The sequence below is a fragment of the Rhipicephalus sanguineus genome, chromosome 2, assembly GCF_013339695.2.
Source record: "Rhipicephalus sanguineus isolate Rsan-2018 chromosome 2, BIME_Rsan_1.4, whole genome shotgun sequence".
In the NCBI taxonomy this organism is placed as follows: domain Eukaryota; kingdom Metazoa; phylum Arthropoda; class Arachnida; order Ixodida; family Ixodidae; genus Rhipicephalus; species Rhipicephalus sanguineus.
The window spans coordinates 53,273,058-53,345,146 of NC_051177.1; the positions used below are offsets into that span (position 1 = coordinate 53,273,058).

At 48.9% G+C, this 72,089-nt stretch overlaps 1 protein-coding gene across 1 annotated transcript; it reads left to right on the forward strand.

Annotated features, from left to right (window-relative positions):
- Positions 1-6,124: 6,124 nt before the first annotated feature.
- On the forward strand, positions 6,125-51,341 carry LOC125757143 (cytochrome P450 2A7-like). The gene is made up of 8 exons (XM_049412352.1): positions 6,125-6,271; positions 16,723-16,847; positions 23,763-23,869; positions 25,413-25,717; positions 38,790-38,905; positions 40,910-41,168; positions 44,715-44,905; positions 51,017-51,341. The coding sequence occupies exons 1-8, from the start codon at positions 6,159-6,161 to the stop codon at positions 51,190-51,192; spliced, it is 1,392 nt and encodes a 463-aa protein (XP_049268309.1). The 5' UTR covers positions 6,125-6,158; the 3' UTR covers positions 51,193-51,341.
- Positions 51,342-72,089: the final 20,748 nt, after the last annotated feature.

A 72,089-nucleotide genomic window follows, 5' to 3' on the forward strand; every position in this document is an offset into this window, starting at 1 on the left:
GCGGCTACTGGTTTCTTTGAAGACGTGCATGACGTACGTGCATAGGCACGTACGTCATGCACGTCTTCAAAGGGCAGTTTGTCTGTTGTGTTAGCGCACTCTTAAATGCTTGTACGTGTACCTACAACGGTGTACAAAAGCATTTAGCCTTTCCAGGCTGTATATGCAGTGTAAAAAGATCAGTGAGTGCAGTTGTCCAGAGTGCTCTGTGTGGTCGTCGTACCCTGCCTTCGCCAGGATCATTTCAGCTGGGTGCCGCTTTATGGTTCAAGCACATCGTAAAGTGCAGTTGGCGTCGTCCTAAACATGAGGATCATTGGCTATCGTGTGAATGCAGCCCTTTATCGACTCAGTGGTAAACAAAAACGAGGCTCTAAGCCATGCACTTGCGTGTCACATTTGTTGCTGGGTGTATAATTGTGTGACTGTCTTTTATCAATTACGTGAAGAGCTTTAGTTGTGTTTAAGGTGTGCTTTTATTATACGGTCCTCGTCCCCCTACAGAGTGATATTTTTCACAAGTGAAGTCTGACTCTTCGGTACTTAAATAATCCCCTAAAAAGAACAAAAAAGTGGAATTACACCGAAGTGATAGAACTGATTTGCCGGGCGCTGTTTTAACTTGGGGCGAAATGTGTGCTTTGATTTAGGTTCGCGTTACAGAACGCAGATGGTCAAAAATAATCCACATATACGGCGTGCCTTGCAGTCATATCGTTGTAATTTCACGCAAAACCTTCTTTGTTGTTTTTACGTTATCTTGAGCTTTTGTGCGGCCTTACTATAGATTGATGAAGGCAGTGAACATCATTGGCTCGAAAAAAAAAAGAAACAACTCACTTTTGTCCCATAAATTAACCACTCCTTTGTTGCATCATTGTCATGCAGGTAATGAATCGAAGAAAGCTCTGTGCTGAACTGTTTCCTTTTTACACTGTTACTGGAATAAAATCAAGCGCCTAAGTGTGAAAGATCTTCATAGTGCTAAAGCGCTGTCAGCCACGTAGCTTTTCTGACTAAATTTCTTATCAACTGTCCTGCATATCATGAAGAGCTGAATAAGAAAAAAAACACGGGTGCGTACTCTTACACACATTGCACACAGCGCTATTCGGTAGCCAGGTAAGAAGTAAATACGTAATTAGTTCAGTCGCGCAACAGAAGTGCGTAGCAGGTGGGACCAGGCCCGTAGCCAGGAATGTTTTTCGGGGAGGGGGTGGAGGGGGGGGCACTTGCTGAAAACCTTGACTATTTGAGAAAAACGCCTATTTTAGTTATTTATTTTTCGTAGAAACACCTACTTCCCCAAAATATCGGGGGGGGGGGGGCTAGGCTCCCCCCACCCCCTGGCTACGGGCCTGGGTGGGACACCAGCTAAACAAATAAAACAGCAAAAATGTCATGAAGTGCAAAACCACAGACTGTCGCCGAGGAACATCCCGTAGGTTGCGCTTCTCTCACAAGTAATAGTAACATTCGGTTGGCTTCGTGCATCGATTTGGCAATGGAGAACGTACATATTACCAGAGCGCTGCAGTCAACGCGTTTTATTCGCCGACAATCAGTTCAAGCAGCTTACAACGAAGCGCCGCTGTGTACATTTGTATACACGCCGCCGGCCGCCTATCCACACTAGCGCGGCGACAGTGCTGCCACCTGTAGCCCGATCTCGGGGCGAATAGTGCATAGCCTTGCCGCGTACTCCCGAGGAGGAAGCCGCGCAGCTCGAGACTACACGTGTCGGTCGACGGGGAGTACGAGCGGCGACAGGCCCGTGCTTCGCTGTGCCAAGCTTTCCGCGACTTAGTCTCAGGTCGGCAAACTCACTCATGAGTCGACTGACTCAGACTCAGATCGAGCCGTGAGTCTGAGTGAGTCCGGCTGAGCAATACGTTAGTGAGTTTGAGCCCGAGTGAGTCCGGTTGATGGAAAGTTTAGTGAGTCTGATTCCGAGTGAGTCCGGTTGAGGAGAATATTGGTGAGTCTGAGTCCGAGTGAGCCTTAAGAGCAAAATATATGTATTGAGTGAGTCTGAGAGAGCTCCATCTTTCATTGCCGACCGATGGTCATATCTACTCACCTACTGGCATTGCTATCAGCCTTATATCGCCTTACGTTGATACTAAAATATTGTCACGTGGTCGTGACGTCGACGAAGACAGCAGTCGGCGTTTACAGGATGAAACTGCCCATTTGGCCGAACTTGTGGCCGAGAAACTGAGAACCAGAACCACAGCAACACACGCTGCACAATGACAGCGGCGAACAGGGCGTCGCCCGTCGATCAACTGACAAGCGGTCAAGCGCGTCGGCTTTTATACAGGTGCTATGGAACTTTCCAGCAATATCGCTGGTGGCGGCGTTATCTCCCGACAACGCTGGAACATTCGCGTACGGCGCGCAATCTTAACAAAACGATCTACCAGAATCGTGAAGCTTCTCGAACACTGCTTCGGGGCCAGCGTCGAGCGTTATTAACCGTCCTTGCTGGTCAAACTCGAACACATCAAAATAAAAGCAGAAGCGGGCGTGGCATTGCCCCCCTCTGAAAAAGCATCGGCCCGATGCTTGCAACAGAACATGGGAAGGAAAAAACAAATGCATACACAAATAAATTACAATAAAAAAGGAAAAAGTAGAGTCTCCAGGGTCGCTAACGCGCAAAAAACGGCTTAAGGCGCACGACATGGACGACTTCAGGTCGTGCGCGGCGTCGCTGGGAGTTCGTAATGCCGTCCGGGACGACCTCGTAGTCAAGAGCGCCGTGACGTCGAAGCACCTTGTATGGCCCGAAGTATCGCCGAAGAAGTTTTTCACTGAGCCCACGTCGGCGTATCGGCGTCCAGACCCACACACGGTCACCGGGTTGGTACTCCATGTGGCGTCGTCGAAGATTATAGTGACGGCTGTCGACCCTCTGCTGGTTCTTGATGCGCAGGCGGGCGAGCTGTCGAGCTTCTTCGGCGCGTTGCAAATAGGCGGCTACGTCGAGGTCGTCTTCGTCGGTAGCGGTTGGTAGCATTGCGTCGAGCGTCGTTGCCGGGCTCCTTCCGTAGACCAGCTTGTACGGCGTCATTTGAGTCGTTTCTTGCATGGCCGTGTTGTATGCGAAGGTCACATACGGAAGGATGGCATCCCACGTCTTGTGTTGGACGTCGACATACATGGCCAGCATGTCGGCGATGGTCTTGTTTAGCCGCTCGGTGAGGCCATTGGTCTGTGGGTGGTACGCTGTGGTCCGGCGGTGGCTTGTTTGGCTGTATCTCAGTATTGCCTGAGTTAGGTCAGCAGTAGACGCCGTACCTCTGTCGGTGATGAGGACCTCTGGGGCGCCATGACGCAGGAGGATGTTCTCAACGAAGAACTTCGCTACCTCGGCGGCACTGCCTCTAGGTAGGGCCCTTGTCTCGGCGTAGCGGGTGAGGTAGTCGGTAGCTACGACGATCCATTTGTTTCCGGTATTGGACGTCGGGAACGGCCCCAGTAAGTCCATCCCAATTTGCTGGAACAGCCGTCGAGGTGGCTCAATAGGCTGCAGAAGTCCGGCTGGCCTAGTCGGCGGTGTCTTGCGTCGCTGACAGTCCCGGCAGGTCTTGACGTAGCGAGTTACGTCGGCGACAAGGCGCGGCCAGTAGTACTTTTCCTGTATTCTTGCGAGCGTGCGAGAAACACCCAGGTGTCCAGACGTCGGGTCGTCATGCAGAGACTGGAGGACCTCTGATCGCAATGTCGAGGGCACTACGAGAAGGGAATCGGCTCGAAGCGGCGAGAAGTTCTTCTTAAGGAGAACACCGTTGCGCAAGAAAAACGACGTCAGTCCTCGCGTGAATACCTTGGGAACAAAGGTGGTCCTGCCCTCGAGGTATTCCACAAGGCCCCTGAGTTCTGGGTCCGCTCGCTGTCGTTCGGCGAAGTCTTCGGCACTTATGGTTCCCAAGAAGCAGTCATCCTCCGTGTCGTCCTGCGGCGGTGGGTCGACGGGGGCGCGGGACAGGCAGTCAGCGTCGGAGTGTTTTCTCCCGGACTTGTAAACGACGGTTATGTCAAATTCTTGAAGTCGTAGGCTCCACCGTGCGAGGCGACCTGAAGGGTCCTTCAAGTTAGCTAGCCAACACAAGGCGTGGTGGTCGCTCACAACTTTGAAGGGCCGGCCGTAGAGGTAGGGGCGAAACTTCGATGTAGCCCAGACGATGGCCAGGCACTCCTTTTCTGTTGTGGAGTAGTTGATTTCTGCCATCATCAGTGGACCGTTCGCCACGAAGCTGAAGGAAGTTAGGACAGCCTGGGAAGGCCCCGAAATCCGGACAGCTGGAGGTCACCTCGTAACCCCGGAGGGAATCTGCACAGCGAGACTCACCATTAACAACCGGATTTATCCCGCGAACTTCGTAATCCTGCCGCGTTGCTCGAGAGATGTCATCCTTGGTATGGACTTCTTAGGCCTTCATGGTGCAATCATCGACCTGAGGTCTAGGTCAATAACACATCAAAATAAAAGCAGAAGCGGGCGTGGCAATATATTCACACATGCCTCAACGCACTATCGTTCATGCTACACCTTAACGTTTATTGATAAGAGGTGTGAGTGGGCGGAGGGGGTGCTGAAGGGGAGGGTGCCATGACTTCCCCTTGCGAAATCTTTCACGGGAAGTTCTTGATAGAAATATCTCGTGTGAGTAGCCGCACATTTCATAAAAACGTCCTTACTGGATTGCAACCACTGATGACTCGTATTTGAAGGTATAGGATCAAAAGGTGTACAGAAGAGCCCCGATTATGTGAAATATTGGCGTTAAAGAGCATTTACACCATGATCGGAAAATCTAATTTTACGCCAGCGGACTCATGAGTCATGAGTCGACTCACTAAGCTCACTCAGGGTCAGGTCATGCCTTGAGTTTGCGTCTGTTTGAGTCAGGCTGAGCAGTATGTTGGTGAGTTTGAGTCCGAGTGAGTCCGGCTGAGAAAACGTTTAGTGAGTCTGAGTCCGAGTGAATCTGACTGAGGAAAATTTCGGTGAGTCTGAGTTCGAGTGAGCTCTCGGAGCAAAATATATTTATTGAGTGAGTCTGAGTGAGGTCCAATACCTTTGCCGACCTATGCTTAGTGCAAACTGCCCGCAGTTTTTCTTCCTCGTTGTAAATCTTAATTTTAGAGAAATTCCCTACGGGTGTACCTTGAAGTCAACCCGGCCACTACAATAACAATCAAATAACAATCCAGGATAAGGATGTGGTTATACTTGTACATTTAAAATATGGAATTCATTTTCGTTCATCCTAAATGACTTCGATGCGGACTAGAAAATAAACTTTGCGGATAAAAGTGTAGTGGAAAGGCTGTAAATTGAGCAACAGGCGCATCTGTTGCATCCGTTGTGTGCGAAATCACAGCGCACAGGCCGGAAATCCCTCAGACGTACGCTAAGCGACTCGTGCGCACTGATCGCTTTTCTCTAACCGGAAGATAGCAAATTAAATTTTTGTTTCTTTTTTACGGGTTCACAGCTGCAATGCCTCGCAGAACTCCCGTCATAGCCTACTAAGCGCGAAGCTCGGTGCATTTTTATCGAAGCGCCTCGACAACAACAATTACGTGTCCTCCAACCTTCTAGACAGCTCAGGTAAGTAAGTTGTGGTCACAACACATTCCCGGAGATATTTCGTACTCTTTCAAAGCGCCAAGTCAAGGGTTCCACCACATGTCACCCAAGCATCATATTGGAACGTTGAAGAGGGGGAAAGGGAGGGAAAAAGAACAGCTCGTGTAAAGAGCTCTCTCGGTGACGCTTCAAAGAACTCTTAACAGTAAGAACAAAACCAAAGCCCTCCCCTTCCAGACTCTTAATAAAGACATGCGCGTTCTTTTAGGACGTTAAGAAACCCACGTATAAGCTGTCAAAACATTGAGTAATGTCATTCGATTTACTTCAGCGGTAGACAATTGAGGAAGCTTCATCACCTCACGTATATTAGTGCGTCTCATCTGCAGTTTTGCCTCGAACGTATAGCCAACAGGACCGACAACATAGATTTTCCCTCGCGCAGTCTACGACCATGGACAGTGTGGCTGTAGCGGCAACTCTGCTGTCGGCCTCGCTTCTTTATCTTGCACTGCGTCGATGGCTGTATGGCAACAGAGCACCGCATGGGTCACAGATGCCTCCGGGTCCTCGCGGATACCCCCTCGTAGGTCACCCTGAGTTCCTGCACAAGGACTTCCACTGCAACCAGGCCATGAAGTGGGCAAAGCAGTATGGACCCATATACAGGTATAGGCTGGTTAGCTCAATGCTAAGGCGAAATAGCGCCTACATTACTCGAGTTGAGATCAAGCTCTGTTTGCCTATGCTGTGTCATTTCGTCTACCCTGCCTGCTTCCTCCGCCACGAAACCTCGCCATCTATAATTGTTGTCGCCAGAGGCGTCAGTTACGGATGTGAGGACAACATGTGCGCTCACAAGCCAACCCTCGTTACCACCCTCGTCCGCAGGGGAGGGCGCGTAAAGGAAGGCAAGGCCCCCGGGCCTGTTCATATTTATTTATTTATTAAGTGCCTGCTTCGACATAAGGCATTACAGCATGGAGGGTACGGTACATATAATCAAGCACACAAAAATACATTCATTAAGCATGGATAAAATCGTCATTTCAGCAAATGCATACAGTTTCAGGTGGCAGAGTGTTCCAATCTCTTATAGTACGAATAAAGAAAGAGTAGCGGAAGATGCCACCCCTAAAAGGAATGTCGCGTATTTTTAATTGGTGATCTCGTCTTTTAGAAACATAGTCGGGTAGTTGAAAAAACAATTGCCTGATTATCCTTGTTTTAGAATGATAAATGCTATGGAGAAATTTTAATCTGAGGCTTCAACGACGGCGTTCAAGAAGATGCCAATTTAATGTTCTTAACACAAAATTGTATTATGCCGGTGTCCACCGCGAATTCAGGGACATATTTCCGTCGCGGAAATGACGCAGAAAAAATGCGCACGATCAGATGGCAAAGAAAGAAAGTTCCGTCAACGGGAGTCGAACCCACGACCTCTCGATTGTGGGTTCGACAGAGCCCGGGCACGCTATCCACTGCGCCACGGTCACACACACTTGAGGCTTTACAAACGCGCCTTCTATATCTCACACTTTCCTCTCACAATGCTCTTGATCGGCGGGGTGATGTCGCCCTCTGGTAGTGATAAAGTGAACTAATGTATCATGACCGTGGCCTCAGCTACTAGCTCCTGCAACGCGTCCTTGCTACGCGTCCATCCGTCCCATTCAGCGCGTTTCCAATAGGAGAAGTGCAATTTTGTCAACGCCTTAACGCACCGCGAGGTGGCGACCTTAGCCCAAGCGTCGGCCTCGCTCATATAGCTCTACGACGCGTACCTGACTCGCCTGAATGTAACATCTCGCTCCCCGCTTACGCTCGCCCCGAAAAAAAAATAGCGGCCGGGCTACAGGGGAGACACGACGTGCGTTTCGTTATCCTCTAGTCCGGCCGTGACGTTCAATAACTCTAACATGCCGCGGGATGGCGACCTTAACCCAAGTTCTGCGTCCAATCAGCGCCACTCTTCTGGCTGTCACACCGCTTTCTCTGATTACGCTCTCATCTATAACTACTACAGCTGCCACAAGGGTTTGTTTAATCATTGATCATAGACGTTAGCCGTCAGAATGGAGATGTACCACCAAGCATCAACGTGGGTGCATCTACGTTAAACGTTGCTATGGCTGCCAAACACCGACAGACATTGTGCAAGCTCTCTTATATGAATGTACAGTGAACATTCAACTACCCCCCCCCCCCACATTATTAACTACACTAGTATTTGAGAGAGTATACTTAAATATTGATGAAAAGTAATTGACGAAAATAAGTGTCATCCTTAACGTTTCTTTTAACATTTCCAAAATTCCTTAGGATCGTCCACCAACTTCTGGCCCAAGCTAACGAAGTAGGTGCGTTTGGCCGATCCAGCGAGCTGTAACTCAACTAGCTGTATGTAGCGACTATCCGATTTCTCAGTTTTGCTGAGCCGATAGACTCTTCTGATTTTCCGTAACAAGGAACGGAGTTGTCGGTTAAAAAATGGTGTATCTTTTGTACTTTTGGAAGACAGTATTCGAAGGGGAACAAATTGATGTCTCAGTTTAAAAAGCTCGTTTTTAAGTACCCACCACAACTTTTCCGCGTTCAATTCATTTGCCAGTGTGTCAAAAGTAGGAAAGTAAGATTCAAGTGCTAAGTTTAGCGCAGTTTAGTTAGCCTTGTTATATACATGCACGGTTCTAGGGGTTTTTTTCGATAAACACGCATTTCGAAAGGTAGCGTCCGCTACAATAACGTTATGATCGTTTAAGCCAGGCAAAGCTCATCTGTTTGATATAATGCTCGGTGAATCACACAACAACAAATCGAGCACAGTGTCAACATTACATGAAGGGTCCAAGTGGTGCAGCCCATTTTCATGCATAAACTCAAAGAAGGCTGGGTATGAGCCACTTCTTGCACTACCTGTCAGCATATTACTCGGCTCCCAGTTTATACCGGGAAGATTGAAATCTCCTCCCAATACAATGTGTTCACTTTGAAAAGTCCCAAGAAAATCAGTCATTTGAGCAAACTGGTGACAAGAGCCACCAGGTGGTCGATAATAAGACCTAACAAGGAAACATTCACCACTTTCAGCCCTTAGGAGTCTCCGACTGCTGATTCTTGCATATACATGTAGCGCACTGCTCGAATGAACCTTGCCCGAACAAGCTCCCACATTTCGACCACAACAATGACGGATTTATAGAGTGCCTCCCTGAATGCACAATAAAGCTTGCCTCCATTAACGCAACACCCACACCCATGCAAGTGGAGTGCCTGTTCCTCTGGTTATCGCTGGTTAGTTGCCAAGTACTTGTCAAAGCCTGGCTGTCAACTCTTTTTGACCGTCCGGCCGACCAAGTATAGTGATACAGTCGAGTGGGAGGCGGTAGCGAATATTTCCCAATTATTTACAACCATTTTGATCGGTTTTGCTTTACATGTAACTTTTATTCCGTTCAGCCTACAGTAGCAACGTGAACGAGGAGCCTCGTGAATCACAGACGAAGTGCATATCGCAGTAGAAAGGGAACAGCTTTTACTTTTGTCTCCATTCCAACCCTTCAGTCAACAGACACTAATGGCTTTTTTTTCTTTTTTTTTTTGGTTCGGAAGCCATCCAATCTCACAAAACGCTGCGGTAAAGCGAAGGATGATAATTGAACACCTCAATGTGTCGTTTGTGTTTCAGCTTTACTTTCCAAAACTGAATCTATGGGGCAATGTCGCCAACTTGCATTCACTATCCGTGTTATTACACGCGTAATAAATGGCACGGATTGCCTGCAAGAGGTAATCAAGCGGTCCTTCGGAACCACTCGTTTCATCGCTGACCATCATCTGAAAGTGGCCCTTGGCGCTGGCTCACTGGAATAAGCGACAGTTCCGTGCGCAGTATATATTTGCTGAGATGAACGAAATATCGACCGCCCACTTGTCGCTCATTTGATTGCAGGAAAAACATCCCTCTGATATACTTGCGCAAGTGGTAAGCGTACGACTTGTCCGTTGCAGTAGGTATTCGAGCATAGGCGGCATCGGCATATTGCGCGCAAAGCGCGCAGGGTTACATACATAAAAAATCAAAGCCAGTTCCACCCCAAGTGAAAGCTGCACGAACTGCGGATCATTGATTCGCCTGTGTTTTCCTATTGCTTACATTGTGTTTATCAGCTCTTTTGTGTTGTTTTCTGTCCTTTTCGTTTAATTATGCGACATTTCACATCCTTTTCTGCTCTTTTCTTTCGATTATCTGATTAGTTTTGCCATTATGTATTTTCTGTTCTACTCCTATGGTATCCTTTATGCTGTTTTTCTACTGTTTGTTACTTCGAGCGCGGTGCGTGTAACTACCCACGCTGCCGTTTAGCCTCCGCTTCTCTCTTCCGTAGATTTGTGTCTAACTCCCGACGCTAGTATTTCGCTGCCGCTTCGCTGGCTTGGACAGACGAATTGGCCCTTCGGCGACGTTGGCGTTCACGGGCAAGCGTGCGCTGGCTTTCCAAACGAGAGAGAGATAATAATCTTTAATGAAAATCCCGGAGAGGTTAGCCTGGTTTGTCGCCTAACTTGCTACTCCAGGTGTCGAGTGATGACTATGGTATAAACCATGATCACATATACACACGAATAGTACGTACAGTCACAAACGTACATATATACACGAAAGAGTCATTAACAAACTTTGGTTAAGTCGAGTGTTCCTCAAGAACACCAACAGCACTTTTGTGCTGGGCATCGCATAACCAAACGTGCATCATACTCGGCTTATGTGTATCAAAAGTGTGACCTGCGTGGCACCAACGCGAGACATGAGACGACGATAGGGCGGTGCCTTAAACTGCTCTGCAGTTGAACCAGCAACTGCCGAGCAGGGTGCGCCGTTCCACTTGACACAAGACGAAGTAGTAGAGGCGCTACCCCTTCACTTCTCCAGGCATCCACAAGTGTGATATCGTGAAGTTCGTGACGACGTACTTTGCATGAGCTAGCCTCGATGACATTATCCGTGTGATCAATTTAAAACTAAATAAACAACTTCTCACTTCGTTGGTGCTAGTCAGAGTAGCAACACCAACCCGAGTCAATCAACTAATTAACAATGTCGTGTACTGAACTGCACAGTGATCTGTGTAAGGTCGTAACCTAGCCAATCAGTGTATATCACGGTAACCACAGAGATACCGTCACTGCCATTACCAAATGATGAAAATAAATTACAAGTACCCTTGTCTGACTCTGCGTGGTGTGACGCTGATCATCCGCCTTCACATAATGTGGGCGCCTCTTTCTTTTTTTCATAAGTTGACTCACTTGACTAATATTAATAGCATTGGTGAACCCTTGTCGTAAACTATTCTTCTAACATTCTGATCGGAATGGCCAACAATTCTGCATGCGATAACTGTAGCTGCCAAGAAACGATAGCCCATCTTCTGTGTGAGTGTCCCCTTTTCAGTGGGCCAAGACAAGAACTTTCCAAAGCGTTAGATAGACTTGATAATCGACCTTCGCCGGAACAAAGGGTTCTGGGACACTGGCCGAGTCCGTCCTCAGCACAGCAGGCTTTGAAAACATTGTGGCGATTCTTGCGGACAACTGGTCTTACAGACAGACTGTCACAAATTAGCGTGTTATAAAGCGCGCGCGCGGCCGCTTTCAAGCAGCTGCGCGACAAAACGGCGCGAGTCGCGCGCCCAAGAAGCGCGAAAGACGAAAAAACAAGCATCAAAAGACGCCGGCGCGCCGCATTCTCCTCACCCACTCGAGCCAGACGCAGTCAACACGATCGAACGCCCGGCAAAGCCTAGATCTTTCCAGAAGGAAAGGGTGACGCATCCGCGAGCGATGCCGCCGCGATTCGAACCTACGAGAAAGCTCTCGCCCTTTCTCTAGCCTCAGCTGTACTGCACGCCGAAGAAGCCTCCTGACGCTTCTAGAAACCGGGGGAGAAGGGATAAAAGCGTGCAAGCGACGACGGTCAGTAGTAGTGCAGACAGGAGACAGTCGACAGTCGAGACAGGAGTGAGTCAGTCGAGAAGGAGACAGTCAGCGAAGGAGTGAGCGAGTCAGTCGGCCCGGATATGGTGAAGTTACGCTAAGTGTGGCTCCGTCAGCCAAAGAAGACGTGTTTATGATGTTGTGCGGTCAGTCGATCGTCGATTTGGAAGAATCCGATGACGACACCGTGTGAGCCGTGACATGTCACGACGACGGTTGAGCTACGACGATCAACGCTGGAGCTGGCGTGAGTGTTTCCTTGAAGAGAAGCATTCGATTACCGTCCAAGTATTGTGGACTGGATACGCCATTATCTATTCAGGACTTTAACTGTCGTTGAATAGTTGTAATGCATGCGATTGCATTCGTAGCGTGTGATCTGTTTGTTTAGCTCCCGTTGTGTAAACACCACCTGAATTATATTGTGAAGTTGTAACTGGTACCAGCCGAGTGTGCATGTGTTTGTATTATTTGTATTGCCTTAACTGAGAATATATTTCGTTTTCGTTTGTGTTATCGACTCTCGGCTCTGACTCGGTCTTTGGACCACAACCAGCGCTCGCTGGCGCACCAAAGGACCAACTCTAAATTGTCCGCGCTTTCGTGCTGCGTTTTCGGAGGGCCGTGACGCCAGCCCTTAGAATCCGCCCGGCGATTGCCAACCCGATTAACGGGGCAAGTGACAATTATTCTGGCGTCCGCGACACAGGACCTTTTTGGTGCACAGTGTGCCCAAAGTAGGGAGAAAGAGCCTTGAGACGTTGATAGTGCTTGCGAACGATTCTTGAGCGTTGCACCGCGTTCTCGCTAACCTGTGTGCAGAGAGTGTTTTGTAATTCGAAATTAGGGAGAGATTTTGTGCACGCGGCTAGGTTTTGTTGACGGGCATCATGGATCTCGAGAAATTAGTTGCCCTTGGTGAAAAGATGGGTTTCTCTGGGGCCGAACCACGAAAGTGGGTGAGCCAAAAGGAAAAAGAAGAAAGAGGGAAGGAAGAAAGAGAGCTGGAGAGAGAGAGGCTAGCAGCTGAGAGGGAGAGAGAAGAAAGAGAGGCGCAGATGGCTGAGAGAGAAAGGCAACGGCAGCACGAGTTGGAACTCGAATGGCTCCGTTTGCAGCAGCGCGCAGAAATTCCCGTCCAAGCTAGAGTGGAGAGCAGTGAAAGGGAAGATCATAGCTTCCGATTGAACCCAAGCAAACTGCTTGTGGCGTTTAATGAGAGGAAAGATGACCTTGATGCATACCTGCACAGGTTTGAGACAATAGCTAGAAGCCAAAATTGGCCGGAGCAGCAATGGGCAACAGCTTTGAGCACTTGCTTGAGTGGCGAAGCGCTCAGTGCGTACGGTAGGTTGACACCTACCGATGCAGCTAATTACACGAGAGTGAAAGCTGCTTTATTGAAGCGATTTAGATTCACCGTGGAAGACTACCGTGATCGGTTCCGTACGGGAAGGCCAGCTGATGGCGAGACGGCAACGCAGTATGCTGCGCGGCTCAGCCATTATTTTGACAGGTGGATCGAACTTTCAGAGACGGCACAGGAGTACGGTGAGCTTAGAGAGCTTCTAATCAGAGAGCAATTTCTCACCAGTTGCCACCCGAGCCTGTCGCTGTATCTGAAAGAGAGGAGGGCTAAATCGCTCGAGGATATGCTTGAATTGGCCGATCAATTCTTGGAAGCACAAAGTGGCACGAATCTAGCCAAAGTAAAAAAGGAGGTTCACGAGGAGTCGAAGAAATCTGCACCTGAAGAAAACAAGCGTGCACCGGAGAGTGTTCCGCGATGCTTTCTGCGTAACCGCGTGGGTCATCGCGCTAACAGCTGTCGGACCAACTTCTCACGCCCCAGTGTGATGAACTGTTTTAAATGTGGTCAGACTGGGCACAAAGCAGACAGATGTCGAAGCGATGCGAGTAAAGTCCACCAGGCGGCTTGTGCGTATGCCCCGCCAAACGAGGAAGCAAAAGCGACCAGTGATGAATTGGCCGAACTGAAAAGCGGGAAGAAGATGCATTTCATTGGTGCTGCGGTGACAACAGATTCAACCAAAGGAATGCCGACACTTAAGGGGAAAGTTGGTGGAAAGGAAGCCACAGTACTAAGAGATAGTGGATGCACCACGGCTATCGTACGAAAGAAATCGGTCCGAGAGAGTGATTTCACAGGGAATACCCAACCGGTTCGCCTGCTTGATAGTTCTATTCGAATGCTTCCTGAAGCCAAGATTGAGGTAGAGACCCCTTACTTCAGCGGGAGAGTTACTGCCCTGTGCATGGATAACCCCCTGTTTGACCTAATCGTGAGAAATATCGACGGAGCTCGAGGGCCATACGATCCTGAACGTTTGGGAGGAGCCCCGAGGATGGAGCGCTCGTCAGTTCGGGAACCGCGACAAAAAGGAAGCGCGGAAGGGAATCCCATGAAGTATGCCGCCCGAGCTCAAATTGAGGCCGAGGTATCACGGAATATCAGTGAGGAGGCACCAACGGTCACTGTACCGCCTGTGGAGACGCGCCGAGCAGGTGACATTGCAACTGAGCGGCCACCATCATCTGCGGCTCAAAAGATGACGAAGGTGGTCCTCCAAGCAAAACACCACGACGCGCAGAAGTCGGCGAAGCACCGCGAACGTTCCAACGAACGCGACCACGCCTTGCCGATGTCGAATGTGTCGACGGCAGCAGAGACGCCCCCTCCGGTACCGTCAAATGGAACGGCTCGCAAGAAGAAGAAGAGGAACAAATTGAGAGCGAGCGAGCACCGAAAGAAGGGGCGCAAGCGCGGCACGATTTAAACAGTACAGGGTGTTGGAGTTGAAAGTGTTTTTAGTGTTTTGAGTTTGAGTTGTGTTATTATATCCTGCGGGAAGTGTGTATGGCTAGTGAGCCCAAGTGTCTATTGCGTAACATTATGTGTACAATGCTATTGATATAACGGTATAAGCGTTGTAAATGAAGAGCTTTGTTTTGTGCGTTCGCATTGTTTTATACGAAATGTATGATGGCGTTTTGTACTTGTGTACTTGTGTTTATCTTTCTATGTTGTGACATTGAAATGCCCTGTGAATTGTATTTAGAGTTTTATTGTGAATGTGACGCTCATTGTGTGAAGGACTGAGTTATGGACTCTGTCTGTGGGACATTTTTGGATGTGTATGTGTGCGCTAATTTGTGTTGTTTGAATATTATGTGATAATATTCTTGAAGTGGGGGCAGTGTCACGAATTAGCGTGTTATAAAGCACGCGCGCGGCCGCTTTCAAGCAGCTGCGCGACAGAACGGCGCGAGTCGCGCGCCCAAGAAGCGCGAAAGACGAAAAAACAAGCATCAAAAGACGCCGGCGCGCCGCATTCTCCTCACCCACTCGAGCCAGACGCAGTCAACACGATCGAACGCCCGGCAAAGCCTGGATCTTTCCAGAAGGAAAGGGTGACGCATCCGCGAGCGATGCCGCCGCGATTCGAACCTACGAGGAAGCTCTCGCCCTTTCTCTAGCCTCAGCTGTACTGCACGCCGAAGAAACCTCCCGACGCTTCTAGAAACCGGGGGAGAAGGGATAAAAGCGTGCAAGCGACGACGGTCAGTAGTAGTGTAGACAGGAGACAGTCGACAGTCGAGACAGGAGTGAGTCAGTCGAGAAGGAGACAGTCAGCGAAGGAGTGAGCGAGTCAGTCGGCCCGGATATGGTGAAGTTACGCTAAGTGTGGCTCCGTTAGCCAAAGAAGACGTGTTTATGATGTTGTGCGGTCAGTCGATCGTCGATTTGGAAGAATCCGATGACGACACCGTGTGAGCCGTGACAAGTCACGACGACGGTTGAGCTACGACGATCAACGCTGGAGCTGGCGTGAGTGTTTCCTTGAAGAGAAGCATTCGATTACCGTCCAAGTATTGTGGGCTGGATACGCCATTATCTATTCAGGACTTTAACTGTCGTTGAATAGTTGTAATGCATGCGATTGCATTCGTAGCGTGTGATCTGTTTGTTTAGCTCCCGTTGTGTAAACACCATCTGAATTATATTGTGAAGTTGTAACTGGTACCAGCCGAGTGTGCATGTGTTTGTATTATTTGTATTGCCTTAACTGAGAATATATTTCGTTTTCGTTTGTGTTATCGACTCTCGGCTCTGACTCGGTCTTTGGACCACAACCGGCGTTCGCTGGCGCACCAAAGGACCAACTCTAAATTGTCCGCGCTCTCGTGGTGCGTTTTCGGAGGGCCGTGACGCCAGCCCTTAGAATCCGCCCGGCGATTGCCAACCCGATTAACGGGGCAAGTGACACAGACCTTAAGGAGCCCTGCAATAAAGGGGCCCTGGAGCAATTTTTCAAGTAGCCACGGAATGGCTTCACTAAAGGAAGTTATCTGCTCACGAATCGAACGCAAAATTTTTTCAGAATCGATCCAGTACGAGCGGAATTACAAAGATTTGGCGCACGCTGCAATTGCTTTCTCTCTTCTCTCGCCCCGACGAAAGCGCTAGAAGCTAAGCAGGGGAGGGGGATGGCACGGGGAAAAAAGGTACGTCAAGTGCGCCTCCTGACCTTGAGCACATTTTCTTTTTTTTTTTCGAACGCGTGGCGTATTACAGTGTGATCGCGCGCGCGCGCGCGCGCGGTCGAGTGGCGGCCTCTAGTGGCGCCCGCACTAACTACCGAGCGCGCCATGTTCAAATCAGCCAATGGCGTGGAAACTGCCTGTGACGCCGTAAGCACCATTTTTTGTCAAGAGAATTCTCGGGAGCCTCGACTACCGATCGGCAGCGTTTTATGACCGGCAGCGTTTTATGCTGAAAAAGGGTTGCAGGGCCCCTTTAAGCAATGTTGTGTTCTACTTTCCTTTTGTTTTTATTCTCTTGCTCTCTTTTATTTTGTAACATCTCTTTTCTATCATCTTTTATTCCCCTTACCCCCTTCCCCAGCATAGGGTAGCCAGTCAGTCTAAGAACTAGCCAACTTCCATGTCTTTCCGCTTCTTCCCTCCCTCCTTCGTTCTAACGAAATAGTTCTAACCGCACTGAAGCACGACAGCAGGCCTGAAAATATTCAACAAGTGTAATCACCTGCTTTTCTCAATGCATTCTGTGATTTTTTTCCCGCGTCTTCCATATGCAGAATAAAGACGGGTCCCACAGACATGGTTATTCTGAACGATTTTCAGTCGATAAAGAAGTTCCTCACTAAAAGAGAAATCCTGTACCGCCCAGTCAACTGGTTGTTCAAAGGCGCACTCTACCCAGGTAAGGTCGCGCGTTTGTTATATATACTATCTAGCAATACTTACTATACTAACTAGCTACAACTAAAGCCCCTCCATCGCGTCTGCCGCCGCTTTCTTAAGTAGAACCATCTATTGTTTCGAAGACACCGCCCATTTCCCGTTCCGGAGCTTCCGGAAGGAAGTTCTTCAGCCACTTCCTCCCGCTTTTTTCTTCCATCTTGTTTCTGCAAACTATGAAACCGTTAAGCGCACAAAGCCGGGAACAAGAAGACGACACACAGAGCGCTACTTCCAACTGATGTTTATTGCGACACAAAAACGCCATATATGTAGTTCCTTCGCTCAGAAATGGCTACTGCGCATGTTTGAGAGCTGAGCTATCAGTTTCTCTCTTATTTCTACGCTCTCCTCTCTCTCTCTTTTTCCCTTTTCGCGCTAATGATAACAGGCTTTGTTAGCGCGTGCATGGGAACCTGGGCGATACAGAAAGATCATTTGAACCACACAAGTATTTCTTTAACAAGAATCATAAAGGCAAAATAAACAGGGTGAAAAGGTGACGTACCAAAAATGAACAAGGGTATGAAAAAAGCCGGCCAGCACAAATGAGCAGGAATGAAAAACAATTGCGGCGAAACAATGGAAGTCGTCAAAAGGTAAAAACGGTATGAAAGCAGAAATCGTGAGAAGGTAAAACAGTATAAAAAAGACATAAAAAAGAGGACCTTTGAAAGGTTAAAACATAAAACGTAAGAGCAAAACTAAGTAAAAGTCACTGGTTTTGCAAAAACGCCAGCTCTTTCTTCGAAAGCGATACGGAGGGCATGCTAACACAACTGGGTCCGAGCTGTTCTATGCACGCTGTGGGGGTGTGGGCGTAACGCGAGGGGAGAGAGGGGGGAGCGTAGGAGAGGAGAGAGAGCTGGAGGGGGCGCGCATTCGCAGTGCGGGGGGGGGGGGGGTTGGCGGACATAGTCCCCGCCATACGCTGCTTCGCATCTAAAACAATATTCAGCTTGAAATACATATGACCACTCTGAATCGAGAGTACAAAACATGTTCTTTTTTATCAAGACTGAGTGGCGAGGTATCGTAGAGGGCGTGAGAGCCACGCCGAATATGAGGCGCCCTCTAGGAGGTAGAAGAAAAATTTACACCATCTCCTGCTAAAGGGGATCGTGAGGCGATGCGAAGCCGGAGCACTTGCACGATCGCGTTCCGTTGGCGTTCGCTGGGCATGCTACCGACCTCGCGTCATGGAACGCGAAGAGGAACACTACGCGCGTCGTGTCTTCCCTGTAGCCTGGCCTTTAATTCTCACAGGGCGTGCGGGGAACGCGGTCGACAGGCGCGCGAGAGAGAGGCAGCGTAGGAGAGGAGAGAGATGGGGAGGGGACGCGCATGCGCTGGCCATCATCGCGGCATTTCAGAGGAGCCAACCGAGGCAAGCGCTGGACTGAACGCGCGCAGCTCTCTACCACTTGAAGGAGAGGAGACTAGAGGAGGAGAGTAGCGTATGCGCCGTGAGAGCAGAAGCGAGAACGCAGGAAAAGCGCAAGCAGGTGCTGGTAGAGAAGTGGAGAGAGTAACGCGCAGCTGTTGGAGAGAAAGAAGGGGGAGAGTTGCACATGCGTAGTGTGACTGCCGACTAGTACGCCGTGTGCGTATTACCACGCCGCGTGACATACCCCGAGCAAGAGGTACTTCGCATCTAAAAGGGTGTGCTTAAATAAACGGGGTCACTTCTGCTGAGGACTTGGAGCGGGCGTGTTGATTCCGCGGCCCTCGGGCTTAGGCCTGCATGCTCGGCTGCCTGGGCTCGAACCCGCCCACCACATTGTGTCAGAAGTGGGATACTAGGTTCCTGTCATTCAACATGGCTAAAAAGGACGCTCCAGTTCCTGCCCTTGCAGCCGCCAGTCTCCTGAGCCCGGCCCCATTTTCCTTCGACGAATGGCCCCATTTTCTTCGACGATTGGCTCCATTTCCATCTACACCAGCCGTTGAAGAGCGCCTTGTTCACGACCGTTTCGTCGTGGGTTTGTCGGATTCTTGCCTCTCAGACGAGCTGTGCCGCACTCCTAGCCTCTCCCTGGACGACGCACTTGTGCAAGCCTTCCAGACGAAGACGCCAAGCAAGAGAAGCAACGCCTGTCCCTCAACACTGGGCAACCGCCGACGGCCACGCACGTGGACGCGGCGACTACGCGTAAACCCGCGCAAAGGGCACGCGGACGAAACCACAGACGGGACTCTGGCAACTTTGCGTCACGTGACCGGCCCGACGGTTCACGAACCAGCGACAGCAACGTTGGCGAGGCTTCGAAAAGGGGCAGTGCCACCCTGGCCGCTTCTGCGGTCACGAGGTTCACCGACGGTCGGACTGCCCAGTTGCCAAAGCGGCGCCTAACCACTGCAAGAAGCGATGCCACTTTGCGTCGGTATGTCGCTCAAAGAAGCGCCTCGGACCCATGGAGCTGCACTCCGTCGCGGCGGTGGCTCGGAATGGGCGGTACGCTGAAGTTCGGACCAACGGGCCCCCTCGCGTCTTCCAGGTGGACTGTGGTGCCAACGTTTCGGTGGTTCCGCGTACGTTTCCTGGCTGTCCAGCCATCCTCGATAAGCCGCGTGGCGAGGAATTTTGCGGACCCGGGAAACAATCCCTGAAAGCGTCTCGGAACTTTCTCCGCGGCGCTGTCTTGGAGAGGCAGGCCAATGAACGCCTCTACCAAGCCAGGCCAATGAACGCCTCTACGTCGTTGCGGGACAAGAGCAGCCCCTTCTCGGCTATCCCGTCATAGTTGCCCTAGGTGTTGTCAAGCTTGTCGGCGCCGTCATACCAGCTCTGCCGGACACACCACATCGGGAAACACCTACAGCCCTTTCCCCGGCTGGGGCTCGCTCGCGGAAGAGTACACGATCTGTATCAAGCCCGATGCGGTACCGCATTCCCTCAGTACAGCCCGGCGTATCCCGATATACTCCTTCGAGACGTCGTCAAAAAGAAGCTCGACAGGACCGAGCAGGAGGGCGTGATCCGGTGCGTCGACGAACCGACTGACTGGTGCGCGGGACTTGTCGTCGTCCCGAAGCCAGCAGGGGGTTACCGCCTGTGCGTAGATTTGACTAAGCTCAACGAAGTCGTTCATCGGTAACGCCGCGTACTTCCGACCGTCGACCAAACCCTCGGGAATGCATGCAGATGCCTGTGTTTTTTTTCGAAGTTGGACGCAACTTCAGGCTTCCACCAAGTACGCTTGGCCCGTGACTCCCAGAAGTATACGACCTTCATTACTCCATTTGGCAGGTACTGCTATTGCCGCTTCCCATTCAGCATAACGCTTGCCCCAGAATACTTCCAACGTCAGATGTCTCGCCTGCTGGAAGGGTTGGCCGGTGTTGTTAACACCATGGACGACATCCTTGAGTTTGGCCGCGCCACAGAAGAGCACGACCAACGCCTCCAAGCAGTCCTTGGTCGCCTCTAACAAGCGGGGGTCACCCTCAACGCGGCCAAATGCAGTTTTGACGTGTCCAGTTTACGATTCCTTGGCGTCGTCGTCGGTGAATGACATTGTTCCTGATCCAGATAAGGTGACGGCCATTCAGCGCATGCCAGCTCGTAAGGACGTTCATGGTGCCCAACGTTTTCTTGGTATACTCAACCATGTGGGTCACTTCCTCCCGGGTCTCTCTCAGACGACCGCCCGATCCGAAGTCTGCTGAACAAGACTGCAACCTGGTCATGGGGACCAGCGCATGCCTCGGCATTCGAGCAGCTAAAGACCATGCTGTCCTCAGACATATGCCTCGCAAGGTACAACCTTGCATTCCTGACAACAGCCTTCACAGATGCCAATTCCTTCGGGCTGGGTGCAGTGCTTCTTCAAGGCCAGCCATCAGGGGATCGCCGACCAGTCGCATACGCTCTCGTGCACTGAAAGAAACGGAACGAAGGTACAGCCAGATCGAAAAAGAGGCACTGGCTGCCACCTGGGCCATCAACCGGTTCGACGAGTTGATTCGGGGTCTTCGTTTCACTCTGCAGACTGACCATAAGCCGTTGGTCAAGCTCCTTGGAACTGCGGACCTCGACTTCATGCCATCCCAGATCCAGCGCTTTCGCGTCCGCCTCCTCCAGTACCTGTTCGACGTGAAGTATGTGCCTGGGAAACAGTTGGTTACCGCAGATGCACTCTCGCGAGACCCGGTCGCCAAGCTGCCAGCGACATCAGCAGTCCACAAGGTGGAGCTGTACGTCCACGAAGCACTCCGCCCTATCCCTCCTACATTTTCGGTCCTCCTTGACGACTTCCGAGCTCACCAGGCATATTGGGAGTGCGCTCAGCTCAGGTCGTACTGCGAGCAAGGGTGGCCTCGGAAGGAAAATCTGCCTGTCAGCATGGCTCAGTTTTGGACTCATCGTGTGGAACTCACTGTTGTTGACGGCCTTCTCCTCTATGGGGGACGCCTACTGGTGCCCGCTTCTCTGCGGAAGCACGTCCTGTCCCTCATCCACGATGGACACTTCGGAGTGAACCGTTGCCGTGCCAGGGGGGGAGGGGGGCTGTCTGGTGGCCGACCATGGGGAGCCAGATAAAGGCCATGGTGGAGAACTTTCCCAGCTGTGTTTCCTACAGTGACGCCTAGCCGCCCCTGGGAGCGAGTCGGGGAGGGCGTTTTTCATCACGAAGGAGCAGACTACCTTCTGCTCGTCGACTACTATTCTCGGTACCCAGAAGTGCTGTCTCTCCGCACGACAACGTCCACAGCGGTGATCTCTATCATCAAAAGTGTCTTCGCAAGGCATGGGATCCCGGAGACCCTCGTCAGTGACAATGGGCCTCAATTTTCCTCTGCCGAGTTCCACGCCTTCTCCCAGAGTTACGGCTTCTCCCACATCACCAGCAGACCCAGGTACCCGCAGTCCAATGGAAAAGTCGAGCGGATGGTGTGAACTGTAAAGGAACTTTTCAAGAAGTCTCCAGACTGGCCCTTGGCTCTCTTGTCATAACGTAATGCACCTGGCGTCGCTCAGCTGCTCATGGGGCGCAGCTTCAGGGCTCGCCTTCCGGTCACACCAGCCACGTTGCTTCCAGGATCCCCTCACGCTGCCGACTTCCACAGGTGGAACGCCGCCAGCGTCAAGATTTTGACCATCGGCATGCTGCGCAGAATTTGCGGCCATGGGAGGGGTGGGAGAGTCTGGATTCGTGACGCTGAATGTGCTGCCACAATTCTTAGCCCAGCGCAGCACCCACGAACCTGCGTGGTCCAGACAGATGCAGGTGCTCTCGTTCGCAATAACAACACTGAGACACTCAGAGGTATCGAGAAGAGTACTCACAGCTTCACCAGGGTCATCTCCAGAGTTGCCAACAAGAGAAAAGGGCTTAAAGAGGACAATCTCATGAAAGCCTTCCATGCGTTCCTCATCAGCCACATTATCTACGCTGCCCCTCTCTTGAAATTGAAGATGGAGCTCAATAATATTGATGCCGTTATCAGGACAGGGGTTAAACGGGTTCTTAATCTTCCAAAAAGCACCAACACGGAGCGGCTATTGCAGCTCGGGCTGCACAACACAGCAACGGAGCTCTTTGAAGCTCAACGAACAGCTCAAATCTGCCGATTGTCCCTCACAAAAGCAGGCACCAGGATCCTCCTGGAGGCAGGGCTGCAACCCCTGTTCATGCCCCCCGAGAAAGACAAGATCTCCTCGGCGATAAGAGCTAGGGGCCATATGCGTCGACCCAGTCCCCAGGAACATCCATCCCGTACACAATGAAGAGCGAAGAAAGGCAAGAGCCGAAGCCATCCTGGAGAAGATAGATTCCAGCTCATCCGCCCTCTCAGTTGATGCAGCCAAATACTGGAAGAAGGACGCGTATGTCGTCACAGTCGTCAATGCCAAGGGATCACTAGTTAACGCGGCCACGGTGGTCACCGGCTTCACTCACGAAGCCGAGGAACTGGCTATCGCGGTAGCTCTGCAAGAACGAAGAAGGGACGTCACCATCTTTTCAGACTCACGAACTGCCATCAGGTCATTTACATCCGGCTTCGTCTCCGCCGCAGCCGCGAGCATTGTTAATAAGACGACTGCTGAGGCTAACGAAAGGGAAGATCCCCTAACGCCCATCATATGGTTCCCGGCCCACATGGGTGACATCTCATCCTCCCCAACAGGCAACCCTAACGAGAGGGCTCAGCAGCTAGCGCGTGAACTAGCTACCCGCGGCGGTGACCGGCCATCTCAGACGGGACGGGAACGGGGATGCATGGACTTCAAGGATTCATTAATATCATTCCACGAGATCACCTCAGCTCACAAACTAGGGCGCAGGCTCTTCCCCCTCCACACCCTAAATTGAATAAAGCGTAAGCGGTCACACTGCAACTACAGACAAAAATGTACATCGTGTTTTTTCCTTGTTTCTAGGTGTTTTTCCGCCGTTATAATTGTAACAATAGCTGTAGCCTGCAGTCTAGGACAGTTAACAAGTCGTTAATCGATAAACAGGCATTCTATTGCTGTCTTTAAGAACAACTTCCAGCCTTTGTATGGAATATGCGCAATACGGTACGGTACAGGAACAACTTTATTGAAAGCGTCCTGAGAAGAGCCAATCCTTAGAGTGACACCGCTGTAGGATAGCTAGAATTGGGCCACCCTACCGCGGTTTCAGTAGGGTGACCCAATTCTAGTCACCCTCACCGCGGGCCGCTCCCACGTGGGGACAGACACGAGCATTTCAAGCTGATTGGCCTCGAACCTTTTAGCCCGTTTGGTTCTTGTTGCCACAAAAGGCGTCCCGCATCTAGTCCAATTTATGTCTAAAACATACGTCCAAGGCAGAGTCCCCGAAGTGCGCACGATGCAAAGTTACACAACGCATGTATTTCAATTGGTCCATCCTACTTTGCCAAATAGGTGTTGCTACTATGAACGGCGAAATGTGGGAACACAACCGGAGGTTCTGCCTTCAAGTCCTCCGGAACCTTGGTTTCGGCAAGAGTTCCATGGAGGGACACATACAGGCAAGTCCATCTTAAACAGCAGCCTAAACATCTTCACATGCCGTATATTCCTTCACCTACGTGTCATCAGAAGCCCAATGAAAGCGTTTTATTAAGGCGAAAGCCTTAGGTGCATCATCAAACGCGAAAATTGACCGTCGGCGTAGGCGTCCCGCGGCGTCAGCGTCAACACGAGTGATGCAAAAAATAATCATGTGATGACGTCACCATTAGGGGTCACAGACCGTCAATATGTGTGACGTCATCATGACGTCGCATAACGTGAAGTCACATGATGACGTCATCACACGACATCGTTGCTTGGTCAAAGGTGGGCCGATAACGGACGGCAATGCAAACCCAGGTGAGCTACAGAAATCTTGCAATGCCTACGGCCCTAGAGGCAGTGTGAAACCTCGTTAGGTGCCCGAAAGCTTTCAGAAGGGGGCAGCGGAGGATCAATAGATCGACCGAGAAGGAAGAGAACACGGCTAGGCGACTGAGTAAGGGACCCTGTGAGTTTATTTCAAGCGAAGCTTTCTTTGCGAACATCCCCGAGTTTCCCTGACTGTGGCTGCTGCTGCTCGTGCTGCTCCCTTGCGGAGTAGGTGCCCTGGCCAATCCCTGATTGATCAACGAATCGTGCTGAGCGACTGTTCAACGCAGAAATTTGGGCAAGTTAGTGGCAATTGAACTTGTATATCTAAGTGCTCGTTCACACAGCCGTCAAACCACCCGTCGCGTCACCGTCACGTCAAAAAAACGTACAGCAGACGCGACGTAGCAGTGTACCAACAGACGACGGCGGTTGCAGCGTCGACAGCAGCACGTTTTTGTGCAGTGTTGACCGACTGATGCACCAAAATAGGAATTGTCCACGCAGCCCAAATGGTTCGCTGGCGACTGATGCTCTCCCGACTCCGCTGGGCTCTTCTCCTCGCACCACAAACACACACACATAGAAGAAACAACCACTGACACTGGTGCACTTGCCCCCCCCCCCGTTTTATGGCCCATTCAGTCAGGCACATATCCAGTGTTCCAAGGCCACGGACCCGGGGGCCGTATGCTAGACGCGTGGCTCTTCTCAGAACTCGGAACTCCAAACGTAAACTGATTTCTGATTGGTCCATTTTCTAGGGGCGGGGCTCCGTCCCCGTGCCGGCGACGGAAACGTAGAGCACTGCCCTACGTCGCCGTCAACCGGTTTTTCCGGAGAAAACGTCTCGGAAATCCTCTCCCATGACGGAAATCGGTGCCGTGACGGTGACGTGACGGGGCGTTTGACGGCTGTGTGAACGAGCCCTCAGCAGCGCAAAGCAACAATCCTACAAGGAAGAGACGCGTAAACGCCCGTCTTGTTGTGCTGGTGTTTACACAACACACCGGTGCTGGTGTAGCCGCACAAACACCGCACAAACAGCACTGGTGCTTGTGTCCCTTCTTCGCCTCCGTCTGTATAGGAGGAAAAGCGGCCTGCTCATGCGTTAACGCGACGTTGGACGATGAGACTATCGCTTAGAGAGGCATTTTAAAGATTCAATTTGGCTTGAACTCAACGCAGGACGAGTGTCGAAGCATGATCGAGAAAATAGACGACGTGAAGGGAGCACCGATCGCCCTCCAGGACTACCTGCTCACAAGCACGTCCAACAACATCTCGGCGCTGGTCTACGGCAACCGGTACCCGTTCGACCACCCGCGTCGCCGTTTCCTCGACAGCCTCCTCAGCGACCTGTTCAGGGCTATTCGCGCCGGTAGTCTGGTGGAATTCGTACCTCCCTTCCTACTGGAGGTTGTTTCAAAGCTGCCTTCGACGCGCCAGACAGCCATTGTCTCCAAACTCTGGGAGTTCGTTGAAGACACCAAGTAAGTATCTTCGTGCGGTGTGTGTGTGTGTGTGTGTGTGTGTGTGTGTGTGTGTGTGTGTGTGTGTGTGTGTGTGTGTGTGTGTGTGTGTGTGTGTGTGTGTGTGTGTGTGTGTGTGTGTGTGTGTGTGTGTGTGTGTGTGTGTGTGTGTGTGTGTGTGTGTGTGTGTGTGTGTGTGTGTGTGTGTGTGTGTGTGTGCGTGCGCGTGCGCGTGTGTGTGTGTGTGTGTCTAGGCTTCGGCCATGCACCGGCCAACCACGTTGTCACTGATGCCGCTGTTTGCAAATATAAAGTGTACATCCGACGGGTATTATGGGACGGTGAGTAGAGCAGGCCATCAATGATTACAAGTACACGTGACACAAGCAGAGTCGCGGAGTTGTGTATAAATTCACGAGCAGTTGCAATGACATGTCAGGACGTTGACAGCGTAATACACTCGGACCAATAATTAACTTATAAAGATGTTTATTGGCGGACACTCGGCGAAGATGAACGACAGCGACAGTCAAGGCGTGGCCGACTCTGCGCGAGCTGCGCTCTGTCCGAAGAGGGCAACCCACTAGAAGGGGCCGGAGAGGACGACCCACTTCAGAATTCCAATAAGCTTCGCTACAATTACTCCGGGTGGGAAAAGGGAGCCGCCTGGCGACCTAACAACTTGTCACAATGAGCGGGTCATGGTACGCCTTGAGGCGCTCCACGTTTACAATGTCGCGCCCTCGACGGCGCATGGCCGAGGATGGATCGATTGGTTCGATCAGATAGTTTACAGGGGATGTGCGTTCAACAACACGGTAGGGGCCTTCGTATTTGGGCAGTAGTTTTGAAGAGAGGCCAGGTGCAGTGGTAGGGATCGAGAGCCATACGAGCGCTCCAGGGAGGAACGTCGGCTCAGAAGTGATTCTGTCACCGCTAATGCTCCTCTGCCGCTCTTGGTCATGCGTAGTGAAGGTCTTGGCAAGTTCGCGACATTCTTCAGCAAGTCGGGCGGTAGCAGAAATCGGCGCACACTCAGACCGATCCGGCTTGTAGGGAAGGATTGTGTCGATTGTGTGCGAGGGGTGCCTGCCATACAATAAGAAAAAGGGAGAAAAACCAGTGGTGCTCTAGCGGCGGTATTGTAGGCGTAGGTGACGAAGGGCAGAATGGCATCCCAGTTGGTGTGATCGGCGGCTACGTACATGGAGAGCATGTCGCCGAGCGTACGGTTAAAGCGTTCGGTGAGGCTATCCGTCTGCGGGTGGTAAGCAGTAGTTTTGCGGTGAAGAACGTTGCACTCTTTTAGAATGGCTTCGACGACTTCCGACAAGAAGACACGGCCTCGATCGCTGAGCAGCTCCTGAGGTGGACCGTGACGTAGCATGAATCGGTGGAGCAGGAAGGAGGCCACATCGCGCGCTGTAGCCGCTGGGGGGGCGGCAGTTTCGGCGTATCGCGTGAAGTGGTCTACAGCGACGATGACCCAGCGGTTACCAGCAGACATCAGAGGAAGTGGTCCATACAAGTCGATGCCAACACGCCCAAACGGCCGGTCAGGGCAAGGTAGAGGTTGCAGACCTGCCGGGGACAGGTGCGTTGAAGTTTTGCGGCGCTGACAATCGATGCAGGCGCGAACGAACTTCTGCACGTAGCGGTACATCCCTCGCCAAAAGTACCGTTGGCGAATGCGGTGGTAAGTTTTCGATACCCCAGAATGCGCACACTGCGGATCAGCGTGGAACGATTCGCATATGTCAGAACGCAGACTTCGGGGTATTACTAGTAGCCACTGGCGGCCGTCGCCGCTGTAATTGCGTCGGTGGAGGAGGTCGTCGCGAACGGCGAAATGGTGGGCTTGACGACGCAACGCGCGAGTGGATGGTGTTGCCGAGGGATCAGCCAGCAAGTCCATCAGTGAGGCAATCCAGCGATCCTTGCGCTGTTCGGTAGCGATTGTCTGAATGTCGATGGAAGAAACGGCAAGGGGAGACACTGAGCTGTGGGCATTGTCGTCAGGCAAGGGAGAGCGCGACAGGGCGTCGGCGTTAGCATGCTGGCGTCCGTTGCGGTACAGCACGCGGATGTCGTAGTCTTGCAGGCGAAGTGCCCAACGGGCGAGACAGGCCTGTGGGATCTTTCAATGACGACAACCAGCACAGCACATGATGATCGGTGACGACATCAAACGGGCGACCATACAAATAAGGTCGGAACTTCATAAGGGCCCAGATGATTGCCAGGCATTCTTTCTCCGTGACGGTGTAATTGGTCTCGGCTTTAGTAAGCGTGCGACTTGCATATGCCACGACATATTCCGGGAACCCAGGTTTGCGCTGTGCAAGGACAGCGCCGAGGTCAACACCGCTGGCGTCCGTGTGTACCTCTGTAGGGGCCGTAGGGTCGTAGTGGCGTAGTATCGGAGGAGACGTCAACAAACGACGGAGCTTCGCGAAAGCGGCGTCGCACTCTGACGACCACGTATTGAGAGGCCCGTTGCTGCCAAGGAGCTGTGTCAGCGGCGATATGATAGTCGCGAAGTTTCGTATGAAGCGTCGAAAGTAGGAGCATAGTCCTACAAAACTGCGCAGTTCTTTGACGGACGTAGGTTTGGGGTACTCTGTCACGGCCCGAAGCTTGGCTGGATCGGGGAGAATTCCGTCCTTGGACACGACGTAGCCTAGTATTGTCAGCTGCCGCGCTGCAAATCGGCACTTCTTTAGGTTCAGTTGTAGCCCAGCGTCGCTCAAACGCGTCAAAACAAGTCGCAGGACGTTGAAGATGCGTGGAGAAGTCCGGGGCGAAAACGACGACGTCGTCGAGGTAGCACAGGCACGTGTGCCATTTCAAGTTGCGCAGAATGGTATCCATCATGCGCTCAAAGGTCGCGGGCGCATTACACAGCCCAAACGGCATGACGTTGAATTCGTACAAGCCGTCGGGTGTGACAAACGCTGTCTTCGGTCGAGCGTCATCAGCCATGGGGACTTGCCAGTACCCTGAGCGCAAATCGAGCGACGAAAAAAATTCTGCTCCTTGCAGGCTGTCAATGGCATCGTCTATTCGAGGGAGGGGATACACGTCCTTACGAGTGATCTAGTTGAGTCGGCGGTAGTCTACACAGAACCGCACAGAGCCGTCCTTCTTCGCAACGAGTACGACAGGAGACGCCCAGGGGCTGTTAGAGGGTCGAATAACATCGCGGCGAAGCATGTCTTCGACTTGCGCGTTAATTACATGACGCTCTGCTGGAGATACGCGATATGGACGTTGCCGCAGTGGGGGTTGGGCGCCAGTGTCGATGTGATGCGTGACAGCAGACGTGCAGCCGAGAGAAGTTTGCGCGACATCGAACGAAGAATGAAATTCTTCCAAAAGGCAGAAAAGCTGGGAACGCTGGACCGACGTAAGGTTGTCAGCAATTGAGGAAGCAAATACATCAGCAGTAGACGAGTCAGCAGGGGCGTAGCCAAGGGGGGGGGTGGGGGGGTTCAACCCCCCCCCCCCCCCCCCCGAAATTTTTCAGTTTTGCTTGCGTATATATACACGCACACATACAAACGTACGCACAAACATACACAAAGTATGGTTGAACCCCCCCCCCCCCCCCGAAAAAAATTTCTGGCTACGCCCCTGCGAGTCAGATGTGGAAAAAGCACTGAGCGTACGGGAGCTGGCACAGTGCGTGCCACCCGGTGCGTCCATAACTTGTGCATCTTCGAGGGCTTCCGCTCGGCCGAGACATTCTCCTCGCACCAACGTAACATTGTACGGGGATGGGTTCGTAACGAAAATATCGGTGTCGCCCTGAGTGACTTGCACGGTCGCAAATGGCACCAGCAAACCTTTCCTGGTGAAAACGCGGTCAGAGGGGGAAAGGAGTGCAATGGTGTCGGAGAGACCGGTGCAATAGACGGACACAGCCGTTGACGAGTTTGCAGGAACTGTGGTGTCCTCTTTGACAAGTACTTTGGTCGCAGCCCGATGGACTGTTCGCCGGCGTCAAATTAGGAGAATGGTGAGAGCTCTATTTCGGCTGGTGCGCAACGAATTACGGCGTCGTGGCGAGCGAGAAAATCCCAACCCAGGATGACGTCGTGAGATGCATGAAGAAATTATGATGAATTCGACGGCGTACAGAGCGTCCTGAATGATGACACGGGCTGTACACACCGCTGTCGGGTGAATGCTTTGAGCGCTAGCTGTACGGAGGGAGAGCCCGGCAAGCGGCGTCGTCACTTTTCGTAGTAGTCGGCTAAATTTAGCGTCCATAACGGATACGGCAGCTCCAGTGTCCACAAGGGCCAATGTGCGCACGCCATCTACAAACACGTCTACTACGTTCGATGGGCTTTGCTGAGGGCTTTGGCAGTTCGATAGCGTCGCAGCCCTTGCCTCTTGGACTGCGACGACTAGTTTTCCTGGTCTCAGGCGACCGGACGAGGCCGCATCAGTGACAGTGAGCGGCGTCTTGGCGATGGCGAACGGCGGGTAGATGGAGACGGGCGTGAAGTCGGTGACATAGGCGGCGGTGGCTCGTAATATGGACGGCTGTACTGGCTGGTGACGGTCGATCCGACTCGAGGCGGCTGCATGCGATTGCAATAGCGGGCGACGTGACCGGCGCAACCGCACGCAAAGCAGATGGGGCGGTTGTCGGAAGTGCGCCAGGCTTGCCGGGCTAGGTCCCATCCATATCGCAGGACGCGAGGGACGGGGTGGCTGCTGGTATGACTGCATGGTGGGCTGCAGTCGTGGCGTATGGATGACGTCGGCGTACGCAGCCGGCACACTCTCTTCGAAGGCCTGAGGCCTGGCGACGGCTCCGGCGTAAGTAAGTGGGGGAACCACAGGGATCGCTGGGGGCGGCCTAGCTACAACTTGCGCGTAACTGAGCGGCGCAGTCGCCCGAGGGGGTTGGTGGTATTTCGGCATGACCTCCGCGATTTCATGCTCAATAGCCCGGCGTAGGGGAGGCAGCAGTGGGGTCGACGGCTGTTCAACAGGCTGCGGGTGAGCGAAGGCCAGTAGAGAGAACTGGCGGGCAATCTCCTCGCGCACGAATGACTTGATTTCGGCGAGCAAGACGGAGTGGTCCGAAATAGCCGGCATGCCAGCGAGATCGGCGTCGTGTGATGGAGGTCGACGCGTCATCAGCCGCTGCCGGCGCAGCTCCCGTAGCTTTGGCACAGTGTTATGACCTCAGCCACAGTGCAAGGGTTTTTGGCGAGTAGCATGGTGAAGGCATCGTTGTCGATGCCTTTCATGACGTTCCGGATCTTCTCAGCTTCAGACATGGTCGCGTTGGCTTTCTTGCACAAGTCCAGGACGTCTTCAATGTAACTCGTGAAAGACTCGCCGGACTGCTGGGCTCGTTCCCGTAAGCGCTGTTCAGCTTGCAGCTTACGAACCGCAGGGCGGCCAAACACGTCGACGATGGCGGTCTTAAAAGCGGACCACGTAGCGAAATCGGATGCGTGGTTGTTGAACCATAGGCTTGCGACACCCGCGAGGTAGAAAACCAGGTTGCTCAGTTTTCCTGCCTCGTCCCATTAATTGGGTACGCTGACACGCTCGTAAATCGCGAGCCAGTCCTCGACGTCGGTGCCATCCGCGCCGGTGAGAACAGGAGGGTCGCGGATGCGGGGGACACCGGGACAGGATGTCGGTGCAGAGGGAGGCGTTTGCTGGGCGGCATCTTGAGTCATGGTAGAGGGCACGGCACGGGATCGAAGCTCCAAGGGCATTGAATGCTGACCGTAGTTGTTTGAAGGGCACAGCACTCTCCACCAAATTATAAAGGTGTTTATTGGCGGACACTCGGCGAAGATGAACGACAGCGACAGTCAAGGCGGGGCCGACTCTGCGCGAGCTGCGCTCTGTCCGAAGAGGGCAACCCACTAGAAGGGGCCGGAGAGGACGACCCACTTCAGAGTTCCAATAAGCTTCGCTACAAACTTGTGAATGAACGCAAAGTTACGGCGGCGAACATAATCTGTCTAGAAACGGAATATAACACATTTCTGAATATAATGATGTTCATCTCAAGCAGACCTAAAAATCAGTGTAAGCGCACTCAACACTCATAAACATCATGCATGTAATTTAACCGTACATAAAAAATACAAAAGAATTAGCAGGGCATAAGCAAGTACCAAAATATCGTTTAGATGAGCACTTGCCAAGAGCGTGTATACCAATGAAACCTAATCGAACAGTAAAACACTTATAATAATAATAATAATAATACTTTATTCTGGCATGTGTACACAACAGTTACATGCCACCGAGATGAGGCAAAAGGAAACAGACGAAGCTGTTTCCTGACTAGGCCTACATCCCGGCTCGTGAACAAAAAACAAAAACAAGGACAGCGGTGAGGAAAGCGAAAAACATCCGGTACAGCACAATTCACCAGCATCACTGTAGAGAAGTCATGGAAGGTTCATACCAATTTCAAGCAATTTCGCTATAGAAGTACGAAAACCTATAAAAACCATTTCATGTTGATATGTCCATCAGGGTAAAGTTGTGAATAGATTTAATGAATGAAGAGGTGCAATAGTATCCATCATAATTCAGAATTCAAGTGGAGCTAACAATGTGCGTAGCTTAACAATTGAAACGCAGTGAAGTACAACCTGGTGAACAGAAGTATACATCGCAAGTGGCAAAATACATTGCATGCACATAAAACACACAAAAAAACAAAAAAAACAAAAAGAAAACAAAACGAAAACAAGCACTTCATCCTGGATCGAAGAGTAATCTTACTTTCTTTTTAAAATAATGTACAGATCTGCTTATCTGTGATAATTCTACTACAGAAGGAAAATTGTTACATATATCTACTATTTGATGGTCAAGTGATTGGGTACCATAATTTGTTCTAGATCGTGCTGAAACAAGTGACGTCCTTCGTAAGTTATATTCAATATGACGAGTGAGGTACATATTGCTGAATGAAGCAAAATCTTGTTTTATACGATTATAAATAAGAACCATCAGTTTAAGTTTGTAGCATTCAGTGAAACACAATACACGAAAAACAGAAAATAAATTGCTATGTCTATGTCTATCTGGCCTTTTAGTTATTAGCTTCAATGCTTTTTGTTGCATGGTAATTAATTTTTGTGCATTGGTCCTATTACATGTGCCCCAAACTAAGTTGCAGTATGTGAGGTGCGAATGAACGAGAGAAAAGTATAGCTGCTTTGCCACCGAATGTGGAAGAAGATGGTTAATACGGCTTATAACACCAATGGATCGAGCCATTTTCAGTTTTACATGACTCACGTGATCAGACCAGCTCAAGTCATCCATACCACATTCGTAAACGAACCTCTATTTTCATTTTTCTTTCTTTTTTTGAGTACAGAAGAATTCCTACAAGCTAAGCATCATCAAAAACCGAATACTCACGGACGATGCTCACGGTGCGAAGAAACACGTTATTTGTAACGAGCCCCGTTCTTTGACTGCGATGTGCATTCATGATCTTCGATCTTTATTCATAGTATTTAATTGCATTAAACAAGGCGCGTCAGCTAGCGTATGTCGGTCACGCTGCCATTTTTTTGTGCAAGTAAAGCCACGTCGTCACCTGATGTAAAACTTGTTAAATGTTGCGAACCTTGTGGAAGATCGGTAAACTGACCATAGTGCCAGTCCTCACAGTTGATTGGACAATGACCCCAAGCACATCGGTCAGCGTGAAAACGGTTTCGACACTCATTATATAATAGTTAGCTATGTTACTAATGTCAGTATAGTTATTTCAATCAAGATTTCGAGCTGTGCATGGAGGACGAGTTGAATAACCTCTTGAGAAAGTTAATGGAGTGCAGAGTAGAATTTTCTCTTAATGTTTGTTTATTTGCAAGCACCGAAGTTCGCAATTAGTCTTTCGTGAGCAAAACTGCGGCTTGAGCAAACTCATGTGTCAAAAAAAGACGGCAGATCCCACGCATTGTGGGAATCGATGTAATGCGAAGCAGCCAGCACAGAGCTGCATACATCGTCTTGTATGTAATTGAGGAAAATGCGTGTCATGGTTTTCATGTTAACTCCTATTATTTATGTTCGTCACACAGTAACGTCGCGCAATGCCAACTTCGGGGTCGATCAAGCTAGAGAAACGGCCGCCAGCGCACCATGAGCGTGGCATGTAAGTCATGCTGTACATGACATGCGTGTCATGACTTTCATGTTAACTCGTGTTATGTCCGTCACACAGTCACGTCGCGCAATACCAATTTCGGGGTAGACCAAGCTAGCGAAACGGCCGCCAGCGCTCCATGAGCGTGGCACGTAAGTCATGCTGTACATGACATGCGTGTCATGATTTTCATGTTAACTCGGGTTATGTATGTTCGTCACACAGTCACGTCGCAAGATACCAATTGTGGTGTATATAAAGCTAGCGAAACGGCCGCCAGCGCTCCATGAGCGTGCCACGTAAGTCATGCTGTACATGACATGCGTGTCATGATTTTCATGTTAACTCGGGTTATTTATGTTCGTCACACAGTCACGTCGCCAGATGCCAATTTTGGTGTATATGAAGCTAGCGAAACGGCCGCCAGCGCTCCATGAGCGTGCCACGTAAGTCATGCTGTACATGACATGCCTGTCATGATTTTCATGTTAACTCGGGTTATTTATGTTCGTCACACAGTCACGTCGCAAGATACCAATTGTGGCGTATATAAAGCAAACGAAACGGCCGCCAGCGCTCCATGAGCGTGCCACGTAAGTCATGCTGTACATGACATGCGTGTCATGATTTTCATGTTAACTCGTGTTATTTATGTTTGTTACACAGTCACGTTGCGCAATACCAATTTCTGGGTAGATCAAGCTAGCGAAATGGCCGCCAGCGCTCCATGAGCGTGTCACTTAAGTCATGCTGTACATGACATGCGTGTCATGATTTTCATGTTAACTCGGGTTATTTATGTTCGTCACACAGTCACGTCGCAAGATACCAATTTTGGTGTATATCAAGCTAGCGAAACGGCCGCCAGCGCTCCATGAGCGTAGCATGTAAATCAAGCTGTACATGACATGTGTGTCATGATTTTCATGTTAACTCGGGTTATTTATGTTCGTCACACAGTCACGTCGCCAGATACCAATTTTGGTGTATATGAAGCTAGCGAAACGGCCGCCAGCGCTCCATGAGCGTGCCACGTAAGTCATGCTGTACATGACATGCGTGTCATGATTTTCATGCTAACTCGTGTTTTTATGTTTGTCGCACAGTCACATCGCGCAATACCAATTTCGGGGTAGATCAAGCTAGCGAAACGGCCGCCAGCGCTCCATGAGCGTGGCACGTAAGTCATACTGTACATGACATGCGTGTCATGATTTTCATGTTAACTCGTGTTATTTAGGTTCGTTACACAGTCACGTCGCAAGATACCAATTGTGGTGTATATAAAGCTAGCGAAACGGCCGCCAGCGCTCCATGAGCGTGCCACGTAAGTCATGCTGTACATGACATGCGTGTCATGATTTTCATGTTAACTCGGGTTATTTATGTTCGTCACACAGTCACGTCGCCAGATGCCAATTTTGGTGTATATGAAGCTAGCGAAACGGCCGCCAGCGCTCCATGAGCGTGCCACGTAAGTCATGCTGTACATGACATGCCTGTCATGATTTTCATGCTAACTCGTGTTTTTATGTTTGTCGCACAGTCACGTCGCGCAATACCAATTTCGGGGTAGATCAAGCTAGCGAACGGCCGCCAGCGCTCCATGAGCGTGCCACGTAAGTCATGCTGTACATGACATGCGTGTCATGATTTTCATGTTAACTCGGGTTATTTATGTTCGTCATACAGTCATGTTGCGCCATACCAATTTTGGTGCACATTCGATTAACCAAGCGACCAGGAGAGCACAAAGTCGTAGGCGGCTAGATAGATAGATAGATAGATAGATAGATAGATAGATAGATAGATAGATAGATAGATAGATAGATAGATAGATAGATAGATAGATAGATAGATAGATAGATAGATAGATAGATAGATAGATAGATAGATAGATAGATAGATAGATAGATAGATAGATAGATAGATAGATAGATAGATAGATACGCTGAAAGTCGCAGAAGTTCGCTAAGAAATGCTTCGCATTTAATAGCACAGCTACATCGGGTATTCGAGCTTTCATCGCGAACTCTTCTTGGAGAAACCTTTAATTCGCTTAGCCGGACATCTAATTTTCTACACTAAAACGCACTTCGCAAAGAAAGTAACGTACAAATGAAGAGAAAGAGAGGGACGGAAAAAATACTAAAAGCAAATCACTCCTCAAATGAAAATACTAGAAGGAAATCACTCCTCAAATGAAGAACCTGCGTCCTGTGCTCAACGTATAAACACAGAGAGATCATCCTCATGAATAACTGCATATCCACGAAATATGTACAAATAAGCGGAGGATGTTGCGCTGTAGGAGGGTATTTGCGTGAGAGAGAAATTGCGATTGACTATACCAGCGGCCTCAAACTCACCTCAGCAAGCAGGTCGCAGTCACGAAATTCGGTCCCTCAAAGGGCCTAAACAGTCGAGAAGGTGGATAGGGGGGCGTAGTTTAAACAAAATGTCGGCTAACATTGCATTTGAAAAAAGACCTTCCCCATATCTCATATATGGGTCATTTCTGAAGCAGCTTTCGATTCGAGAAACATACAGATACCGATCTTCTCCGGAATGACTGAAATCTGGACGCCAGTTTTTGGTCCGCGATTATGTTTCAACACATGATAACTACATGTGTTATCCCCCTACACCCCCCTACACACACACACACACACACACACACACACACACACAAAGAAAGCTCAAGATCAGTTAAGCCTGTGTAGCTTACGCCACCAAAGCGTTATTAATCGTAATAGGCGAGAAAATAATGCGAGTATCACTTAGCAATCTCACAGTCACAAAGTCATTAAAAAAAGTGCAACGAAGACATTCGTGCGCGGGCCGGGCCGCTAGCGAAAGGTCGGCGGGCCGTGTGGTTGAGGTCGATCCCTAGACGATAGAGACTATTTTCTTAAACGCCAGCCAAGATTTGAAGACAGCAGACTTCTACAGTAATTTACGGACGCGTTCTCCAGACCAGCCGGCTGAGATGCGAAAAACTCCCCCCCCCCCCGTCTGTTTTAACCCTTTCAGGCCCAGTGATTCCAATTGGAATCGTAAATTTTGTAAGTCAGTCAGCAAGCACCTGGTAACGATAAAGCATTGTTCTTCTTCAAGAGTTCATATCTAGCATTTGCTCCACATATGGTGCCAGCCCGGTACACTCAACAAAGCGAGGTCACGTGTGAACGAAGAACTCACAGAAGTGGTCGCGCTGCTCGCGCATTTCGCTGAGGCAGCTTCTTCTTTCACCGTGCAGAAGTAGGGCATTTATCTGAGTTCTGTGTCGAAAAATCGAATTTTCGCCGTTGGGTATTTTGCTATCCCATCGAAATAATTTTAAGAAATTAAGAATCATATGATCGACATATTATGAAATAATAATTCACAAATTAATTCGGTCGCTAATTACTCTTGATTGAAAAGTGCGAGCACAGATTTTTTTTTATTTTTGAACTACCATGATCATGCGCACCTCATACTGTAAAAACCAGTTGTTTACATCGAAAATAAAATAAATCAGGACTGAAAGGGTTTTAAGGGCGAAGCTTTAAGGTCGAGGTTTGTCCGGCGCTCGCCGTAGCCAGCCGCTAGTATCATCATCTTGTATAAAATAAATAATAAAAAACGTAGGCTCGAGTCAGATCGAACCCAGGCCGTCTACGTGGCAAGCAGGTGTTCTAACACAGAGCCACTCCATTGTTTGGAACTGCACTGAAATTAACTTTAATGGTTCACAAACATACGCGTCCTGTGTACGGGTGTCACAGTACGAGATGTAATATCGCAGTAGGGGGGAGGGGGCAGCGCCACATGGGAGGGGTGGGGGAGGAATTTTCCAACAACTTTGTTTTTTGCCTATCTCGCTCGCTCTTTGTGCTTTTTGCGATTGCCTCTCACGCCGCCGTTAAAGCAGCACACGCGTGATTTCGTGCGGCATTCCCTACGGCGTGCGATTGACTCGAAAGCTGGTGAATCCCCTGTGGAAAACCTGTAGTGAACTTAATTTGAGCGTGTCTATCCGGCACGCGGAATCATATGACATATGTATTCTACGTCGTGCGCATCCGGCAGAGTTCTTCAATCGTACTGCGAAACTACTCATACGCTCCATGTGTCAGAATGCGAACAGTATTGTTCAAAATTGCGTAGAGGTATGCCGATTGTTGCGTCACGCGTCGGTGAAAAAAACAACAACTAATAAATGGCACCTTCTTGTGTATTACGTTGCACAGCGCCGTACAGACACTTTTGAGGCGATGACATTGCCCTTCTGAGCATGTGGATTCAACTTCCGGAGCCTTTGTATGAGCTAGTTTGTCTACACATACTGCAAATAAGGCGCGAAAGAAACTGTGTCGTATAAACGTGAAGTGATTTTCAACCTTGGCTGCCGCATATCGGGCCTGGTGGAATCAGATTTTTATAATAGTACACTAAAGGGAATTCTGGCGCTAGTGTCTATGGGAGCTGCAACGCGTAACGCTTGAGCCAGCACGGGTATGATGGTTAGTACGTGGATTTTCCTAAACTTCGTTCTGTCGGCTCTGTGTGGGCTCGTGTGGCATGCAGCCGGTTTGTCGCAAGATGAAGTTCAGCAAAAGTTCAGCAGTCCCACTTCACTACCTAGACGTTTTTTGGTTCACCATTCAAATCATCTCACTGAGGTTCACAAGGAGCCGTTCTTTTATCTGAAAAAAAAAAAGTCAGAACACTACAATAAACAAAGCCACAAGTGCGTTCCACGCTGCAAACACGAAGACTAGGCGAAACTATGTACTACCCATCATTCCCACGGTGGCTGAAAGATCGCAGCGCCACAGTTCCCTCTAGTAAATATTGAAGGAAACTATATGGGTGGAATAGAAAAATGTTCATGCGCCGTACTCGTGCACTGCCTTCAAAGTGATCCTGTGCATTTCCTGTTCATTTCAGTCAACAGATCAAGGAGCACGAGCGGACCCTCGACGAGCACGTCAACCGTGACTTTATCGACGGTTATCTAAAAAAGATCAACGAAAGCAAGGCCGATCCAAATTCAAATTTTAAGCGTGAGTCGACGTTTTCTCGCGCCTTATTAAACAACGGTCAAAGGTCATCTATGGCCGAGCACGTTGCACACAGGGGTGTAGGCAGAAATTTTTTTTGGGTGTGCAGCTCCTGGATCTGAAATGAGGGCCAGGCAGGCAGATGTGGTCGAGGGTCATTTCGTGCTCTGTATGCCATGGCAAAAAAATATCAGGGGAGGGGGGGGGGGCACGGACCCGATGTACCACCGGCTACGCCACTGTATGCACACGACCACACGTGCAGCCTCGAATAGGCTGCGTAATTTAAGCTGCCTCGCCACTGTGACGGAAAGCAGGTATGAGATGTTATTATGCCGAGCAGTGCTGCCGTTGAGCATAGATTTAAAAAGGAGCCACAACTTAAGCTAAATGTAGCCAAAAGTAGCCATATCATTTCATTTTAGCGCCATACTTGTAGCCAAATACAACAAAAGCAAAATCACGGACGCGGCTTTTATTATGTAAAATAAGTAATATTGTATTTAATTCAATTTTTCTTCCTCTTGCTTGGTCTCCAAACCACAGATAAGTTTCAAATAGTTGAATAAAGCATTTTGAGCTCAGTGCGCCTTCATATAGTTTATCTAGAATAGATGTAGTTCTGGCCAGAAGTCCTGTGGAGCATTCTAGCTCGCAACTCAGTAGGAGCATTAAACGATGAAGCTCCTTCAAGCCGGAGATCAAAAGTGATTCGTAGAAATACCATAATAAGAGTCCAGCTTGATGTAAAATGTGGTTGAAGATGAACGGTGCAGGTTCAATTTGTGGCGGATATCTGTTTTTCCACGAGCCCTATTGAACGACCTCAGATACGAGATGTGGTGGAACTTCTTCAGCGTCAAGTGCATGCGTTTTCTTTATGACGCTACAGATGTCTTTAAAAATCGTATGACAGTCAGGCTCATGGCGTTTTCGCACATGCACTCTACTTCGAGGAGGAAATACTTTGCCGCAGCTGAAATTACACAGAAGTGACTAATTAAGAAAGCCTCGTTAATTAACTTTCTAATTATTGATTTGAGCGCAGTTGTTTACATTAGAAAGTTGTAGTCCGTGACATTTTATGGCAGACAGTGTCGGTTGGTCCTCCTACCTCGCGCGCCCATATCCGTCGGTCGGCGAGAGCCGCGAGCCGGCGGGCGCGCGAGCCCGTGGAGACCTCAACTTCTGTCTTGAAATTTAGATGTGCTGCGCAAGCAGAAAGAAAGAGCAGGAACACAGTTTTTTGCGTCCCTGCTCTTTCTTTCTGCTCGCGAAGCGCATCTAAAGTTCACGCATGAGCCAGCTACTCTGCAAGAAAGTCTTGCTCAACTCCTATCACGTGACTTCCGCGACGCAGTGCGAAGAGAATAATACGTACAGCGTGCCGCTGCTTGCCGCGCGAAGGTCGCCGACGCGCGGGACGCCGTGGCGGCATGCATTCCGCAGTAGTTGCCGCGCTATCGCTCGACAAGTCGGCTTAACCGCGTTCAATTCCGGGATTTTAACTGCGCCCTGTCGTCGTCTCATGTCTCGCGTTGTCGTCACGCAGGTCCAACGTTTGATACACGTAAGCCGAGCAAGCGGCACATTTGGAACACCAGCGCGCGCTTGCCCGTGAAGGCCAGCGTCGCCGAAGAGCGTCCGCAGAAGACAGCGAAGCGACAACGACGCCAGCGCTGGCAGTTAGAAGCACCGTGCTCGGAGTCGGAGCAGCAAACAGCAGAAAAATACTAGAAAGGAGACCATAAAGCATAAAATAGATAATAACGAAAACAAATCAGATAATGACAAGAAAAGAGCGAAAGAGGATAGAAAATATCACATAATCACACGTAAATAACAGAAGAGAGTACAAATGAGCAGATAAACACAATGGAAACACAGGCGAACCACTGCTCCTCAGTTCGTACAGCTTTCACTTGTGGTGGAACTGGGTTTCGCTTTTTTTTTTTCGAGTGACGTGGCTGTGACGCCGCTGGTAAGTTGTGTCTGTTTGCCGCGCAGATAATTATCTCCTGGGCAATCTGCTCAGCTTCTTCATCGCCGGTTCGAACACCGTGGCGGTGACCCTCCAGTGGCACGTCTTGAACTTGGCCGACAAGCCAGACACAGTGCAGTCCAGGATTCGCCGAGAGATCGACCAAGTGGCGGGAAGGGAGAGGCCTCCCGCGTGGGAGGACAGAAACAAGATGCCCTACACGATGGCCTGCATCTGGGAGATGTACCGATGGAAGACTGTGTCACCCCTAGGTGTACCCAGGAGGTAAACAAAACAATTGCGTATGTGTAATAAGCACTTCTATCAATATGTGCTAAAAGGCCGGGCCCTGAGTTTGACGATGTCTTAGAAGCCCGCCGAGTCGGCAGCGTAGGTCCTTCTGATCTATTAACAGAGACTTAAGCGATCTCAGTACAGTATTTAGTTTAGTTATCGGTTTTAGACGTGTGCATCGCCGATGATCGTGGTGCGCCGCCCAAACTAGCTTTAAGCCACTTCAATAAAACTTCATTTGGGTCTAGTTGGTACGTAATCCTGAGGTTAAAGTTACAGCGCCAAAGCACAAGACAGTGCTTGTGTGTGTCGTGTATTTCCTCTAAGGGGCGTCTTGCGTGTTTGCGCTGTAACATTAACCATAGCCTTAAGCCGCCGCTGTTGTGGGGAGCGGCACTGTTAACGCGATAGCGTTAAAGAGTTCCTTTCGCAGAAATTCCGGTGTTGGTGTCGTCGGTTATGAGCGAAAGATCGGCGTTCTCGAACCCAAACCACGATCTTTTTACAGACGGACAATGAAAAATTAGGGCAGCTTCGTAATAGCGGTGCCAAGCCTGAAGGAAGTGCGGAGCTGGACTGCCTGCCTTGTTTCTCTTTGCTTCTATCTCTTTTCTGTCTGTTAATTTCTATTCCTCTTTATTTCTCTGTCTTTATCACTCTTTCTATCTTTCTTCCCTTTCTTTCTATCTCTCCTTATTTCTCGCTTCCTCTTTCTTTCTTTCTCTCCCTTTCTTTGATTCTTGCTTTCTCTTTTTGTCTTGCTCTCTCTTTTTTCTATCTGCTTTTGTGTCTGTTTCTGTTTCTATATATTTCTCTCACTGTCTACTTCTTTATCCGTATATGTCTTTTTCTTTCTCTCTGTTTCTCTTTCTCTTTCTTCCTATCTCTTTTTATCTATATATATATATATATATATATATATATATATATATATATATATATATATATATATATATCTGTGCTCATTCTCTCACCAATCTCAGTTACTCCATCCCACACCGGACAAATCGGAGTACGGGTTCTGGGAGCGAAGCAAAAGATTCAGAAGACGACGAAGAGAGCGCGTGCCGGTTCATGATGATGATTGTTTTCTGTTTGCTCTGCACGGACTAATGGCCGGCTTAAACAGCTCCGCTCTTTTAAAACAATGAGGCTTACAACATACGTGTTTCTTCAATTTCTATAAAATTCATTAGACTCTGCGCGTCCCCGTGCATTAGGACTAATTTCGCGGACGATTGCTTTCACACGTGCTAGTGAACGAGCCGTCTAAGTACGGAAAGCCAACATTTTAAAAGCGGAGCTCCTACGCTTTTCTTCAGGCAACTTGTATGGGTGCCCGCTCACGCGGGGAATCCGGGGAATGAGGCGGCCCACCGTGTAGCCCGAGGTTTGATCAACCGGGAGGTGGACCCCTCCACCCTGGACTTCCCGCAGGAGGCAATCACCACATATAATGAAATTACAGCATATTATAGAGAGAACCGCAAAACATACGCGGCCCCGCATACAGACCTCACAAGGGCACAGGCTACGATCTGGAGGCAAATTCAAACAGATTCTTTTCCCAGCCCCCATCGGCTGTCAAAAATTTACCCGGAATCAATCCAACCGCACTGCCGACATTGCGGCTGCCTGAAGGCTACCCAAAATCACATTCTTTGGGAATGCGAGGGAAACCCGCCTCCAAAAGCAATACTGCCAGCTTCCTCCCTCGAGGCGTGGGAGTCACTCCTGTCTTATGTGGTTATCACTGTATATATCATAATCGTCACCCAGCACCTGGAGTAGCATGTCAGGCGAACAGCCAGGCAAACATCTCCAGCTTCATTAAAATGTTTATCTCTCTCTCCTGTCATCAAATGACCAACGTATTCAGACAGAAGTTATCAACTGGGCCGAAAAGGTCGTGGCAAGCTACTTGCCACCACCATTCGAACCACCGGCAAGCTAAATTCAACGACCTCGCTGTGCCGTCAATAAAGTTGTTTCTCTCTCTTCAGGCCATGCGGAGTCACCAGAAAATTGTCATCTTCTACTCCCTCTCTGAACGTGTGCGCGCCCGGCTGCTATCTTCCTCTACGTCCTCTCCATATTCTTCTTCGCTGCTAGAACACATGCGCCGATTTGCCCAGCGCAATGCGCAATAGCTCTTATAGGCGAGAGCACGAGTACAGAACAGCTATTTAAGCTAGCCGTAATGTGTCCGACCCTATCTGGAAAAATAAACAGGTATGAAAATGTTCCGCTGCCGGGAATCGAACCTACGACATCTCGGTCCGCGACACGTGCCCGGCGCACTACAGACTAAGCCACCGAAGCACATGAGCAACGCCCCACAAACTCGCCTTATATATCTATCACACATTATCTCTCGCACGGCGCTCTCTGTTGCCGGGGCTACAGGCGGGACGTGAAGTATTGCGTCATGACACTTACTAGTGCCGATAGGAAACGATCTGGTGACGAGGCAGTTAAAGCATGGCCTCGGAGAGCGCGCAATCTCGGAGGTCATGGTTAAAGCGTATCGATACCAGCGAGAAACACTGGCCGCGTTGTCACTAAAAAGGAATAAGGCAACAGTTCGCCCAACACTAGGGAACGGGAAAGGCAACGGCGGCTACGAGAAGACCCTGAATCGATGGAAGGCCTGCGCCGACGGACGTGCCCGTAGATCTATGAGAGGTGCGAACGCTTGGTTTCATTGCGATTTTGCCTCTGGTCGGACATCCATGTCTTTGACAGTATGAGAGGTGCGAACGGTTGATTTTAGTGCGAGTTTTTATCTTTGGAGTTTGGACATCCGTGTCGTGTATACGACTGTGTGGCTTAACTCGAACCTCTCTGCGCTGAGAATCAACGCAGAAATAACCTAGCATCACCTAGCTAACGCCTAGCAACGACCTAGAAGCAACCTAGGAACAACCCTCATCACCTATAGCTAAGGCCTAGAAACAACCTAGAAGCAACCAGATTAGTCTTCAGAATCGTCCAGTTTCGCTGTTTCAAGGCTTGCGCGGCTTAGTGCTTAGTGCAAGCTTCGCCAATTTTTTAACGTTTAACAGCGTGTTATGCGAGCTTATAAGCGGCTAAGTGTGGCAAATTTTCACATTTATATCGTAGCGTATTTTACCGCTTGTAACTTGCGACCTGTTACTATTCAAATACTGCCACTATTTCAATTTGCTTCGATTTCGTTTCGAACCAAAAAAGTGATATTCACACAAGCCTCGTTCCAATTCTTAAAAATATTGTGTAAATTAGTTGAGTCATGATAAAATCACTTTGTTTTTATAATATGTGATATATAATATTGAAATCATTCGGTTCTAAATTATTCTACCTAATCACTATTCCCTTTTAACTTGCTTCGAACCTGAAATGTATAATTTACACACCGCCACTTATAGTAATCTGATCCTGGGGGAGAGTTTTCAGAAAGCATAATTTTTTTCCGTAAAGAGAGTAGCGCTTGAAATTTTCAAATAACGCAGTCTGCTGGCATTCTTCTTTGCTTTATCCCACTGATCGTTTCAGCGCCGGTGAAGACACGTTCTTCGACAATTATTACATTCCGAGAGGAACTACCATTTCTCCCAACGTGTGGGCGGTGCACAACGACCCTACGCTCTGGAAGGAGCCATCCAAGTTCGACCCGGCCCGCTTCTTGAGAGAGGACGGCTCCTTAATCCAACCTAAGCCGGAGTTCCTGATCCCATTTTCGATAGGTAATAATCCGATGTCTGCTGTATGCACTTCTCAGACATGCACTGGAGATTGTTCTCAGCAGCCAAGTCTAGGCTGCTGAGAACAGTTTCACCGCGAAAGCTGTTATGAGATAATAACAGCCGAATTTGTTGATGTAGTTGTCCACCGCCGCCGCCAGTATCTTCAACAGCTATCGCACGCAATGAGAAGGAAATATCTAAGACAAAGCAGGACTTGAACCCAGGCCCTCTGCGTGACAGTCAAGTTTCTACCACAGAGCCACGCCGGTGCTGTAACCTCATTTGCAAAAAGACCCTATACAGGCGTCATGTCGGACACTGAATCACGTTCAAGATGCAACATAGCGTGGTAGAAGAGTAAAACAACCAGGCGTCGCACAATGCGAATTGTGTTGCGAGTGGGTGGTTTGAATATTTCTACTCATTACAAAGAGCTCAGCCATAATTTTTCATCGTTATCAGCCGCAGCATCAACAGAGTGTATATGATGCCTCACAGTCGCGTAGTCGGTACCTCGCTTCTCCGCAGAATGATGAATAATGGCAATAATGGCATAGTGGGTACTTCCCTACTTCGCAAAATTGTGATTTATGGCGTAGTGGGTACCTTACAACTGTACTAATAGTCGCCTCAAGAGATTACAACGGGCTGTAGAAAGGCAGCTCCACCAGCTCTCGCTGTGAGTAAGCCTTGCTTTTCAAAACTGTTTGTTTTAAATTAAGGAAAAATCTGCACAAACAGATTGTGCAAGCTGGGCCGCCCTATACCGCGACAACAATGCAGTGTTTAATAAGATTTTGAAAATAGTACCGTGAAGTTTTAAAAAGTACACTCAAATTTAACCTGATCATCCGAGCATTGCATCAGCAAACTTCCCAGTCTTAATTTGGCGTTGTTACGATGAGTACGAAGAACCTGCTATGACTCTAGTACCTTAAATTCTCACTTATTAAACAAAACAGGTGGCTGACAAAGCAAGGTACTTCGCAGAAGTCTTCAGGATAAGCCGAGTGCCAATTTCTTTACTGTTAGAGCCGTCTAATATAAAGTCTTTCTTAAGAAGAAGACCAAGTTCAGTCGATTAATACTTAAGGAAACTACATTGAGCTGGTTATGTATAGTTATAAGATTATAAATGGTTACGAATTTATGTACTAGGAGTCGCTCCTTGCCCTCCTACTTTTCCCAGCTTGGGTGGGGGTGGACGGAAAAACTCTGAAGTGGCCCTTTCCTCTTCCCCTCCGGTTCCTCCAAGTAAATAGCCTACGTAAACTGTGTAAGCTCAAATTTTCTTAGAAAAACATGTGGGCGATTATGACGTTAAGCTACCCCGCATTGCTTCCTTCCGTATAGGTCGTTAGCTGGTAATGATTGGTCGAAATTTTCTGGGTCATGCTCACAGCACCTGCTCGTAAAATGGCGCAACTAAACACGCTTAAGTGATCCAATGTGTAATCACCACTTACACATGACTGCGTAAAAAAATAGTAATAATGAACTATTTTCAATACGGCGTATCGTTTGTCATTGGTTCTTCGCTATTCGTCAAAATTTTTCAATGTGCCATAAAATCGCCTCCTTGTTACACGACGTCACAAGTCCGCGAAAACTCGCTGCGTTAAAATGAAATGTACACAAAAGCAGAACATTACTGTGCTGAACAAAAAAAGTCACAGTTTCTCCGCAAGGGCGAAGCAATGAATGCGATAGCAAGAAACTAATGCTATACGAAGTGAGGCTCGCCAATGGATACTCTCAGTTTGAACAGCGCTCTTGTTACAAAGGCGGCCGAAGCAGCGAAGGAAACTAGCGTGCTTCAAGTGTCGAGCTGTTACACTTGATAGTTCGCGCTCATCTTCTGTTTGTTCGTTTAGCGGCGTCCCTTGAGCTCGAGTGACTTTCGTACGCTCCGTAACATGAGCACGGACATCACGGTGAAAGCTCGAAACATCCCTCTTCCCCTCACCACGAGAAAACCGCGCGAGCAGCCAGCGGAAGGGCAAGGTTCTCTCTGCGCAAATATAAGAAGAAGCGAGCGAGCTCCCCGACGACTTTTAAATCCGCCAGTCATGCTCCTCGCGCCATCTAGCTGGCTGGTAATGAAGAAGCGCTTATAAGCGCCTGCCGTCTCTGAGTCCTGCCAGCGGTAAAGGGTGTGTATATAACGCTCGCCGTTAGCTACCTGAAGGATCTGCGCTTTCTGGCGTAGTGGTTAGCGCCACGCGCTGCGGAACGCCAGGTCGCTGGTTCGATTCCTCGCTTTGGAAGCATTTTTCTGAATTATGTTTCTTTGGGACTTTGATATATATATATTGTGAGGCAACGTTTAGGACTCTCAAGACTCTTCTTTAGTGTGCCGAGTATGAGCCCCACAACCCAAACACAGTTGGTGATGATGAGTATGGACATATGAGAACATGAAGGGCATCAACAATGCTCACACTAATCTCCCCGCGCGCGCGAGCGTCCGGCCCGGCCGCGATTTAGGCGGGAAAGGTACGCCGAACGAATGGCTTGAGACTCGATACGTGCACTATCTCAGAAGCACGGGAACGACGGTGCGAAGAGACCTCGACGGGGATGACAAGATAGTTCACTGGGAATGTTTGTTCACGAACAACGTAAGGTCCAAGGAAGTGTGATTGAAATTTCTCACACAATCCAGGAGTACGAACAGGCGTCCAGAGTAGTACTTCATCGCCAGGATGGAAGGTGACGTCGCGATGAAAGCTGTCATAACGCTGCTTACGGTCTTGTTGACTGGCCTCTGTGTTGAGGCGAGCACGTTGCCGACATTCGTCAAGCCTAGAGACGAAGTGTTCTGGTGTTGTTCTTGAGATTTTCGTTGTTGCATTGAAGAAAGAGGCGTCGATGGCTAATGTCGGCGCACGACCGTAGACCAGGTAGAAAGGTGAATAGCCGGTAGTGCACAATATATATATATATATATATATATATATATATATATATATATATATATATATATATATATATATATATATATATATATATATATATATACGGTGAATGAAGGTGACGGCAAAATACAGCCGAGACTGTCCATATAATTGCTATCGCAATAAAAAGAAAACTAAGGAAACACTCATGGCGTGCGTTCGGTTGAGGTTAACAAATCCCCGTGAAAATTAAAGCGAAGTTTTGCCCTATGGCGTTCCTCATAATCCACTGAGAATTTTTGAGATGTTAAACACAATAATTTAATTATAAATAATCTCTTGCGCAGTTACTTCGCTCTATCTGATACTTACAACGTGTTTCCATACTTACTCCTCTCCTTTAGACTTTGTACACAAACTCGGAATGTCACTTCATAAATATCAAGCCGTAAAGATGAGCTAACTAGAATATGACAAACAAGAATCTCCACTGCTTCCATTAAGACGTACATCTCCAATAAAAGGCGATACGCGTATGATTCTGCGTATTCACCGTGGTAAACCGTACACGCATGTTCGGCAATGCTAAAACACGCTGGTAGCTCATGCGTAGTCTCATTTTTCAGCCCGGACATCATGCACGTTTTTTTGTGTGCACGCAGCACAAACACTGAGATGTACGCACTCGCAGATCATCGCGTCAAATAAAATGTCCAATCCTGATGTTCCGTCGACAACCGGTCACTGCAAATGGCCCTGTTAGACACAACGCTCGCCAATGTTTTCGCAAACAAGATACATCGTTATTCACGCAGCACACACCACACACAATATTGTCAGTTTCAACGTCCGCAAAGGTGAACCGATATTGTCGCTGCCTTTCAACGCACACTACACGCCACAGTAAACGCGGCACATTTTCGAAGACGATGCCGCTTTTCCTCGCACAGACCACGTGGGTTCACTTCTCCAAGTTAAACAGCCAGCAGCGTGGCAAATTTTTCGTCACGCAGTCCACGACACATTTATACGTTCTTTGACACATACCACAAATAATCTTGGAACCGAAAGATGAAGGAAAATGTTTAAAAGAAAAAGAAAACGTGCGCCAAACACCGTGCGACTGTATACCACGCTGAGCAGGCAGCGGGAGTGTTTTGCCAACCACCGCCGTTGCACGTGCGCCGAGAGGTCACGTGACCTGACGTCATGGGCCGTGAGTGACGTAGGCCGGTAGATGTCTATTTCTTGCTATCGCATTCATTGCTTCGCCCTTGCAGCGACACTGTGACTTTCTTTTTATCCAGGGACAGTGACAACTAGACCGCTTTGAATTATTCTAAGAATCACGTGCCAGATAAATCGGTTAGATTGAAAAATCTCGCTAGTACGGCGATGAACTTGTAATTTCATTTTTCGATTCTTACGCGACTTGAGAGGCTTGAGCTCCAAACCCGACGTCGCTTTAAGCAAAGCTCAGACTACCGGATCAGTCAGTCACTGACTAAAACAAAAAGAGAGAGAGAGAGAGAAAATAGCGCAAGATTGAGAGGACTTCGCTATGACACGAGTTGTCGGTACCACTTACATCGATAACGTCCAGGCGTTATACTCAATTAGACATTTATTACGACATGCGCGAAATGCACTAGTGCGCAGAGCTTGTGCGCAAACCTTGCGCACAAGCTTGCCCTCCTTCCCTCCCACTTTTGAGACTGGGAGAGAGTTAAAACGCTGCTAAGGTTCCTGCCATGACGAAGACAACTGCTCATCTCAAAATGTTCGCTCCAGTGGTATGTCAGTTTTTCGAGACCAGTTAACATCCCTGACTTTCATCTCTCTCTTGTTCCTTCCTTCCCTCCCTCTTCAGCGATTGTCATCATTTCAAGCCTCCATCTTTCCTGAACTTAGGTTTTGTGCACCTTTATGATGACATGAATGTACCACGGCAGCACGCGCGTCATTCGCAATCTTCCTCTGGACGGAGGCTTACAAATTCAGAGCGGGAAGTTGTGCAGCCAGACACGTTATTTATTCCTTGCCTTTAAATCGGATGACTTGCCCCCACGTCGGCGTTTCAGCGTCCTACCACAAAGCTCATAAAGCGGCACATGCCCTTATGCAGACAATTAGATAGCGTAGCGCAGTTTACGCGAAGTAGTGATTTTTACTTTCCTTTCTAACCACGCGGCCAACGTTTCGTATATGCCTTCAGCTAAAATATAATCAGCGCGTAACGTACGGCGCGGTTAAGTGCGCCACATGCTATTTCGCTATACGAAGCGCTATGCAACGATATTGCACGACAGTAGTCTGGCGCTAGTGTAATGACATACGATACAACGTATCATTGCAGTACCCTCGTTGTATATTGCCTCACTTCTAATCCCTCTATCGTGAATTGCACGCTTGCCTCCTTCGCGTGGGCACGTTACCCTAGCCTCCATCCATTAAAGCAAGACGACGCAACATCAAACATATACAACGCTAGATAAACCCCGGTCTCAGACGCATTTTCAGACAAATACCCGTGGTCGTTCTCATAACGTCAAAACTGAGTTGTGACACGTATAGAACCACTGCTGCGCATACTAAAGAAGGGGATAGATCAAGACAAGAGCTCTTTTTTTTCTTTTGGTATACGCAACCTACCGAAACCAACAGACAACTTTCAAGGTCAAATTCAAAGTAAAGTTCAAACAAGTGAAATACGGGATGACGCATTCGCGCAGGCGAGCAAGACGCGATTCGCTTACGCAATATTGAACTTGGCTTCAGCATCTTCACGTTTACTCGAAGCCGAGTGTGTGCGACTATTACACAGACACGTTCAAAGATACTTGAGACGCTCGCTCGCTGATCGTTAAACACTATCAATGTTAAGTGTTTTTTTCTTCATCTGTTTGTTCTTATATGTTGCATAATTCTTTGTTTTTTTCCGAGAGAAATGGGCTCACCTCCCTTTTTCTCAGTTAACTATACAAGAACATTTCACATTTTATTTGTATTCCAATTTCCTTCCAGTTACGCGGTGTTGTGCTCCTTTCATGTGTTGCTTTTAGGTTTTCTTTCGCGCTGAAAGACAACGTTGCTTCAGTGATGAACAATTCATAACCACGGAATTAGGCCTCATAGCCTTAATTATATCGCATATGACGAAATCAGAGTCTTACTCGCAGGCTTACAAATCTCTACATTGGTATTCGGTTCGCAGGCAAACGAATGTGTCCCGGCGAGAATCTGGCCTCCGTGGAGATATTCCTGTACCTAACCAGCCTGGTGCAGAAGTATCGCATCATCCCCGAAGGCGACAAGATTCACGGTCTCGACTCGATCGACATTCCACTTGTGGAACTCAACAAGCACAAAGTGCGGTTCGTGCACCGCTAGTTGGGCCCAACCGCTGCGACAGAACACTAGAAACAATTTTGAGAGCGAGCCTTATAGTTATCCAAGAGAAATTGCTGTGAAGGGCGACAAGGAAGAAGCAGGATAGATAAAGGAGAACGGTTTTAGAACATTATAAATAAATGGCTTAAAGCGTACTGCTTTCCCTGAAACTTTACATTTGCCGCACATGCCATGTCTGCCAGATGAACAAAGTAATAAACTTTGCTAAAACTGCTGCTTGGGCGAGTTGGTTCATGATTCAGATATATTTACCAGCGCAAGAAAGACGGAACATTTAGGAAGGACACACGCACACACTGTGTGTGTGGGGGTTAGGGTTAAATCGTACCTTGTATAGGTTCATGCGTGTATGTGTGCGTGTATATATACACATGCAAAATTTAAAATATTCGGGGGGGGGACGAGTGGAGGTTAACCCCCCCGAACATTCGGGGTTTGTCGTACCGTCCGTTGACTGCCTGACCCTGGCGTACCCCCGGGGTGGGTGGGGGGGGGGGTTAACCTTCACTCCCCCCCCCCCCTGCTACGCCAGGGTCAGGCAGTCGACAGACGGTACGCATACCTACCGCTTGAATTTATTTATTTAGACTTTGCTACATGCAATGTATCCCGAAGCTTATGCAAGAGACTGCAAATTTTGAATGTAGCCGAACACACTACCACATAGTGTGGGAATATAACAAGGATCCACGAACAACGCCTATCCAGTCATCAACAAAGGACCAGTGGGAGGCACAGCGGAAAACCCCAAATCTCGAGGAACGAGCGGCAGCTGGTGGACAGGGTTAGGCTAGCAGCTTTCGGGCGTAGTAGCCTGGTTAAGGAAACAAAGTTTAATTCTCTCTGTCTCTGACGAGAACAAAAAGAAAGGGGAAGCGGTCAGACGAACGCAAGCTTTTCCAGCTCACAATAGGCACCATCGCAATCCTGGTTCCTTTGGAATATATTCGTGTTTTAAGCGCGCAAAGGCGCATTGTTTTCAGTTCGTAGGCCTCGATAAGCGCCCTAAAACGTCCTGCCAGGCTGAAGAAAACGTGCAGGGAGTGCACGTGATCAGGATTTGCCAGGTCGGAAATTCTTTCTACAGATTCTTGTTTAGTGCTAGTACGTCCGTCGAACACTCTTTTCCGTTGAAAGCACATTTAATTTCTCAGCCTACACAGTATGCTTCTTTATTAAACAAAATACAGTTCGTCTAGAACGAAACAATCAACAAAGAAATCTCGTTCAGTTTATGGCAGAAATTGAAAAACGAAATAAGTTAACTGTCCACTTCGCATGACCCATGCACGGAAATATGGAGAAAACAAGATTCACTGATGACTCAAAGCGGAAATAATAATTGCGCAGTTTTTTAAGCGGATAATAAGCCCACCCACTAAATGTTTACGATACACTTGACCTATAACATATGGACCCCCAATTCCTTCTAAATAGGAAATTGCCAATTTAATATAAATGAATAAGGGGAATATCACAAAGGACTTTAAGAAAACGAAGTTGTTAAAAAAAAGAAGGAAACATCGAAGGGAATAATCTAGTGCTCTGTTATTTCATCCAATAGGCAGAATAGTTCCTCACTTTGGAATTATGTCAGAATGTATCGGCGGTGTACTTTCCCTGGTTAGGTTGAGTTCAATGTGTATGTGTGTGTGTATGTATGTGTGTATGTGTGTGTATGCGTGTGCGTGTTGTTTCATGACACCATTCGTGGAACCAGGCCGTGCGTTGGCTGGCACAGCTTTTGTGTGACTTCCGCTCTACTAGCGGATGTCACGCAGCTGGTGACAGAAGTAGTACACTGCATAGATATTTCATGATGTTGACGACCTCGCATAGCAACGAATGTCTCGATGCGCTTCCGGTCCGTGTTTTTACTTGCACCTAGAATAAACACGGCTAGCGGCAAAGGCAGCAGGTTTAGGAACAAGAGGCATTGACAAACAGCAGGATTAATTGCACTGCACGTGCCGCCCACGTGTTGTCATTGTTACACCATTTTTGCAAAGCGCAGCAAAAATTTCATCACTTAGCACTCAGTATTATTTTGATTTATTCATATATATGTTACGTAAGAAGGAAGAAATGGCTGGTAGAAGCAGATGATGAAGAATTGCGCGTGAATAGAATAAAAGTATGGCGTATGAGCCACGGCCTGTCTCTCATTCATAGCGTCACACTAGTCGACAGGGTGAAGACCTGGCAGCCACTTCATCAGCCGCACATCATCGACAGACAGTAACAAGACGCCCTGACCACACATGGACTGGCGAAGCAGGTCCTAGCTGCACACCGCGACCACCATCATGACAGCATCATCGACAGACCTTGCCATCCCACAGTACGCCGGATCAGCGGACGATGGAGCCGTAGAGGACTGGTTCAACCTCTTCGAGCGCCACGCTACCGCTGCATCATGGACGGAACGGGGCATGGTCACCCACTTCAACAACTACATCACCGGTGAGGCTTTCAATTTTTACCTCACACACATCTTTCAAAACGACGAATCTTGGAAAAAAATCAAAGAAGAAATGATCATTCGATTTAAAAAATACGATGAAGACTTGACCATAACCAATCATCTGGAGGCCTTTCAACTCGCTCGTCGCAGTAACGAAAAGTCTTCCCGCAGCAAGCATTTTTGCCAAACAAAGCCTCATGTGAGAAAATCGTCGCCGATTGCCCCATGTTATGAACGCACTGATAACAGGAAGCGCATTCGAACGCCAAGCATAAATGCTCAATTTTCAACAGACAAAGCAAGGCTGAAACGCATCCATGGCTTTTTTTCGAAAAGACTCAGCATTCCACCGGGATTTTCATCTGCACAAAAATCGACATCTTCTACCACTTTGCTGCACCAAGCTACACGAGTCGTTATTGAACCACCCAATGCAGCTGATTCGTCGTTTCGCACAGGTGACGCACCACCTGGCTTTGCATCAAGTGGTTCCTCTGTTCTTTGTAACCACTACCGCATACATCAGAAGGTCACTACGTTCACAACAGATGAGCTGATGCGTCGGGAAAGTAATCGAGCAAACCACGACCTTTCTCTTCACTTGAAAGCCTCAGAAGAGTTTATTTCTGTTATTCCGCAAGCAGACAAAGATTCGGAATTGGGTCAAGCCATGTGTGTTGCGATAACTTCCAGCGCTCAACCACCGGAATGTCGAAGCAATGTGGATTCACCATACAGCGCCAGTTCCAACAATGAAAACAAAAGCGCAGGCGTGACTTCCGTCGACACAAGCTCCTTTCAGACAACTACCTTCGGTGAACGGTTTATTATTACTGAAGCCCCAGATCCACTTGACCTTCGGTGAACGGATTATTATTACTGAAGCCCCAGATCCACTTGACATCTCGTGTCGCATGCATGGCCCACAATCGGATTTGGCATCACCTCCCGTTAACATTACCAATAAACCTCACGACACACCTCAAAAGATGCCTACACTCACTCTCAACGAGCTGGTGAACCTGCACGAAGCCAGACCTCACCACGACTTTCCAGAGCAGGGGTTTTCGTCGCGTGTTCTAAGCTCGATAGCTCCGCAAAGCGACACGCATTCAGAATTGACTAAGCCTTCACTGCCTGACAAAGCAACACAACCGCCCACCTTGCACCAGCTACACAGTGGAGATCACATCAACTTGCGAAGAAAAGGCATGAGATTGCATTTGTAGCGCGTGATCTGTTTGTTTAGTTCCCGTTGTGTTAACACCATCTGAGTTATATTGTGAAGTTGTAAGTGGTACCAGCCGAGTGTACATGTCTTTGTGTTTGTTTGTACTGCCTTAACTGAGAATATATTTCGTTTGTGTTATCGACTCTCGGCTCTGACTCGGTCTTTGGACCACAACCGGCGTTCGCTGGTGCACTAAAAGGACCAAATCTAAATTGTCCGAGCTTTCCCGGTGCGTTTTCGGAGGGCCGAGACGCCAGCCCTTGGAATCCGCCCAGCGATTGCAATCCCCAATAACGGGATCAGTGACATCTAGTTATTCCATTTTCGAAAATAGATTTAAGTTTATCTGTAGAAATAGTACTAAGCTTCGGTGCCTCAGTTTTGGAACATTGCCGCAAGGATGTATTCAATGCTCTGTGTAAATTTATTCAAGCTACAAAACGTGTCCCATTTTAATCTCTATTTTAATAAATAGCCTTAGAGTATTTAAAAATGTGTTGAAATCTAGCAATCTAAATTGAAATCATTTCCAGTTTGTTCGGGTCATATGAATACGGCCGCCTGGTCTGCTCAAAATTGCACTATATTTTTATACATTAGATGTCATTTCCTTTTATTTCTTCTTATATTTTCCCAATTTGTTTTCTTTAATTTTTTTATAATTATTATTATTAATATGCGTTCTTGAAGGTATCAGAGAGAAGTCATGATACGCAGTATTGGCCAATCCCGCAGAGTGGATAAGCGCCATATTTTTTTAGGAAACAAACAAACGAACAGCCGGCCCGTAGCAGACTACATGATCTGCCCGACTCTTGGCCGATCCCCTTGAGTGGGTAGGTGCCAATCATCCCAGGAGCATCATCATCATCGTCAAGGGTTCTGTCTCTCCTTCAAATGGCGCAGTCTACGACAACCGAACCGTAAGCTTACACGCTTCCTCGTCCATGGCACCCGCCAACGTGCAGCCGCAGTAAGCGCGAGTTGAAGACGGCGTCCAGGCCTCTTTGACAATTGCTCACCTGCCGCCGCTGCAACCACCGCTCGGAGGCGGCGCCTAGGCCTCCTCGGCGGCTCCACACCAATTCAACGACGCCGTGACAGCAGTTCACGACAAGTCCACGCGTCCTTGGCCGTGGATCCCGCAGCCATGAGCACCGGGACCGCTGCATACTCCGCAGCCGCGATTCCTGGCTCGTCGGGCGCTCCACTCGACAACGGCCCGGAGCTCTTGAATGTACTTACGAAACTATCACGTCAGCTCAACCCCATGGCATCGCTGAACTCCGGTTTCTCGCCTGCCACTTCATCATCGTCGGCTATTTGGTCAGTACCGGAGTTCTGCGGCTTCCAGGACGACGTTTTCCTGTGTATCGACACCATTCTCTCGGCACCCTCCATGCCTGGCCGGATCATCGGAAGTGGCTGGTGGCCATCGACGACCTACGCGGTGCAGCCAAGGCATGGCACGCCTACCAAGGCATCAGGCAGCAATCCTGGCCTGAATGGTGTGCCAGACTCGCAACTCTTTTTCGTCCTCTTTCACATGCCCGTGACCCTATCTCCTCAGACACACTCTACCGCGGATGGGTGCTGTGAGGTACACCACCTCGGCGTTCACCAACCTGCCCTCCCTCGGAGATCGAGCTCGTGAGGCGCGGCGACCCCCTGGTACAGCTGTGCCCTGTAGCTGCTCCACGGACAGCTTCGCGGAGTGCCTTGCGGCAGTCATCGACACTATAGCCGCAAGGCGTAGTCCTCCCCATAGGTGTCAGACTCCGCGTCGATACGTACCAAACAACGACCCTTGACAGAGACCAAGACCGTCTCCAAGCCACAGCAGCTGGCCAGCCGGCCTCCAAGTTGGCCAGCGCTAGAATGTGTGGAGGCGTCAACCTACTGTGTGACGACGGCACCTCCCTCGCTACCAGCTGGATACGAAGCACTAGCCACCACTCCCGGTTTGGCCTACAGTCAGGAGACACATCATCCCCGCACATCACGACAGTCATTGGCCGAGTGTGCGGACGCTCGCCACTTGCCAAGCACTGTAACCCTAAAGGAAGTGCAAGTGACTATCCCGCCTGAGGCCATTGTCATCAAAGACCAGCCTATGCAGCCCATTTTCACAGCTGATGACACGGCTTCTGACGAGGACGGCTTGACTGCACGCGGCACTTTAAGAAGTACCATTTAGAGTACCACTACATCAGCAATACTGCAAGAGTCTGACTTGCCTATCAAGCCAGTGCATGAACTCGGCCATGCGTTGCAGCAGATGTCTAGCGAGACGTCCCGTCGCCCCTTGACGCACCGCGAACAGTGCAGACGTTCTGTTCAGTGGCCGTACTACATTCGCAATTTTCGGCCCTGTCCTCCCAACTGTGACTGTATAGTCGCCACGACGACCTGCAATTACCTATGCGACCTGCTAGCACCATATTCTGCAGCTTACGTTAATTCACAGCGTGGACGAGACCTGCAAAGCCCACCCCGACACAGCCGGCGTCGTCCACCAGAATGTTTGGCAGTTAAGCAGGACAAGTCGTGGTACGCACATGAGCGACCGCCACGGCACAGCCAATGCCGCCCCCCAGAGACAATTTCGACAGCTCCGCACACTCGCAGTCATGGCCGAGTGTAATGACAAAAAGCGGCAACAGAGCTTGGGGATCGGCCAGCGCGAGGTAAAGGAGAATGAAGTTCAGAATAAGAACAGCCGGCCCGCAGCAAGGGTGCTGTGTCTCCCTCTCCTTAGAGCATATATATATATATATACATATATATATATATATATATATATATATATATATATATATATATATATATATATATATATATATATATATAGAGGACTTCCGGCCGTATCGGAGATGTCAAAGAGGAGTGATAGTTTAAATCGGCCGTCTGTTGGACAAGGAGTATGTTAATTAGCCATTATGAATCACCAGAAAAGGATCTCTGGAACAAATAAAACAGCAATCTTCGAACTTTACTGCTGAAGAATTAGAAATGCTATACAGATCTCAGAAGTTCGCCGATCCTAACTTTAACAAGTTACAGAAGCTCGTACGTGACAACATAAAAGAAAATAGCTAGGCTCCCAATAAGGAAGCATTGCAACTACATCTGAAATTGTCAGGGCCGAGCCTCGAAAAGAATCAACGGATCTAGAATATATTGTCAATTTGTCCAGCGGTGAGCTATCAAATGACGAACGTAGCGTCTTATCTCGTGGACATAATTTCTGCCCTGCAAATGAATGCCATAGCGAATTTCATTTAGTTAAGGATCTTCGCAATTTCGAACGTAGCATGCGCCTCCGCGGATATACGTTAATATGGCAATGAAGTTGTGAATTCCTGCCCACTCTTGCGCCACGTCGATGGGCTTGAACTCCGAAACCAACGGTGCTTAAAGTCAACATGAGACTGCCCGAGCAGACACTGACTAAAACAAAAATAGAGAGAGAGAGAGAGAGAAAAAAAAACATGGTTGATCCCTTTGTCATGGGAATCGGAAAAACACGAAAGTAAAGCGTGCCCTTGCAGAAGTAACTGAATGCTTACTGTACATTGATATAAGAGAGTTTGCACAATGTATATTGATGTCTGGCAGCTAATGGCACCGTTTAAAGAGTATGCACACACTTTGATGATTGGTAGTACATCTCCATCCCGACGACTAACGTCCATGCTAAATGATTAAACAAACCCTTGTGGTAGCTGTAGTAGTTAACGGTGAAAGCGTAATCACAGAACGAGGTGTGATAGCCAGAAGAGCGTCGCACATTGGACGCAAAACTTGGTCGCCATCCCGCGGCATGTTAAAATGTGATTGAACCGCGGCCGTGATTGAACACCACGGCCGGACTAAAGGGAAACGCAAAGCGCGTCGTGCCGCTTCGGTAGCCCGGCCACGATTATTCTCGGGGCGAGCGCGTGAGCGTGGAACCATGTGGAACGCGGTGTTACAGCCAGGTGAGGCAGGCGCGCGTCGCGAGCTATTTTTGGTTTGTATTAGCGTGATGCTATGAGCGAGGCCGACCAACACCTTCGTTGGGCCGACGCTTTTACTCATGCTTTTACTACGCTTGAGCAAAGGTCGCCACCTCGCGGTGTGTTAAGGCATTGACGAAATTCAACCTCTATTGAAAACGCGCCGAACGGGACGGACGCGTAACGCGTTGCAGGTGCTAGTCTCGGAGGCCGCAGCAATGACGAATTAATTTATAGGCTTCCCAAGCAACGCTTAGCGGCGCTGCTGCTCTTGACAGGCAGCGCCATCTCTGGCAGAAAAAGAGAAACTGGGGCGTGATCAGCGAGCGTTTTCCCTTCTCTCCACCGCGTTGCCGCTCGCTTCCGTGCACGTGCAGAGCTCTCGCGGTGCACTTGCGGCGTCTCACAATGTACCGCGTGCAGTGCGGCTTCAAAAGGATCTTCAAGCTTGACTGGCGCTCCCGAAAAGCGAACTTGATAAAATGAGAAAGGCTATCACGTTAACGGTGAAGAGCAGACGATCGACGACAACCACGCCCGACTCAAAGCGAAATGCATTTCCCAAGTCGCGATTACACCGTGTAGGACGTATACCTCGTGGTAAGTCTCATTCTGTCATGTTAAAGATGAATAATGGTCCACATGCACTCCGAAATGAAGCCGTACGCGCTATCGATGTTCTGTGGCGTGGACTACGAATCATATGATTGTTGTTTTGATATGGCATGCTCACAGTAGCAGCTGTGTACTTTCGTGAACAAACGTTTGCGGCGTGCGAAAGAAAGATTATACGGCCATGGCACTGCTTCCTGAGAAGGTTAGAGTCAAGTCCTCCGTGCCGCTGGAGAATCACCCGCCGATTAAGACGCGAGGCAGCTAGCTGAGCTTCAACCACTGTGAAGCAAGATGAACTGCTCGCCTCGTTTTTTCGGCTCTCGCGTCATGCTTGCAGTCTCTTTTTATGATATCGACTTGACCGGCGTATAAAACCTGCTGCGTGAACGCGGCTAGAAAATCGCACAAAATCAGAAGGTGGTTACTTCAAGGTTGCGATTGCAAAGCATGTATTAAGTGCCAGTTATATTTAGCGGCTTAAATATATATCACCCTAATAAAGTGACAAAAACAAAGCAAACCTGCAGAACGATGTCAAAGCTTGCTGAAAATGCATAGACGTCCGTTCCGGCGTGATAAAGCAGCCTTCCCGACGCGTGAAATGCATGCAGGCGCCGAACTTCTGACAATGTGCCGAGTTCAGTTGAATTCAACCAACCGCGCGACGCTAACGGTATAACGCGAATGTGAACGTTCAACAACGACGTGTAGGTCTAATCTCAGATAGCGTGCGTAAGTTTGGCTATGTGTTTGCCCGCAGTCGGCACCTGTCCCTGGACTACCATATATATATGTCCAGCTTTCAGTTACATGGTGCCACGGTACGTCGTCCCAGTTTCCGGGATTCGAGAATGTCATTTCCACCGCTTGGTCGCACAGGATTTCGCTATACAGTCAGGGTAACCATCAGCAACGGTTTTCCGCTGCCGACAGCTCCTGTACGAAATACGAAGCTGTCAGGAAGCACACGCCACGTCGCCTCTAGATACAGAGCTGCCTGTTTGTTTTTTTATGTTTTTCTGTTTGTGATCACCACCTGAAGAGGAAACGCACAATACACCAAAAGCAAGCTAGAACACCACGACAGTGTTCTCAGTGCCCGCGGACGCCTCGTATACGAGTATATACCTTGGGAAGAAAGTTAATTGTGGCGGTGTGCGACGTCGTAGGAAGTTCCATGTTTACATTACTAACCTCCTGCCAGGGTAAACTTGGACGTGTTTGCACTTGTTCACCGAAGAAAGATCGTTCCGCACTGCGTGAAAAGCACTATAAAAGGTAATTTCCATCGGCCTTAACCCTTTGAGACGCTTTGTACACAAGTGTGTGCACCATTTCTTTTTGCTAGTTGCATCAACTAGTGGTTAAGAAAGCGCAAGACACATTGACCTTTTGATGACTTGATCCTCCTGTATAATAAATGTGTCTTCATTTAACTCTATTTTGCAGTGTACAGTTGAATATAAAAACGCTTATTATCGCCTGCTGTCTCTGAGTCCGTCCAGCGCTAAATGGTGTGTATATAACGCTCGCCGTTAGCTACGTGGAGGATCTGCGTTTCGTGGCGTAGTGGATAGCGCCGCTCGCTGCGGAGCAAGAGGTCCCTGGTTCGATTCCGCGCTTCGGAAGCACTTTTCTGAGTTATTTTTCTTTGGGGCCTTTATATATATCTACATACTTATAATATACGGTGCATGACGGCGGCGACGGCGACGGCAAAATCCAGCCGAGACTGTCCATATAATTGCTATCACAATAATATAGTCACCTTCCTGAAGACACTACCATGTTTGACGAGTACTTAGACGTGCCGCTTCCCACGAGCCACAATAAAAGTATAATTTTTCTTTGCTGAAAATGAACATGACCGAAAACGAAGTTTCACTGTATTTCTAGCCTGAGATTTGTTGCTATTCATGCAAAAACAGAGCATGAATGACTTGAGGATAAATATATATTTAATTGTAATTTAAATATAATTAATTACTGTAGCGCACATAAATCAACGTATTATGACTAAAGACCGAATTTGAGGCAAATGCTTATTTTGTTCCTTGCGTCCCTGTCGTGCCACTTTTATATATGAGCATGAATTAGAGGTTCAGAATGGCTTTTATAGAGTTTTTATAGTGCCTATAATTGCTTATTTTTGGATTTTGTGCCTATAGTACCAATAAATGCCTATTTTAAAAAACGACGCCTATATGCGCATTATTTAACCTCAAATTTCGCTTTTGAGTGCAGTTTGAGACCGTTATTCATGTTACCGGGCAATATTGACCTTTCTAAACTCTAAGGGGTTCAACCTAACCAACTTCCGAAAACAACCGCTAGCAGCTGTGAAATAGGACGCGCCAGCCACCATACGCTGCCGCGATGACATGACTCGAACGGTTGGAGGAGAGGTTGAGGAGAGGAAAAGATGCTATTTCTGCAACCCTGAATGGAAGCCCGTCTCAGCGTCTAAAGAGGAATAGGGAGAATGAAATAAAGATGGGAAGAAGGAAGGAGAAGAAGAGGAAAGTGGCGTCCATTGCCGAGGAATCTGAGGGTGGCTTTTACAGCCGGTTCTCCAGTCCAGGGTCTTCAAGGCGCCCCGAGGAAGTCAGAAACCACCTTGGATATCTGGGTGTGGCGGTGGGCAGGGAACAGGAGGTCTGTCTGTGCAGCCGCGGGAAGGTGGAAAACAAATGCGAAATTGTGGAGTGCCGTCAGGGGAAAGGAGGGTGTAGATCAAAATAAAAAAAAACGTGATGTGCACGCGGCTTTTGTTTTGGTTGTCATTTACTTCTTAAAAGGCCCCTTATGACGTCACATAAGAAATTGTAGGTAGGCACTGGAAGTTGTTGGGTGCCCAATGATGAGCGTTGTACCACAAATTTTTTTCGAATTGGTTCATTACGAGCCGAGAAACAATGATGCGAAGAGACGAGCTTGAACCTCTTGCCACTCAACCTGTGTAGCCTTCGCAAGCCGAGTCCCTTCCCTGCCCTCTTCGGTATCGGAGCAGTAGGATCACATGACGCAGACGCCTCAACACGTCATGCACACACAAGGTAACGTGCGCATGACGTGCCCGAGCCAGCTCGTGAACGCGATCGGTTTGTGTCGTTTCGGCGTTCTCTGTAGTACAATGCCTGTTTCTGCGGGATCGACCCCTCAGTGCGCGCATGTTTGGAGAGGCTGGCACGGATCATGCATCCTTAAGGCCGAGACAGGCGGTACGATTTTCCATCCCATGCAACGTCCGACGCGGCGGTGCGGCAGCCGGGATGGTGACGTTTCATCGCATCGGACCGCCGCATTGCATGCCCGCCGCGCGTCAAACCGGGCAGATATTTTCGTCGCCGCATCGGACCGTCGGAAGGCCGCAGCCAATGACAGCTCGGGAGACGTGTGTCGTCACGCCGCTGGTGGAGCCCTCTCCCTGTCGCCGCTCTGGTCACCGTTATGTCACCGTGGCCAAGACGAGTTGGTGAAGCGGTGAAATCGAGCCTCGGAGCATTTGCCGATATCGCCGCTCGCGGCGGCGTGATAAACATCGAGTACATTTGTTTGTGACGTGAAATAATTCCTGATCGAATAAAGTGATGTTTGAAGTGTGCCATTTCTGCAAGGCAGCGCCCGTTTCCAAACCACAAGCGAGATCACGAGGCGCGATGCAAGGCCATTTCGCAGGTAAACACAGCGACACCGGCGTCTCGGCGAGCCGGCTCGTTTCGCTTTCACCTTTGCTCTTCACATCATGACGTCGAGAAAGTTAATAGCGAGTGCTAGCATTACATGCGAGCACAAAGCTTAATCGTGTTGGCAAAAACAAGCGCTCTATGACGAGCTCGCGTGTTATCGTGAACGGCGTAGGCGACGGCCGGCGTCCGCCATGCTAGGCTTAGCTATTGGAGTAGTGAGTGACTGCATGCTGTTCCGGTGTGCCTGTCGTTCGCGAAGGCGTAGTTTTAGTGATTATTTCCTTATAGAACGAAGCGTGGCTGTCAAAGTTGTTTGTTTTGCGCTTCATTACGAGGATACGAAGTCCTCCGAGTGTGCATGATGAGACACCGTATGTGGGCGGAGCCTACGGCTGATCGCTCGTCTGTGCCAACGTTTTGGTCTGTGCTGAATCGCCGTATGCCGCATGCCGGACATCCGACGCCGCACGCCGGATCGGAGGCAATATCGTACTTCTGTCTCGCCCTTTAGCGCGATACACCGCGTCGCACCACTGGAACTGCTGTAAGTGACGATGCACAAAAACGCGCCAAGCGTTGTTAAGGCTGGCATCGGCACTATGCGGCAACGGCGACAACACGGACGCATGCGAAATGGATTATTCTGACATCTCGCTGCGATTAGAAGTAAAAAAAAAATGGCGAAGCTTGTACTAAGCCGCGCAAGGCTCGAATCAGTGAATTTGGACTATTTTGGAGACTAATCTGGTTGCTTCTAGATTGTTTCTAGGCCTTAGCTAGGTGACGCAGGATGTTTATAGGTTGCTTCTAGGTCGTCGCTATCTATAGGCTTTAGCTATAGGTGATGCTAGGTTGTTTCTACGTTAATTCTCAGCGTAGAGAGGTTCAAGTTAAAAGAGAGTCACAGACACGACACGGATGTCCAAGCTACAGAGACGGAACCCTGCGCTCAAACCAGGCGTTCGCATCTCTCATAGATCTACGCGCACGTCGTCGTTGCTTCCATCGCTTCGAGCATAAGCGTGCGCAGAGTTCCCCTTCAGGGGGGGGGGGGGGGGCGGAGGTTCGTCGCAGCGCCCCCCTCCCTATTATGTCAATGTATGCGGCTGCCTTTGCGCCCCTCTTCTCGCCCCCCCTACAATGTATAGGGCTGACTTTGCGCCCCCCCTTCTCGCCCCCTTGCCCCCCCCCCCCCCCCCCTGCGCACGCCTATGGCTTCGAGGTCTTCTCGCAGCCGCTGTTGCCTTTCCCGTTACCTAGCATTCTGTCGTCGTACGTACTCGGGGTCTTCGGCTCGCCGCCATCGCTTCGCAGCCATTTTTTGGGCTAACTGTTGCCTTCTTCATCTTTAGTTGACCAGTGGTGAGTAGTGGGATCTACCCAATTTCTGTGGCACATACCCGTTTATGATGATGATAGCTTTCCGGCAGGCCACACAGTGGCAAATACCTGTTTGATGACGACAGTTTTCTTCATTTTTGGTAGATCAGTGGTGAGTAGTGGGATTTACCCAATTTCCGTGGCACGTACCCGTTTACGATGATGATAGTTTTCTGATGGGCCGTGGCACATATCCGTTTTTTGATAGGCCGCACACGTTACGGCTAGCCTTAACAGCTTCGCTTTTAAAACGCGCACGCATTCTGTTTCTGTGTTTTATTGCTTCTCTCAGCTTTCATTCATCCATTCAAGCAACAGATTACACAAATTACACATGTCGTCTCGAATACTTCTCGCAGTGTCACGTGCTACTGTGAGCGACGTCAGAGACTCAGTGTACCAATGTCTACGTAGATGAGCGACGTAAGAGCACAGATAATTACGCGGGTCCATTCATTGTTGTACGTCAGCCCCTCCATCTTGGGGCGCGCGCCTGCGAGAAGGCAAGCGGCGTTCAGTTTGAAATTTCACGTCTTTCCGCGGCGCGTATACATATAGCGTTGAAAATCTTGGCAGGCGTGATCGTGAGCGCCCAGAGCATGCATTACACTTTTCAGCTCGAAATGATCAAACCTAGTGAGGGCCCCTTTAAGGTGTTCACCAAGAGGGGAGAAATCGATCGACCCTATACAAGTGATTAGCCCCGGCCAATACGAGGCATCCCTCCCTTCTGAACTTTTAGCGGGATGGGTATCTGCTCCTGTGCTGCCCTTCTCAGCCACGCGGAAAAGAAAGATACCCAGGAATGTGTTCATTCGACGGTGGACACTTGATTCACCCTGCCAGACAATAAAAGAAAAGACCGCGTTCTGCGAGCCGTACGGGGAAAAAGACTATTGCACGGCTATGTTCAACCACTGGCGCCTTTATTCCATCATAAACAATAACAATTCTTGCTTTACTGTCGTAGATACAGGTCGCGCACATCTTTGCTTAAAATTATTTGAATTTACGTAAAAAGTTATTGTGCATATTCACGATTTTGGAGGCCTAAAACGCGCTTTCTTAGTGCTTAAAAATACGGCCTCAAATTATGACATTATTTTGTTAAAATAGAATATAGATTGCCTTGAAATAATGTTCTGTCAATTTGACGTATTTACAGACAGTTCTTCATAGGCGGCGTCTGAAAGGGTTGTTGTTGTTGACCTCTCCTCATGGCACATACCCAATGGACGATGTAGGCCGAGTAGATGGTGAATTAGTCCTATATTTTCTGCATGTTGTGACTCCTTGTTACGCTACTTGTGTTTAATTATTGAATTAAAATGCCAATTATGAGTAACAAAAAATTTAATGCCCATGGAATTTATCAAGAGATTCTTTTAGTAGCAATGATGTATTCCTGAACAGTGTTATGATCGGACTTCACGGCTTCGCGCCACTGGGCCGTTGGAATGGTATGGCGGCATCTGCCCTGCTTTCTTCGCCCTCAACGTTCCGCGAAACGCACCAGATGCGTAGTGTCCTGGATCCTTCAAAGCTGTCAAGTCCCCTCGTCAATCGCCTTGTACATGCTTGGCTTAGTTTGACGCTTTTATGGCCTGAAGATGAACTACTTGCAGTCCAGGCTGCTCGGAGGAGGGAGGAGGCGGTCGCTTGTGCACTGCTTTGTTCAGGCTTCTGCGAGATGCATCGAACGATTAGCCGAGCGCCGGAGATTCCTCATCGGGCACCTTTCCTACACTACGCGGTGTCTGCGACTTTGTGGCTTTGTGGCCCGACTGGGAGCTGGCCGTCACCTGCACCGGCGACGCATCGAGGCAAGGAAAGACTTGCAACTGTCAACACACCTGACATCACGGCCAATTTTCAGGAATGTGCGCCGCAGTAATCCGTTTGTGGCATACTTTTCTTCTTCTCGCACGACACACTTGGGACAAACTAGTAGTGGGTAGTCTGCTGGGGAGAAAGAAGAGGTAGTTTGTTTGTTTGCTTGTTTGCTTGTTTGTTTGTTTGTTTGTTTGTTTGTTTGTTTGTTTGTTTGTTTGTTTGTTTGTTTGTTTGTTTGTTTGTTTGTTTGTTTGTTTGTTTGTTTGTTTGTTTGTTTGTTTGTTTGTTTGTTTGTTTACCCTAAGGAGAGGTAGTTGGAACAATGGCGGAGATACATTAATAAACCGCGCTGTGTTTTCAGAACCGCGTTTCAGAGTGCTATATTTATTGGTGACCCGGGCTACGAACGCGACCTTCCATGGAGCAGCGTGTGTGTATGGTTGGTTCCTTTATGGCATGGTGACCCGACTAGGAGCTGGCCGTCCGCTGCGCCGACGGCGCTACCGAGGCAAGGAACGACTGCACCTGACAACAGACCTGACGTCACGGCCAATTTTCAGGAATGTGAGGAATGTGCATCCCTTTTTGTGTGTATTGTGTCTTGTTCGCCTCCCGGGACCGTCCGTCGTCCAGGTGCGCCACTTCTCTCTTTCCTGAAGCACGGCCGGTCTGGAGGCGAGCGCTCGCTCCTTCCTTTACGGCCTGCGCACGGGGGGCTGTTGCTACCTATGGCCACAATTTCGTGGGGGCGCTTCGAGCCAACTGCTCCCGAACTCACTCCCGGCCGTTGTGGAGGCTAGCGCGCGCAGGGAGTGCTCGGCTTCCGACTTACCGTGGCGCTTTCTGAAGTTACTCTATATGGTATTCATGGTACCAATGCGATAGAAACATGCTAGCAAGTATATATGATGACTCTGGTAAATTCCGCTTTACAGAAGTGGCGTAGCAGGCCTCTCATAAGCCCGCTTCTGTTGCTCGGCAAAGCATCGACGCGGTTATAACACAGCCTTGTTTTTTTTTAGGTTTCTCTAACTTCGAGAATAAGTAAGACGATGAACATTGTATTTGGTTGAGGAAACGGTTTAATCATGATTTATGAAATGTTTATTTCAAATGTATGTGCCGGCCGTCGCTGTACTTGAAAATAACAAAATTGCACATTTTTTGTTGGAGGCATCTTAATTCGTGCTTTAATATTGAAACAAATACTTCAAAAAAGTGAAAGTCACTGCATAATGGGACGGCCACGCTGCAGACGAAGAGGAAACAAAAAACTTTCAGAGAATCCTTTCAATGGGAAACAATGTTTTCCTTGGTACTACAACAATATGTGCATGGAGAACTGAGAAAAAATCACTGCTGGTAAAACACTGTAGTGACGATCACAGTTTAAAGGAGTCAAGTCTGTCACTGCCTGATATGCTTCCGCGAGGGCTTGTGAATAAAACCGGAAGGCCTGTCATTCTGATCTGTTAACTTTTTTGTGTAGTTTAATAAGAAGAATCCGGAGAAACTTCACAGAAATAATATGAGCCAGCACTCTCGCGTGACTCTTGTCCACACCTTCCGGACAGTCCAGAAGTGGCGAATCTTCAAAGTATGGCTCAACAGTCAATTGCAGAGTCTCGAGGATTTTCGTTCGAGGAAGATATTTGACTGCTTTCTCGAAGAACGTCACAATTGTGTCCATCCTTGATAGTAACTCCGGCTTTGGGTAGTGTAGATCATAGGCTTCTTGCTGACGGAGATGATGATACAAAGGTCTGCTCGTTTTGTTTGTCGCCACTAGCATGGCGCATGTTTCGCAACCGACATCAGTGATGAGTTTGGCAATGTAACCACCTACATACGTACACCAAGCCTGAATAGGCAACAGAGTTCGGTGGTTTGCGAGGAGGTTCTCGCAGAGCTTCAAGTTCCTCAATAACATCTTCCGGAATAGACACCGCCGCTTCTTCAATGTTTTCGTCGCGAATGCCCATGTCTTTTGAAGGTAGCGCCTTTTCCTTGACAATGTGGGTCAAAGCAGCTGTGACGGCTCTTGCGTCTAGCGCGTGATTGCCCCCGCACATTGCCCTCAATTTTCCAAATAATGCCTCTATAGGATCACTGTTAAATTTCTTCGTGAGCACATAGTTCACTCCTTTTCTCAGGAGAAATCGGACTGTCTCCACTGTGGACTTTGTGGTGAAAAGCAGGGCAGTGTACGTCTCGTCTGTAAAGTTTCCAACGCCAGCGGCGACAGAAAAATCCTGGATGCGCTTAATGTAGCCTGAAAATTCATTTTCCAGCCACAGCATTCGGCTGTCGTCCTGCTTTGAGATGGGAAGTTTGTAGTCATTTCCACTGTACGTAGTGTTGTGAATGTCGAACCATCTCTTTATGGCTTTCATGAAGTTGATTGTGGATGCTGCATCCTTGAATATAACAATAGAGGAGTTGCCCCTCAAGTTTCGCAGATGATCCAGTGCGCCAATGACTTGGAGCGACAATACTTGCACTGCACGCATTACATTCATCTTTTCCAGGTAAGATGGGTAATCCCCTCTGTGACGTTGTAAATATGCGTGGCCCACCAAAAATGCGCTGCTGTGGCAGCTGGGGTTCTCTAACGTGCGCCTAAATCTAAGCATACGGGCCTCAGGCATTTTCGCCTCCATCAAATATAAGGTGGTCGGGTCTTAAAAAATATTGTTGTTGCTAGTAGCGCTGCGTGTGCGTCTTCTATTGCCAAGTGCCGAGAAAGGCAGACTGTCCCCACACGCACCTGTACTTCCTTCACCGCTTACTACAACCGAAAGAAGTAATTAGCACAAGAAATTGGCCGGGCACAGCTGGTTTACAACACGAAGCGCATGCGGCGAAACGCGCTTTGGGCGGTTGGCTCGCGACGCCCTCACGCGGAGCGCGCCGTCGTAAGTTCCATTGTACTCCCGGCGGCTGCTTCCCGTAAGGGAAGGAGCGAGCGCGCGCCTCTAGACCGGCCGTGCCTGAAGTTCGAAGGAGGCGGTGCTTACTTTTCGTTTAGTGGGCGGAGATGAAGACGACGTGTTGATTGGACTGTCTTGGGCTTCTTTGTTTCCTCCATCAGGGAATCCTGGGAAGGCCCAGGCTTTATAACGCGAGCGTCGGCACGCTCCAAGCATGCTACGACGACGCTACGATACGTCCACAAGCTACCGCGATGCTACGACAGGCTACTAGAAGCCACCACGAGGATTCTACACGCTACCAAATCATCATGTAAATAAACGTTCCTGTTATCAGCTCCGGCTCCTGAGGCCAGGCTGCTCCCGGTCCTATGGGCAGACCCCCGATCACATCAACAGCAAGGAAAGCATCCCTGTGGCTGTACCCCAGGGTAGTGGCCCCAAAAGAAAGAAGAATCGGTTCCGATAATTCCAGGCCCAGTTTTCGAAGAGGTGGTACCAGTATTGCTTTCCTGAATGTGTTGAACCGGCGACATGATATAAAAAAATGACTAATCGTTTCTTCCTGATTACAGAAGAGGCACAGAGAGAAGTTCACTAAACCTGATCGATGGAAGTAAAAATTGAGGGAAGTAACGCGGCAACGAATTTTTGTTATGGCAACTTCCATCAACCGTGAATTGGCTAAATCGCTGTTCCAAGGGAATAGAAGGTGCTTGTACTCTGGAGAAGCTGTCAATGCCGAGTCTAATAAGCTTTTTCTAATTGTAAGTGTGCAGAAACGCGCCGTCGTGATGTGAGCTGTTGGCGGGAAAACAGGAATTATCGGTGCGGTCAGCGACGCCTTTGCAAGACTGTCCGCCTTTTTATTGCGAAACAAACCCTTGTGGCCAGGTACCCAAATTAAATGAATACATTGTAGATGCGCGGGGACCAGTATTTTAAAGAGCTTTGTTATAGGTGTGTCACCGGATGTGGAAAGCGAAGAGCACACAATGAATCGGTCATTACTGCCGCTACTGGAATTGCGTAACTTAACTTGCGTAAAGTGAGAATTATTGCCGTAAATTCAGCAAGGAAAACGGGAATAAAATCCGGCAATCGCAGTGAAAAAGACCAATCAAGTTCAGGGCAAAATAGTCCGATACCACATCTTTCCTCAGACTGTGATGCATCCGTTGCAATAAAAACATTCGTTGACATAGTTTGTAGATGTTCTTGCAACAAACCATTTAAAATGCCGGAAGGCAACAATATCGCGTGGTTCGGAAAAATATCATGATACACAATTTCGGGATAGTTATGTTGTGTAGGAGGAAGCAAATCACGAATTTGTACATTTAGTGAAGTAACGACTGAACACATACAATTTGTGGTTTATGAAATTTGGGCCAATGCGCTGAGAAAAAGAAGTCAGGATCCGAGATAAAAATTATCTGATCGCGGATAGAGGGTGATTCGTATAATCTTAAGAAAGTTTGCACCGTTAGAAGTGTAAATCGGCATAAAAGGGGTGGCGTGCGCGCTTCTAGGTATAACACTGCATTTGCAGCACATTTACGAAGGCCTAAGCACAGCCGTAGACCTTCTCGGTCGCGGCGACGAACCTGTCGCCGCGACCTCTCATCTCGTTCGTCATTTCCTTTTCGCTTCCTCCTTGTTTTTATCTTCCATTGCGGATTCATTGCATTCCTAGAGAGCCCATAGATGTAGCGACTTTTCCGCGGCAGTAACCAACATGATTGTTCCCTCATCTCCTATTAAATACGTCTTGAAAGCGAACAGCAACAGTGAAAAAAAAAAAACAAAGAAAGAAAACGAGAATGCCTCCACAAATGAGGCCATACGTTTCGCTCAGAAATGAAGCCAGGGGCCGAAATTCGTAATTATTATCGATTTGCGCTTCTTTTCTTCCTTTTTATTGGCCGGGACTCCACGTCCTGACGACATCACCGTCTAAATTGCTCACTCTGGGCGACATATTCGATAAGAATGAGAAATGGAATGCCTGCCCCCCCCCCCCTTGTTCGAAGAATGGGATGGAAATGTTGCGTTAGCGTTAGCAACGAAGCAAGCATACAGAAAGGACACTTAAGAGGCCACTTAAGGGCCACGGGAAAGATAAGTCTGGTCTTCTCTTTCTTAGCTTCTGATCAAACTCGCACTAAAATGAAACAAGCGGGACTCTTAGAGGATATTGTATACCTACCCACATCACTGTCTTATTTATATTTAGTACTTTTCAGCTGTCGCTCGTCCTGGCGTTCTATATTTTTATGTCCTCTTTCAAACGTTTCCCCGAACCCTGCAGCAGATAGTTCACGCTTGCGCGCAGATATTTCTGCTTTTTTTTTTTTTGCTGATAAGTATCCTAAATAGGCGTCTCGTCAAGAAAGAGAACCGGGGCCAGAAGGCTAAAAAATAAAACCGGGAGGAAAGTATGAACGACTACTGTCTCACGTCGGAGGGTATAGATACAGTGCATTGTACATTCTATACACTTCTTGCTGGCTGCATTGTGAGTTTCCAAACTGCAAACCTGAAGCTACGCATTCATTGGGAGCCGGATATTGCGCGCCTCCAGGTTTAAAATGACGCTAAAAACGCACAGAAATCCCAAGCTACACATGATATCGCTGTGATGTGCGCGAGAAAAAATCACGCCATATCCACAAAGTGAATGATGATTGAGGAGCTGGCTCGGATATAATCGGGTAAACCGTGAATGCTCCGTAC

What these genes read in the sequence shown, in the direction of transcription:
- LOC125757143 (XM_049412352.1), top strand. Translation starts at nt 6,159, where the DNA reads ATGCCTCCGGGTCCTCGCGGATACCCCCTCGTAGGTCACCCTGAGTTC. An exon ending in CCATGGAGGGACACATACAG is followed by an intron (nt 23,870 to 25,412) that starts GCAAGTCCATCT and finishes AACTCAACGCAG; the next exon opens with GACGAGTGTCGAAGCATGAT. An exon ending in CCTGATCCCATTTTCGATAG is followed by an intron (nt 44,906 to 51,016) that starts GTAATAATCCGA and finishes TTCGGTTCGCAG; the next exon opens with GCAAACGAATGTGTCCCGGC.